At 47.1% G+C, this 68,869-nt stretch overlaps 1 protein-coding gene and 1 long non-coding RNA gene across 2 annotated transcripts; both read right to left on the reverse strand.

Moving 5' to 3' along the window:
- Nucleotides 1-20,075: 20,075 nt before the first annotated feature.
- LOC147115972 (uncharacterized) lies at nucleotides 20,076-58,442 on the reverse strand. The gene is made up of 2 exons (XR_015078595.1): nucleotides 57,881-58,442; nucleotides 20,076-20,811 (listed from the first exon to the last, which is right to left on the reverse strand). It is a non-coding gene; the product is annotated as an uncharacterized LOC147115972 (long non-coding RNA).
- Nucleotides 28,932-30,703, reverse strand: LOC147115973 (uncharacterized). The gene has a single exon (XM_085989485.1). The coding sequence runs from the start codon at nucleotides 30,499-30,501 to the stop codon at nucleotides 28,942-28,944; it is 1,560 nt and encodes a 519-aa protein (XP_085845611.1). The 5' UTR covers nucleotides 30,502-30,703; the 3' UTR covers nucleotides 28,932-28,941.
- Nucleotides 58,443-68,869: the final 10,427 nt, after the last annotated feature.

Below are 68,869 nucleotides of genomic sequence, written 5' to 3' on the forward strand. Positions count from 1 at the left end.
CTGGTCACCACACTTTAGGAAGGATGTGAAGGCACTTGAGAGGGTGCAGAGGAGATTTACCAGAATGGTTCTGGGAATGGGGGATCTTAGCTACAAGGACAGGTTGAAGAAGTTGGATTTGTTTTCATTAGAGCAAAGGAGGTTGCAGGATGATTTGATAGAGGTGTACAAGATTATGATGGGTCTGGATAGGCTAGACGGGGGAAAAGGCTGTTTCCACTAGTTGATGGTACAAGGACTAGGGGACACAGGTTTAAGGTTTTGGGCAAGAGATACAGGGGGGATGCGAGGAAAAACTTTTTTACGCAGTGACTGGTGAGGACCTGGAACTCGCTGCCGACGGAAATGGTGGAAGCGGAGACACTCAATGGTTTCAAGGGGAGACTGGATAGGCACTTGAGGGAAATAAACTTACAGGGTTATGGGGGTAGAGCGGGGGAATGGGACTGACTGGATTGCTCTACAGAGAGCCGGCATGGACTCGATGGACCGAATGGCCTCCTTCTGTGCCTCTATGACTCTATAACTGCAAGCTGGCCGGGTGGAGGGAACAGGAAATGCTCAACAGCCCAGAGTTCGAGAAATAGAGGGTGTGAGATTGGATTTAGGGCTGGAGAAGGTGGGAAAACTTGGATGGCCTACCCAAAATAAGTAATAAAATATGAAAAATGTTTGCAAATTTTTAAACAACATGCTGGACTTCACACTGAAAAAATATCAATGGCTGCAGTACACTTCTCTTGTAAGCTTATAAATCTGTCTAGAGGTTCTTGTCTTGCACAGTGTAATTGGAATGCATTGTACTGAGATTAATCAATTACTGATTTATCTCATGGGTTTTTGATTGTAAGTTGAAACCGATTTATTTTAACTCTCTAGCGTGAGGCCTCATTAGGAATGTTGCATGCAGTCCATTCAACAGAACTCAAACATAATGAAGCAGGTTTATAGAACTGTGACAAAAAGATTCAGGGATTTGAAGTTCTTAAGTTATGAGGCTGGGTTGACAGTATTGGACTTGTTTTCATTGGATCAAAGAATGCACGGATTGTATAGACAGTGACCAGGTGATTGAACTTGAGCAGTCATTGCAGCACTAAAGGGCATGATGAGCTTTAAGTGAGGATCGAAATGTTTGATTCTTTTGCAGGTTAAAAAGATAAGTAAAATGGCAATAATCGAACATTGTATGGAACATTGTAAGTCCTGAACAGCTTGGACTATGAGCTTAACTTTTATACAAAAGGAAGTGAATGGGCCTTTTTTGTTGTATGTATTTTTGATGCTCTTGTAGGTTGAATAGAATTACTTCAAATGCAATTAATGCTATACTGATTAAACACTTTCAAAATAAGTTTAATGAATATCTGGTTAAAGAATGGGATTGATGATTATTGAATGAAGTTAGTTATGGATGATCAAATACTCTATGAAGTACCATTGTTCCTGTGCTGTAGGAACCATGTCTACTGTGAAATGTCATTGGCCAAGTCTGAGTACTATATGATGTGACATGAGATTCGTGTTTGAGTTTTTCCTTCACTGTCTTTGGGGATAGGGTGAAACTTTATACAGTTTTATCTTTTTGGAAGTGGTCCGTTATTGGGACTGGAAAAGGCCAGTCCATTTCACTGTCCCCAGAGTTAAATTGATTTTCTCACCAAATGCCTGCCCAACTCCCTCTTAAAATTGCTGATCTTGCTAGGCTTGATTGCCTTCTGGGCAGGTCATTCTAAACATTTGCCACCCTCTGTGTGAAGTAGTTATACGTGATCTGTTCCTTCCCTCTTCTGAGATTCATCCCATTTCTCTCGTCATCGTTCTGAGGAGTGGGGGCATGGTCAACGCTCAGGATTGTACGTGTCGCTACCGTTAAGGATCTTGAATACCTCAGTATGACCCCTTCTCGGTCTTCTCTCCTCTAGTGTAAACACCGTCAGCTTCTGTCTTCTCTCCTTTTTAGCTCGTGTATCTGATGCCAGATATCAGATGGGTCGTCCTTTGCTCCACCTCTTCCAGTGCTATGTCCTTCCTGTAATATGGTGACCAGCACTGCACACAGTACCCTAGAAGGTGATGAATCAATGCCCCCTTATAGGCTCCGTATCGCATCCCATGATTTGTGCTCTGTTCCATGCACTTTATATCCCAAGACCCTATCTGCCTTATTTATGGCTTTCAAACCATGTGGATGGTTTCAATGATCTGTCTCCTAATGCCCCTAAATTCTTTTCTGTATTCCTCAGGCCTTTTAGTTTATAGTTACACTGTTTATTCTCTTCCCCCTACTTCCATCACTTTGCAGTTATAACATTGAATTTTATTTGCCATTTCTCAGCCCAGCTTCCCAATATTTCTTGATCCCTTTGCACCTGATCAGCCTGCTCTTGGTTGTTTGCAATTCCTCATCCCCCCACTTTGTGTCATTGGCAAAGTTTGACCCTTGTTGCCTCCATCCCCACTTCTGTATCATTGATATCCAACGTAAATACAAATGTTCAAGCATTAATAATCGCTCAGGAGAATGGGTACCTTGTAAAGAATCCATCAGAGTAAAAATTGTATGTGATCTGTTGGAAGCAGTAGATTGAATGACTGAGCAGCCCTTTCCCAGGTGATGTACAGTAGAGCCCAATCAAGATCAAAACTCATCTAAAATCCCCAACAGGGCCATTCCTATTCCCTATAGTGTAGCTGATTGTTTGTACACTGTGACCGCCTTGATCATGCATCTGAAGAATGCAATATTCTGATTGTCCTCAACTGACTGTAAGAGGCTTTCATGCAAGACGGTCTACTCTTGCATCTTGCTTTGCATTGGTCCCAGATGAATTAAAACCTGTATTCTTTGTAAACAGAAAAATATATCTTCATCAAAGGAGCTATTTTATTGATTTTGATTTGGATATCAATTATTGTACTTTTCACTTGTACTTTAGCAGGGAATTTAACATGGGTTAGTTAACTGAAGAACTTAACCTACAGCCCCATCATTCAGTGGAACAACTTATCCTCGGTGCCACTGGTATAACGCACATCATTTCTTAGTTCCACAAAGTTAATTATACAATGAAAGTAGATATGTGACCAGTGTTGCACAGTGGTTTGTGCAGTCACTAGGTGTGTAGCAGTGTGCCATAGCCATGACACTTAGACTGCATCGCTGAATGATTTGGATATGGTTTTATTGCTATCGGGGAAATAAAGCAAAGACCTTGCATTTATATAGCACCTTTCATGTCCTCGGGATGCCCACCGTAACATAGCAATCGCTGTTGATCCTGCTTCAAGGTGATCTAATTACTTCAATCCGACAGCTTCATGGTCACATCACATCACATCACATCCTCTGGATTACTAGTCCAGTAACCTAAGCACTACAGTACACTTGGAAATAAAGTTGTTTCTCCTCTCCAATGCAGGTAATTTAGTCTGGTAAACCCCTCAGTTAATCACCCATTAATGACTCACTCTCACGACAATAGCTTTTAAAATGTGCTATTTATAATCCCCCAGGAAGCTGGCAATGAGTCATCTTTAGCACAAGATGCTTGGTTGCTTTGAAATAAAAGTCATCTTCAAATTTTCAGACTTGCCATGCTCTGTTATTTCACTTAAAGGGGCACTGGCTTCAGGTAAACTTAGTTAGTTAAATTCCCTTTGTTTATAAGTAGGCAATGTGACAGTGCAAATTGCATTGATTTACATTGGCCCACTGTGAAACACGATCTTCTGACCTCTTGAACAAAAAAAATTCAAAGCTTCTTTAAAGTAATGCTGCTACCTGACCATATAAGCGGAGTTCGTGACTCAAGCAGTGACCAAATCGACATTTAAGATAGTTGATTGATGGAAAGGGGGATACAAGAATAGAGCAGGCATTTGGAGTTAAGAAAATGCTGGAGATACTCAGCAGGTTCTGACGAAAGGTCATCGACCTGAAACATTAACTCTGTTTCTCTTTTCACAGATGCTGCATAACCTGCTGAATATCTCCAGTATTTTCTGTTTTTATTTCAGATTTCCAGCAGCCGCAGTATTTTGCTTTTGTACTTGGAGTTAAGATGCAGCTCGTGTGGAGGATAAACACCGACACGGACTTGTTGGGCTGAACAGCCTGTTTCCCTGATGTAATTTCTATGTAATGCTCATTGTATAAATCTGCTGAGTATCAGGGTTTGGAAACTTGAGTGTGAGGGGCTATATTTTCCCTTTGCTAGTTTTAACGAGAAAATATACATTAATGAAGAGTGTGTGGGTAGGAAGTGCTAAGCAGCTGCTGTTCTGTGCTCAGACTATTGACCGGCAGGCTCAGGCCAGCCGGGAGGTTGTGATTAAAGTGTGACCTATGGCCCACCAAGACCCAGCCAGTCATGACCAGCTTGAAGGTCACTACTATTGCATCAACATGGAAATATAATTGGTCTCCTCAGTTGAAAATCATGCAACTTCTGGAGGAACATGAGGCGTTCTATGGCAGTCAAATGTGACGCAACTCCTTGAAAGCGAAGGAAGGAATGTGGGTGATGTGCCAATTTGGATCATTTGGTAGCACTCTTGGCTTGGTGTCAGAAAGTTGTAGGTTCAAGTCCCACTCCAGGATGTGAGCAAATAAATTAGTTTGACAATTCAGTGAGGTACCGATGGATTGTTGGAGGTGCTATCACTTGGGTGAGATGTTAAATCCGGGTCAGGTCTGGCTGTTCAATGGACCATTGAAGATCCCATGGTACTATTTTTTGAAGAAGACGAGCAGGGCAATCTCCAGGTGGCTTCCCAACATTCCTCCCCCAAAAACACAACCCAAAGCAAATCAACTGCTTAATCATTCAGTGGCCGTTGAATCCCGTTGTGTGCAAATTGAATCCCATGTTGCCTATGTAACAACAGCCACTCCACTTCATAGATAATTCACTGGGAAGCACTTCGGGACACTGCTGAGAGATTTGATAAGGTGCACATAAATGCAAGCCAGTCTTTTTGTCACCAATAACAGCTCTGCACAGCCCCTAGAGAACAGCGACAATGAGCGAACATGAACCTCATAGGGCATTCAGGATATCTGAAACAAAAAGTAGACAATGCTACAAGTGCACATCGAGGTGAGGTGAACTAATTAACATTTCGGATATAGACCCTTTGCCAGAACTGCTGATAGTTTCAACGTAACATTTATAGGTGGCTGTTTCTCCCTGTACTTTTCATTCCTCTTTGGTTTTCCTCAGTTTGTTCGCCTTTTTCATTTTTCACTCTTGTGTGCAGTTAATTTTTTTTTCTTATTTTTCTTCTCTCTGTCTACTTTTTTAAATCTCTTTTTGAAGGTGTTTCAGCCTAATTCATTTATATTTTTAAACCTCTAAGATTGCTTCTTCGAGTTGGCACTTGTGTGTAATTTCACCAATCCCGGGTTCCCAGTGGCCCAGCATGCTTTACGGGGAGGTGTGTCATCGAATTGGTGCGAGAGTATTTTGGCCCTAAATCTGGCCCATGCTCCCTTTGGTGAATTTACCCTTTGCTGAAATATTATAAATGTTTTTATAAACCTCATTGATATGGACTTGAGTCCAGGTGGAGTCCGCTGAGCCTTTTATTCTTCGGGTGGCACACTCGGGGTTACTGGCATGGGGGCTAATTCAGTGCTGAGGTATGTGCTCCCTCTGGGGCCCAGTCATTTAAAAAAAATATTATTTCACAAAATAATTTTTTTTTAATGATTTTTTTTGCAACTGAACTGGACAAATTTTAAAAAATTCCTTCACGGGATGTGAGCGTCACTGGCAAGGCCAGCATTAATTGCCCATCCCGAGTTGCCCTTGAGAAGGTGGTGGTGAGCTGCCGCCTTGAACCGCTGCAGTCTGTGTGGTGAAGGTACTCCCACAGTGCTGCTAGGGAGTGAGTTCCAGGATTTTCACCCAGCGACGTTGAAGGAATGGCGATATATTTCCACGTTAGGATGGTGTGTGACTTGGAGGGGTAATTGGAGGTGCTGGTGTTCCCATGCACCTGCTGTCCTTGTCCTTCTAGGTGGTAGAATTTGTGGGTTTGGGAGGTAGTATCGATGAAGCCTTGGTTACTGCAGTGCATCTTGTAGATGGTGCAGACTGCAGCTACACTGCACTGGTGGTGGAGAGGGTGAATGTTTAAGGTGGTGGATGGGGTGCCAATCAAACAATTTGTCCTGGATGTTGTCAAGCTTCTCGAGTGTTGTTGGAGCTGCAATCATGCAGGCAATGGAAAGTATTCCATCACACTCCTGACTTGTGCCATGTAGATGGTGTAAAGGCTTTGGGGAGTTGGGAGGTGAGACACTCGCTGCAGAATACCCAGCCTCTGACCTGCTCTTGTAGCCACGGTATTAAGTTTCTGGTCTATGGTGACCCCCAGGATGTTGATGGTGGGGGATTCGGTGATGGTAATGCCGTTGAATGTCAAGGGGAGGTGGTTAGACTCTCGCTTGTTGGAGATGGTCACTGTCTGGCACTTGCGTGGCGTGAATGTTACCTGCCACTTAACAGCCCAATCCTGAATGTTGTCCAGGTCTTGGTGCATGTGGGCACGGACTTCATTATCTGAGGATTAACTGTTTAAAAACAGGTTTTGAGTCATGTTCTATTTCCTGCTCCTTCATTTAACGGTGGAAATAGGCTTCTCTTTGCTTAATATAACCCTGTTTATAAATAGGTGACAATGGCTGTCTAGCAGTGAGATATAAGGCAGTAATTAAATCTTGGGGTGGGGGCGGTTCTGCTGACGCTTCGCCGGAGCTTAAAAATCCATTTACCACGTTGTCTGTGTTTTATCCTTAAGAACATAACACAAGAATTAGGAGCAGGAGTAGGCCATACGGCCCCTCGAGCCTGCTCCGCCATTCAATAAGATCATGGCTGATTTTTGACCTCATCTCCACTTTCCTGCTCAATCTCCATATCCCTTGATTCACCGAGAGTCCAAAAATCTATCTATCTCAGCCTTGAATATACTCAAAGACTCAGCATTCACAGCCCTCTAGGGCAGAGAATTCCAAAGATCCACAGCCCTCTGAGTAAAGAAATTCCTCCTCATCTCAGTCTTAAATGACCAGCCCCTTATCCTGAGACTATGCCCCCTAGTTCGAGACTCTCCAGCCAGGGGAAACAACCTCTCAGCATATACCTTGTCAATCCCCCTCAGTATCTTATATGTTTCAATGAGATCACCTCTCATTCTTCTAAACTCCAGAGAGTATAGGCCCATTCTACTCAATCTCTCCTCATAGGACAACCCTCTCTCATCCCAGGGATCAATCAAGTGAACCTTCGTTGCACCGCCTCTAAGGCAAGTATATCCTTCCTCAGATAAGGAGACCAAAACTGTGCACAGTACTCCAGGTGTGGTCTCACCAAGGCCTTGTACAATTGTAGCAAGACTTCCTTACTCTTGTACTCCAACCCCCTTGCAATAAAGGCCAACGTGCCATTTGCCTTCCTAATTGCTTGCTGTACTTGCATGCTAACATTCTGTGTTTCCTGTACGAGGACACCCAAATCTCTCTAAACACCAGCATTTAATAGTTTCTCACCATTTAAAAAATATTCTTTTTTTCTATTCTTCCTACCAAAGTGAATAACCTCACATTTCCTCACATTATATTCCATCTGCCACCTTATTGCCCACTCACTTAACCTGTCTATGTGGGCCAGGCTCCCTGCTCACAGTTTATTTTCCCGCCTAGCTTTGTATCGTCAGCAAATTTGGATACATTACACTTGGTCCCTTCATCTAAGTCATTAATATAAATTGTAAATAGCCAAGGCCCCAACACTGATCCTTGTGGTACCCCACCAGTTACAGCCTGCCAACCTGAAAATGACCTGTTTATCCCTACTCTCTGTGTTCTGTCCATTGATCAATCCTCTATCCATGCTAATATATTATCCCCAACCCCATGAGCCCTTATCTTGCGTAACAACCTTTTATGTGGCACTTTATCGAATGCCTTTTGGAAATCTAAATATACTACATCCACTGGTTCCCCTTTGTCTACCCTGCTAGTTGCATCCTCAAAAACTCTAATACATGTGTTAAACTTGATTTCCCTTTCATAAAACCATGTGGACTCTGCCTGATCATATTATGATTTTCTAAGAGCCCTGTTAACAATTCTTTTATAATGTGAATTATTTCCTGGAATTGTGTGTTGCATCTTCTATCAGGGCAACAAGAAGCAGGGGCATGGCCTGAATCCCCTTCAGGTGAGATGTGACTTGTCTGCACAGAGTGACTTCAGATTTACAGGTACAGGGAAAAGTGTTTGTTATGAAAGCTAGTACAGTATATCTTAGGCTAGAAATTCCTGCTGGCAATATGACTTTAAATAGTTTAGCATCTCTGTTAAAGGAAAGGAATTTGATATGAACATGTTAAAGTGTTAGGGGGTTAAATACATGGGTTACGGGGATAGGGTGGGATATGTGTTGGTGCAGGGGTTACGGGGATCGGGTGGGATATGTGTCGGTGCAGGCTCGATGGGCCGAAATGGCCTCTATCTGCACTGTGGGGTTTCTGTGATTCTGTGATTAATCATCTTATATGACAACATCACTTTTACCCTTATTCAGCGTATCAGTTGGTACTTTTATTGGTATACCCATTGCTGACACCAGGTGGCAGCAATACACTACCCAGATCAGTGGAGTTTTTCTTTAATGGAAGCAACAACCTGAGAAATGAACAGCAGCAGGACAATAAAAATCCATAAAACCAGAGTTCCACTAGATTATCGAGCAGCTGAGCCATTCACAAACGGGAATGTTCCAGGTTTGATCCTCAGTCTGCACTGCTTCAGCTGCTCTCGGATAAAAATCCCCTGGATTGGGGAAGTGTTAAAAAAAATCAGCCAGGCCACCATCTACTGAACAGAGTGACGCCCCCCGATGGGAATGACTGCCCGGTGGGAGTGGACCCCCCACCCCCCACCGCGGAGGGAGAGTGGGTTTGACCTCCCCCCCGGAGAGAGAGCGGGTTTGACCCCCCCACACATCCGGCCCCCGCGGAGGGAGAGCGGGTTTGACCCCCTCCCCCCCGCGGAGGGAGAGTGGGTTTGACCCCCCCCTCCCCCCACGGGGAGACAGCAGGTTTGACATTTGCAGTATTGTAATGTAGGTAACAGTATACACTTTGAAAATTACATGTTACAATCACATATATTTACTGATGAAAGTTGAAGTGGCCCCAAGGTCTGTCTGCAAGCTAGAAGACTAGCTCTAAACCTTATTTCCAATGTTTGCGTTTTCACTCCTCTACAAAGCCCATTGACCCTACTGCCCACTGAGCAGGGAAAGCCATGCCTGCCAGTAGGAGTTAGCCGGGGTAAGTCACAGGACTGTTCCCTCTGGCTGGTGGGAATAATTTATATATTTCAAATTACTAGTGGTAGTAATTGGGTATTTCGTGCTTAAAGTTGAGCTCCATGCCAATGGTGTCATTAAGTGTGGACGTTGGGAGCTGACCTTGAATTTCGATGGGCTTGGAATACTGTCAGTATTGGATCGGCCACCCGTTCTACACCTCGCCTGAAACCGGGCGGAGATCCGATACCACCAGTTTTCCAACCCCCTCCTCACTATTTAAGTCCAAAGTTACTACCCTTGGCCAATGAGATTTGTGAAAAATCTGATTGCAGGGAGAGCCAATCCTGCTGTTTTCTCGTCTGTTTCTGGGTGTGGAGGTGGGAGTTTAAATATCCAGTGTGTTAAGGGCTGATTCCAATTCTACCAACTCTCAGTTACAGTTCAGCTTTTTGCTCGCACTTTTTGTGTTGTGATAGGCAGCATTGTACAGCCCACAATTCCTAGAAACCAAAACCTGCACCTTTTATACGTCTGTGTACGGGATAGTATTCCTCGGCTTAGCAGTTAACCTCCAATCCAGATACATTGCTGACTGGAGAATACGTAGATGCCCACATTCCCCAGTCCCTTTCAAAGGCAGAAAATACCATGCCAACAGATCAATATCTACAGGCTAAAACTACTTGATGGGATTTATTTACAAGTGAAAAAATATGCAGAAGCCAAAAACCCAGCAAGGTCTTGAACATCACAATATTTTATACAAGAAAAAAAGAAACTCAGTTCTTGCACCATTTTAGAGTCTCTATTGGTATCTTTTGGAGCCTGATGAGCAGCAGGATCTTTGGATTAAACAGCCCCTTTTGCAGATCTTCACAATGAGACTTTGCAAGCGGATGACCCAAATTCTAGTTCGCCCATGGAGTTCCATTACCTTTGCCAAAACAAAAGCTTAATAGCCTGAGCTGTGACTCACTCCATGACAATGACTTTCTGCTCAGAGCCATTTCTTTTCAAGTAAACAAGCAGACTTGCACCTTGTGCGATGAGGTTTTATTGTCTGGATATTTCCAATATACATTTCCCCAGATTGAGTTTTACTCTCTAATCAATTCCCCTAATGGATTAGCGTTCAGAAAGAACGGAATCATCCATATCGCTGTCTGTCCATTTGCATATATTATTTCAAATAAGCTGTTCAAGCCACTAAAGCAATTAATTGTTTTTTTTTGAACGAAGGCATTTGATGCTTTTATCATTACACAGTGGGGTTCATTTTTGCCCACAGGTCAGCGCTGAGTGCTTAAGAACTGGTGCAAATTCCACCTGAAACGTCAAATGTAAATTCCCCAGTAGGTCATTTGCATGGTAATCACCGCACCAGGTAGAGACTCGGATGGGTCTAGGGAAGATATGAAGTGATGTGGGAGAAACATTGCATTGAAATTACATCTGAATGAACGGGGACAGTTAAAATCTAAACAATAGGGGACAAAACTTCTGAACCTCTAGTGAACCTCAAAAATGCATCTCCATGTATTGGGAGCCATGTCTGAGGGGACAGGAAATTATGAAGTTGTGGGGACAAATGAAAGGAAGGGGAACCCTAGGTGGAGGCAAGAGTCTGCAGACAAGTAACGATGGACCCGGTCAATATTCCACCCTCTGTTTGGTGGCTGCTGAAGTGGAGGTGGTGTTGCATGAAATGCCTGCAAGGAGGGTTGCCCTCTGTGCCACTCTACGATACCATCCCCACAGGACAGCATACCTACAAGGAGCGGCACCGAGTTTCATGCCAGCTGACTGTTACGTGCACAGTATTGACGAGCCCTAGGCTGCATGGTAGCTGCCGGTGAACATGCAGCAGGTAACACCGTTCTGCACCTGAGTCTCTCCTGATCCAGGCCTTGTGAAATTGTCCCCGAGGTCTTCAGCAGGTAGGTGTGGCATGCTGGCATCTTTGGTGCTGCGAATCAGACAATGCTGGCCTATGATGGTGCTGGCATGGCTTCTGCACATTACCACGTAAAGCAAGACTAATGGTTCATTGGGCCTTCACGTATTGCAGTGATGCCATGGGTGGCACAGGGTTGGGGGTGAATCTGCTGGCACAGCTTCCTTTTGAGAAGATGAACCTCCTTCAACACCACGTCTACAGATGAGGTTGTGCATGTTTCAGCGGGAGGGAATGAAAGCACCTCTCGGGTTAACCCCCCCCCCCCATCCAGCATTTGTCCATAACTCCTCCTCCTCTTCTGAACATTTCAGCTTGGAGCATCCCCCTTGGGGAAACCCTTTGATGTCTGTAATATTGCTGGGGCGTGAGATCCTGTGTGCCAGCAGAAAAAATAAATAAAACAGGCTAGAAGCAGTGTAAAAGCACTTGCCTTCAACATTTGAACCCTTTCAGTGACCTCGCCCCTGATGGGTTTGTCCCTAGTAACACAAGTGCCCGCCTGTCTTGGGCGGTAGGTCCCTTTAGTGTGTAAATCCGAAGACCCTGATTGCCATTTTATGTTGGAACTAGCAGAGCGTGCACCAGCAAAAGTAAGTTTAGAATTATTAATAACAACAGAAAATGCTGGAAAAACTCAGCAGGTCAGGCAACATCCGTGGAGAGAAATTTGAGTTGACGTTTCAGGTTGGACCCTTCTTCAAAACTGGAAAGAAAAGAAACTAGATCGAAGGCAGGGCTGCGATCGGACAAAAGAATAAAAGAAACAAAAGAAGTAAAAGAGATTAGAAGCTAGACGAGATGGTAATAGGCTGGGATTAGGTGTAAAGTGTACTGGCAGGGCAAAAGATAGCTGCCAGGTGTGAGAGAGAAACAAAAGGAAAGGGGGGGGGGAAAGGAGTGGAACAATTACAAGAGAAAATGAAATGGGGGCCGAGCTTATGATCTGAAATTGTTGAACTCTGCTGGTGTCCTCGGACCCCCACTCCACAATCACGGCCCACCTCCACAGTTACCTTGCTGTCGGCTGGGCCAGCCCAATATTGACAGGCCGAAATCCAGCAAGCGACATCGGGACCCCCCCTTGTTAACCAGTGGCTTTCCTCCTCAATGCAAATGAGGCCAGGGCTGCAATTGTGGCTGCCTCTTAGCCGTGGGCATGGGTAATCCCCAAAAAGGTGGCCGGGGGGGATGGGGTGTAAGGACATGTTTAATCATGATGCTCCAGCCATCATGAGTGTGAGGCAAGTTTGATGGACTAGATGGTCTTTTCCTGCCTGCCAATTTAGTATGTTCATATGTTGGTGCTCCTCCATTTTGAATCTTGATGAGGAGAGATGGCTTCAATCTTAACTCTAGTTTAAAAAAAAAAAAAATCTGTATGAGATAAAAATAAGAATCTGACCTTGCCTGATGTCCATGCAAGTGTACTTTCTAGCAAATGTCACTGAATAGTTATCAGCAATAGGACAAATTACTTTTTTCCCCCATACCTACCCTAACGCACTGCACTATCACCGTCATCCGAAGACATGTGAGGCTCCATGTGCACACTGACAACCTCCAGCTCTATCTCACCGACAACCTCCAGCTCTATCTCACCGACTACCTCTCTTGACCCCTCCACTGTCTGTGTGTTTTCGGACTGCTTGTCCGACATCCAGTCATGAATGAGTCGCAATATCCTCCAATTGAACTTAGGGAAGCAATTGCCTTTGGCTTCCTCCGATCTCCGTTCCCTCAACAGCGATTCCATCCCCCTTCCTGGCCACTGTCTGAGGCTGAACCAAACGGTTTGCAACCTCGGCATCCTATTTGACCATGAGCTAAGCTTCTGACCCTATATCTTCTCCATCACATAGACCGCCTACTTCCACTTCCATAATATCACCCTTCTCGCCCCTGCCTCAGCCCTTCTGCTGCTGAAACCCTCACCCATGCTTTTGTTACCTCCAGACACAGCTATTCCAATGTTCTCCTGGCCGGCCTCATCTTCCACCCTCCATAAACACCAGCTCATCCAAAACGCTACAGCATATATCTTAACACACACCAAGTCCCGCTCACCCATCACTCGCTGACCTACATTAGCTCCCAGTCCTCCATTGCCTGGATTTAAAAATTCTCATTGTTGTGTTCAAATTCCTCCATGGCCACGACCTGCAACATTCTCCAGCCCTACAACCCTCCAAGAACTCTGCGTTACTCCAACTCTGGCCTCCTGTGCATACACCACTCCCTTCGCCCCACCATTAGCGGGCGTGCCTTTAGGCCCTGCATTCTGGAATTCCCTCCCTATACCTCTCCACCTCTCTCTCCTTTAAGAAACTCTTTACAACCTACCTCATCAACCAAGCTTTTCGTCATTCATCCTAATATACCCTTCTTTGGTTCAATATCAATTTTTATCTGATAATTCTCTTGTGAAGCCCCTTGGCGCATTTTCCTATGTTAAAGATGCTACATAAATGCTAATTGTTGTTCTGTCTGCGATCAACTAACTTGCCACAATCTGGGTATGGAACCTTTCTGATCTATTTGGCTGACACACTGTACATAGCGTTGAAACAGTTTAAAATCAAAAAGCTATCATCCATTGTACCAAGCATCTCTCATTGAGTTGATTTGACATACATTCAGAACAGATGAGAAGTTATTTGGTGGGTACCATTGTCTCCAGGTTTCTTCATTAGGTAAGAATTCTGATTTTTCTTTTATTAAAGGAAGTGACAACCTTTTGAGGCTGTTTCACTGGAGCAGACAAAAGCGGTTCTAGTTAGAACAGGTTTAATACCTTTGAATACCAGTTTGCATTGCAGCATCTGAATTGCCTTTTATTCTAGTCTGAAAGGCATTAATAACATCTCCGAGATAACTACCGCCTCCTTCAAAAAAAGACCTGAAGAGTTTGCTTTTACAACCATTCCCAAGAGATACTTTTAACATCATGTTGAGGGAACAAATGGTTTAACTGTTAATCACCACCAGGGAATTGGAACTGCTCCAAAAAACCTTTTGCCTATCAGTAAATCTTGGAGGATGCAGGAGCGGTGTTAGGGCCGTTGAGCCTTTGCAATTGCAGAGGGCCTCACACCAGTTAGTAACCCCGAGCGGGTCTGACACCAGATTTTTAAAAAATTCGTTTATGGGAAGTGGGCGTCGCTGGCAAGGCCAGCATTTATTGCCCATCCCTAGTTGCCCTTGAGAAGGTGGTGGTGAGCCGCCGCCTTGAACTGCTGCAGTCCATGTGGTGAAGGTTCTCCCACAGTGCTGTTAGGTAGAGAATGCCAGGATTTTAACCCAGCGACGATGAAGGATCGGCGGTATACTTCTAAGTCAGGATGGTGTGTGGCTTAGAGGGGAACTTGGAGGTGATGGTGTTCCCATGCACCTGCTGCCCTTGTCCTTCTAAGTGGTAGAGGTCGCGGGTTTGGGAGGTGCTGCTGAAGAAGCCTTGGCAAGTTGATGCAGTGCATCTTGTAGATGGTACACACTACAGCCACGGCATGCTGGTGGTGGAGGGAGTAAATGTTTAAGGTGGTGGATGGGGTGCCAATCAAACGGGCTGCTTTGTCCTGGATGGTGTCGAGCTTCTTGAGTGTTGTTGGAGCTGCACTCATTATTGTCTAGGAAAATGTAGGGGCCACAAACCAAACCTTCGCTTGGGGCCTCCTCAAGGAAATGCCACCCTGAGAGAATGTGTACCCTTGTTGTGGTGCTACTACATATAGATGGTTGTCATTTTAATCCTACTGGCAATCGCATGCCATCTTGTCTCGCACTACATGTCAGCCATCTGGACAGTCTTTTGAGAATTCTTTGTTGCCCAACTGATGCTTTCACTCTCCTGATCCAGTTATCGGTCCAATGGTATACCTGATGCTGTAGCTGAAATTCAAGGTCTCCTAACTCACTCTTCCCCTTCTGCCATATGCACTTCTCCCCAAAAACAAAATACTGCGGATGCTGGAAATCTGAATGTTCGTCAGAACACACGAAAGTTCATCGACCTGAAACGTTAACTCTGTTTCTCTCTCCACGGATGCTGCCTGACCGGCTGAGTATTTCCAACATTTTCTGTGTTTATTTCTGCATCTACCCCTTGGTTCTCTCAGACCTGCAGTTCTCTGTACTTTTTAAAAATTCTGCCTATTGAACTTTGTGTATTGATCAGCCTGAAGCGTCTTGACACAACTTCACCTCCACTCACAATTTCTTTTTTATTAAAAAACATAGAAAAGAACAAAGGCCCTTCGTGCAGGACACCACCAAGGTTGAAAAGAGAGAAATTGGGAAATAGTGATTAGTTGGCAAACAGTATGGGCTCTAAAAACCTAAAGATTGTAGAAGAAAATAAAGATAAGGGAGGCAAGAAATTCTACAAGTTAAGGTCCTGGGAAAGAATGAACTTGGTTCGGATTCTGGACAATGAGACTTGATTTCAAATTATTTAGTGGGGGAGGAGGAGGAGCACATGGGATGGTGTATTGGATATTGAAAGCAACCGTACTGAAAAGAAGCATCAACAGCTGGTTCCCTGCTATGCCAGCAGCCACACTTCTGATTCTCTGAAAAAGTTATCTCTAGTAATGTCTTTGAATCCTCTTTTCCACCCTGATGACATTGCTGCTAGGCCTTTTACAGAGAAAGTTGGCCTTTTTCAACTTTCTTTTTCCCTCTAACTCTAATCTTGCAAAGAACCCCATTGGGTTCTATCATTATGACTGATATGAAGTTTTACCTTCACCAACTTGTGTTGCATTGCCTGCTCTTGGGACTCCAATAAGCCCTCTGACCCTGCCAATTGTCCTCAAGACGTGTACCTCCAACCTTACCCCTGTCCAATGCTATCCCCTTAACCTTTCTTACTCCCTGTCTACCTTTCCTTCTCGTGTTCACCTAAACCGAAGAAAGATGACCCATCTTACCCTTCCAATTACTGAAGTACTACCCTTACTTTGGTCATTTCTACAGTTGTGAAAGTGCCTGTGAATGGTGAAATTATCCATCACCTTGAAAGTTCTGGCCTAATCCATGATTACCTGTATGGTTTTTGGTATGGCCATTCTACTGGTGATCATGTTTTGTAAATTACACACCTTTGAAGTGCTACTGCCTTGGACATTGTCAAAGCCTTGAACTGTGTCTGGTATCCTGTGCTTTGAAACAAGTTACCTACATATGGTCTCTCACCAGAACAATCTTTATGGCTATTTAGGTTCCTTTCAAATCATTGTATCTGTACTGTTAATGGGCATCCACTGGCTCTTTTCCGATCAGCCCCAGAATACTGTCCTCTTTCCTATAGTTTTCCCTCTTTATATGAGTGACCTCTGCTCATTGTTCAATCCCATTCACCCTTATGCTGATCATTTCCTCTATGTTCACCAATTTCCTTCAGGCCACAAATCTCCATTCTTCTTGTAGTGCAATGGCTCAATCATTCTCTTCATCTCCTCCATGCACTTTGGGACAGTGAAAACTTTCTTCAAATAAATTTGTTTTTGCACATGTCTCCCCAGTCAACAGCTACTACCTTTCCTCCATCCTTAGTCCTTCACCTATTGACATTTGTCATCTCTGCAGACCTCAAAATGAAATCACAACATCCTCTACATTGCTAAATCTGCCTCCACAAGAAGCTCCATTCCTCTTTAATTCCAAACACCTCACTTACTCTCAATAACTCTTACTTCAAAGGAAAGAAATCCTTTTTGTGTTACATTTATCCCAAAGGATAAGTCATCCTGGTACACACAGGTACCTTGCCTGTGTGATAAATCTAATATACAGAAAAAAAATCCCCCCCCCCCTGCACTTATAAAGTGTAAAGTCTCCAAGGCTAGAATGTTGTTCACATTGCTGGGGAGGCTTTTCCTCTACCTCTTTGGAAGGTTTACAAAGGATACAAGAAAAAAGTTATAATAAGTGATAGTGGTGCCAGAGGACTGAAGGACTGCAAATGTTACACCCCTGTTTGAAAAAGGGGAGAGGGGTAAACTCGGCAACTACAGGCTAGTCAGCCTAACGTCGGTGGTGGGGAAACTTTTAGAGACAATAATCTAAGACAAAATTAATTGGCATTTAGAAAAGTATGGGCTAATAAATGAAAGTTAGCATGGATTTGTTAAAGGCAAATCGTTTTTGGCTAACTTGATCAAATTCTTGAAGCAATGGAGAGGGTGGATGAGGGTAGTGAGGTTGATGATGTGTGTATGGATTTTCAGAAAGTATTTGACAAAGTACCGCAAAATAGACTTGTTAGCAAAATTGTCGTGGTGCATATCGGTGCCAACGATATAGGTAAAAACGGGATGAGGTCCAAAAAGCTGAATATAGGGAGTTAGGAGGTAAATTAAAAAATAGGACCTCAAAGGTAGTAATCTCAGGATTGCTACCAGTGCCACGTGCTAGTCAGAGTAGAAATAGAAGGATATTTCAGATGAATATGTGGCTAGAGGAATGGTGCAAGGGGGAGGGATTCAACTTCCTGGGACATTGGAACCGGTTCAGGGAGAGGTGGGACCAGTACAAACCGGACAGTTTGCACCTGGGCAGGGCCGGGACCGATGTCCTAGGGGGAGTGTTTGCTATTGCTCTGGGGGTTAAAATGGCAGGGGGTTGGGAACCTGAGCAGGGAGACAGAGGAAAGGGAAACAAGGATAAAAGTAAAAGATAGGAAGGAGAAAAACAAAAGTGGCAGTCAGAGAAATCAGTGGTTTAAATCAAACATGGCCACAGTAAATAATAATTCTAATAGGTCTAAGAGCATTAAAAAAACAAGCCTGAAAGCTTTGTGTCTTAATGTGAGGAGCATTCGTAATAATGTGGATGAATTAGCTGCGCAAATAGAGGTAAACGAATATGATTTGATTGGGATTACGGAAACATGGCTCCAGGGTGGCCAAGGCTGGGAACTCAACATCCAGGGGTATTCAATATTCAGGAAAGATAGGCAAAAAGTAAAGGGAGGTGGGGTAGCATTGATGGTTAAAGAAGGGATTAACACAATTGTAAGGAAGGATATTAGCTCTGATGATGTGGAATCTGTATGGGTAGAACTGAGAAATACCAAGGGGCAGAAAACGTTAGTGGGAGTGGCATATAGACCTCCAAACAGTAATGCAGAGGTTGGGGATGGCATTAAAAGGGAAATTAGAAAAGCATGCAATAAGGGCACAGCAGTCATCATGGGTGACTTTAATCTACATATAGATTGGGCTAACCAAATTACTAACAATACTGTGGAGGAGGAATTCCTGGAGTGTTTACAGGATGGTTCCCTGGACCAATATGTCGAGGAACTAACCAGAGATCAGGCCATCTTAGACTGGGTATTATGTAACGAGAAAGGATTAATTAGGAATCTTGTAGTACGAGGCCCCTTGGGTCAGAGCAATCATAATATGATAGAATTCTTCATTAAGATGAAGAATGAAATAGTTGACTCAGAGACTAGGGTCCTGAATTTAAATAAAGGAAACTATGATGGTCTGAGGCGCGAGTTGGGTAGGATTGATTGGGGAATGTCACTCAAAGGGTTGACGGTGGATAGGCAATGGCAAACATTCAAAGACCGCATGGATGAACTACAGAATTTGTTCATCCCAGTTTGGCATAAACATAAAACAAAAAAGGTGACTCAACCGTGGCTAACAAGGGAAATTAGAGATAGCATAAGATCCAAGGAGAGGACATATAAATTGGCCAGAAAAAGCAGTAAACCTGAGGATTGGGAGCAGTTTAGGATTCAACAAAGGAGGACAAAGGGATTAATTAAGAAAGGGAAAATAGAATATGAGAGTAAGCTTGCAGGCAACATAAAAACTGACTGTAAAAGCTTTTATAGGTATGTGAAGAGAAAAAGATTGGTGAAGTCAAGCGTAGGTCCCTTGCAGTCAGAATCAGGGGAATTTATAATGGGGAACAAAGAAATAGCAGACCAATTAAATACATATTTTGGTTCTGTCTTCACAAAGGAGGACACAAATAACCTCCCAGAGATGTCGGGGAACATAGGGTCTGATGAAAGGGAGGAACTGAAAGAAATCAGTATTTGTAAGGAAATGGTGTTAGGGAAATTGATGGGATTGAAGGCCGATAAATCCCCAGGGCCTGATAATCTACATCCTAGGGTACTTAAGGAAGTGGCCCTAGAAATAGTAGATGCATTGCTGATCATCTTCCAACATTCGATTGAATCTGGAACAGTACCCATGGATTGGAGGGTAGCTAATGTTACCCCACTATTCAAAAAAGGTGGTAGAGAGAAAACGGGGAATTACAGACCGGTAAGCCTGACATCGGTAGTGGGTAAAATGCTAGAATCCATTATAAAAGATGTAATAGCAGAGCACTTGGAAAACAATGACAAGATCGGACAAAGTCAACATGGATTTACAGAAGGTAAATCGTGCTTGACTAATCTACTGGAATTTTTTGAGGATGTAACTTGTAAAATAGATAAGGGAGAACCAGTGGATGTGGTGGGACTTTCAGAAGGCTTTCAATAAGGGCCCGCATAAGAGATTAGCGTGTAAAATTAAGGCACATGGGATTGGGGGCAAGGTATTGACTTGGATAGAGAACTGGTTGGCAGACAGAAAGCAAAGAGTTGGAATAAACGGGTCTTTTTCCGTGTGGCAGGCAGTGACTAGTGGGGTACCGCCGGGATCGGTCCTTGGACCCCAGCTATTCACAATATATTAATGATCTAGACAAGGGAACTAGATGTAAAATCTCCAAATTTGCAGACTGTTGCGTCCGTGTATAATAAGACACAGACTGCGGAGAACGGTACAAAAGGGGTTTACTCAACGTGGCTCACACTGCAACTGATCTGTACAGATTACTACTCAGTGCTATATACAGGTGTGGTCACTGCCGGTACTGCAGTATACATGAGCTGTAAAACATAGTTCCCCCTTAAAGGTATATACATTACAATTCCTCCCCTTTTAGATTAACAGTACCATAACACTCATTTAACAGTTAAATATCAACTAATTACAATTAACACTTTTAACATGCAACATTAGCTGAATATGGTCTATTTATATATTCAGTCTTTGGGGAGGCTTCCTGATCCTTTCTGGATAGCGCCTTTCCCGAGTGTCTTGCTCTTGGTGCGGAGGCGATTCTGGCCCCCTGTCATCAGTTGGTTCATCAGCTTCCGATGCTACTGTTTCTGGGGTAGATGCGACCTGTACGTCGGGTTCATCACCAGGTACGTATGGGCGAGGCATGGGTTGACTTGTTCCTGTGACTCTAGGATCTGGTCAGCATTGCGTCTCGCGATGCTCTCCCCAATGTCCACTGTGTACATTAGTGGGCCCTGCCATGTGCATATCGTTCCTGGCTGCCATTTTTCTGTTCGGTAGTCGCGTCTGGTTGCCCTACATTGAAGCTCCTTGTTGGCTTCTCATGGATGTGCTGGAATTGCTTACTCTCAACATCTCTTCGTACGTTTGGTCTGAGCAAATCCAGGCGAGATCTTAACCTTCGGTTAAAGAACATCATGGCTGGGGCCTGGTTAAGAACATAAGAACATAAGAACATAAGAAATAGGAGCAGGAGTAGGCCAATCGGCCCCTCGAGCCTGCTCCGCCATTCAATAAGATCATGGCTGATCTGATCCTAACCGACAAACCACTATCACAGAACCATCTCCTGAATCTAACAGAATTAGACACACGAAATAAGAGCAGGATCAGGCTACACGACCCCTGGGCCCGCTCCGCTACCCACAGGGCCATGACCGATCCGAACCTAGACTCATGTCCAAATTCCTGCCCGCTCCCCGTAACCCTTAATTCCCTTTACTTCTAGGAAACTGTCTATTTCTGTTTTAAATTTATGTAATGATGTAGCTTCTACAGCTTTTTGGGGCAGCATATTCCATGGACCTACCACCCTCTGAGTGAAGTAGTTCCTCCTCATCTCAGTTTTGAAAGAGCAGCCCCTTATTCTAAGACTATGCCCCCTAGTTCTAGTTTCACCCATCATCGGGAACATCTTCCCCGCATCCACCCGATCCAACCCCTTCACAATCTTATATGTTTCAATAAGATCGCCTCTCATTCTTCTGAACTCCAATGAGTAGAGTCCCAATCTACTCAACCTCTCCTCATATGTCCATCCCCTCATCCCCGGGATTAACCGAGTGAACCTTCTTTGTACTGACTCGAGAGCAAGTATGTCCTTTCTTAAGTATGGACACCAAAACTGTATGCAGTATTCCAGGTGCGGTCTCACCAATGCCTTGTACAACTGAAGCAATACCTCCCTATTTTTATATTCTATCCCCCTAGCAATGAAAGCCAACATTCCATTGGCCTTCTTAATCAATTGCTGCACCTGCATACTAACCTTTTGAGTTTCGTGCACCAGGACCCCCAGATCCCTTTGTACTTCAATACTTTCCAGTTTCTTGCCATTAAGATAATAACTTGCTCTACGATTTTTCCTGCCAAAGTGCATAACCTCACACTTTCCAGTATTGTATTCCATCTGCCAAATCTCTGCCCACTTACTTAGCCTGTCGATGTCCCCTTGCAGGTTTTTTATGTCCTCCTCATTCACTACTTTCCCTCCCATCTTAGTATCATCTGCAAACTTTGATATGTTACACTCGGTCCCCTCCTCCAAATCGTTAATATAGGTTGTAAAGAGTTGGGGACCCAGCACTGACCCCTGCGGAACACCACTAGTTACTGATTGCCAGTCTGAGAATGAACCATTTATCCCAACTCTCTGCCTTCTGTTAGATAGCCAATCCTCTATCCATGCCAGAATATTACCCCCAATCCCGTGATTTTTTTATCTTAAGCAATAATCTTTTGTGTGGCACCTTGTCAAATGCCTTTTGGAAGTCTAAATACACTATGTCCACTGGTTCCCCTTTATCCACCCTATACGTTACTTCCTCAAAGAACTCCAGCAAATTTGTCAAACATGACTTCCCCTTCATAAAACCATACTGACTTTGTCCTATTAAATTATGATTATCCAAATGTCCTGTTACTGTCTCCTTAATAATGGACTCCAAAATTTTACCTACCGCAGATGTTAGGCTAACCGGTCTATAGTTTCCAGCCTTCTGTCTACTGCCCTTTTTAAATAAGGGTGTTACATTAGCAGTTTTCCAGTCTGCCGGGACCTTTGCCGAGTCCAGGGAGTTTTGGAAAATTATTACCAATGCATCCACAATCCCTACCGCCACTTCCCTCAAGACCCTAGGATGTAAGCCATCAGGTCCAGGTGATTTATCTGCCTTGAGTCTCATTATTTTACCGAGTACCACTTCCTTAGTGATTTTGATCGTGTTTAGCTCCTCCCCCCCTTTAGCCCCTGTTTGTCCAGTGTTGGGATATTCTTAGTGTCTTCTACTGTAAAGACTGATGTAAAATATTCATTCAGTGTTTTTGCCATCTCCATATTTCCCACCATTAATTTCCCGGTCTCATCCTCTAAGGGACCAACATTTACTTTAGCCACCCTTTTTCTTTTTATATAACTATAAAAACTCTTACGATCTGTTTTTATATTTTTTGCTAATTTACTTTCATAATCTATCTTCCCTTTCTTAATCAATCTTTTTGTTATTTTTTGCTGTCTTTTAAAGTTTTCCCAATCCTCTATCCTCCCACTAGATTTGGTTACCTTATATGCCCTTGTTTTCAGTCGAATACTACCTTTAATTTCTTTACTTAGCCACGGATGGCTGTCTTTTCTTTTACACCCTTTTCTTCTCAGTGGAATATATTTTTTTTAGAAGTTGTAAAATAACTCCTTAAATGTACACCACTGATCATGTATCGTCTTACCCTTTAATCTATTTTCCCAATCCACTCTACTCAATTCCGCTCTCATACCTTCATAGTCTCCTTTATTCAAGCTTAGCATGCTTGTTTGAGATCCAACCTTCTCACCCTCTAATTGAATATGGAATTCAACCATGTTATGGTCACTCATTCCAAGGGGATCCTTTACTAGGACATTTTTAATTAATCCCGTCTCGTTATACAGGACCAGATCTAAGGTTGCTTGCCCCCTGGTCGGTTCAGTTACATACTGCTCAAGAAACCCATCCCTAATACACTCAATGAACTCATCCTCAAGGCTGCCCTGCCCAATTTGATTTGTCCAATTAATATGATAGTTAAAATCCCCCATAATTATAGATGTTCCCTTATTACAAGCCTCAACTATTTCCTGATTGATACTCCGTCCAACAGAGTTGCCACTGTTCGGAGGCCTATAGACTACGCCCAATAGTGTTTTTTTCCCCTTATTATTCCTTACCTCCACCCAAACTGTTTCATTATCCTGATCTTTTGCCCCAATATTATTTCTCTGTATTACAGTGATTCCTTCCTTTATTAACATAGCCACCCCACCTCCCCTTCCTTCCTGCCTGTCCTTCCTGATGGTTGGTGACTGCATGTGTCGCATTCCAGTAGGCGAACAGGAAATTGTCCACCTTGTGCTGCAGTGGAATGTTGTCATTGTACATAGCCTTTATTGCCTTCTTAAAGGTTTGTACGAACATCTCAGCCAATCCATTTGTGGCTGGATGATACGGGGTGGATGTGTAATGCCTTACCCCATTCTTTTTCAAGAACCTCCAGAACTCTTCGGACACAAACTGTGGTCCGTTGTCGGAGCAAATGTGTTCTGGCAAGCCATTCCTGGCAAAAATGGTCCGTAGGACTGCAATAGTTTCTCCGTGGTGGTGGAGGACATTTTGATGACCTCAGGCCATTTCGAGTGCGCATCCACGGCTATTAAAAACATTGAGTCCATGAATGGACCAGCAAAATCAATATGCACCCGTTTCCATGGAGTTGAGGGCCACTCCCATGGGTGCAGAGGGGCCTGTGGTGGTGCATTTTGGACTTTCTGGCATCCTGAGCAGCTCTTGGTCAGGTCCTCGATTTGTTTATCGATTCCCGGCCACCGCACATAAGCCCTGGCTAGGCTTTCCATTTTTACCCCTCCCAGATGACCCTCATGAAGCTCATTGAGCACTCTATCCCTTAACTTGGGTGGAATTACCACTCGGGATCCACACATCAAGGTCCCCCTGCACACTGACAGCTGTTCTCTCCTTGTCGAGACTGCTGGCAACAGTGAGTCGCCATGTGCTGGCCATCCCTTCAGTGTCAAATCATATACCCGAGACAGTGTCGGGTCATTTCGGGTTTCCTTTTTGATACAAGCGTTAGTTACCGGTAGGTAGTCAACTATAGTCCAATGGAATATTTCGACAGGATCCACTGCTGGTGCTTCCTCCGTAGTAGGCAGTGGCAGGCGTGATAGCCCATCAGCATTTCCATGCTGCTTCGTGCCCTTATATTCAATCTCATAGTGGTGCGCCCCTAGAAAAAGTGACTATCTTTGTAGTCGTTGCGCAGTCATCACCGGAACGCCCTTCTTCGGATTAAAAATGGAGACAAGAGGCTGGTGCTCCGTCAGCAAGGTGAATTTCTGCCCGTGCAGTTAGTGATTGAATTTTTTCACTTCCCACACTAGGCTGAGGGCCTCCCTGTCAATCTGGGCATAGTTACGCTCGGCTGAGGTTAGTGATTGTGACGCAAAGGCTATTGGCCTCTCTGAGCCGTCCGAGAATTTGTGCGACAGCACCGCTCCAATGCCGTCGGGTGACGCATCACATGCCAACCGAATTGGTAATGCTGGGTTGTAATGGGCCAATACCTCTTTCGATGTGATTAGTGTTTTGCTCTTCTGGAAAGCTCATCTACATTCGTCACTCCTCTTCCATGGCACCCCAGTTTGCAGTAGGGTGTTCAGTGGGTGTAGTATTGTAGACAAATTTGGCAAGAACTTATGGTAGTAGTTTACCAGCCCGAGGAACGACCTCAGTTGTGACACATTTTCCGGTGCTGGAGCCTTGACTACTGCCTCAATATTCTCTGGGGACTTATGTAACCCCTCTTTATCGATAACGTGGCCACAATACGAGATCTTTTTCTGGAAAAACTCGCATTTGGGGCGGTTAGCTCGGAGCCCATATTCCTGCAATCTAATGAGCACCTGCTCCAGGTTGGCAAGGTGATCACTGTCATTTTCGCCCGTGACCAGGATGTCGTCCAAATAACACTGGGTCCCTGGGATCCCTTGCAGGACTTGTTCCATTGCCCTCTGCCAAATAGCCGGAGCTGATGCTACCCTGAATACCAGCCGGTTGTATTGGTAGAGACCTTTATGGGTGTTGATTGTGAGGTATTTTTTTGATGCTTCGTCTACCTCCATTTGCAGATACGCCTGGGCCAGATCAATCTTAGTGAAGCGTTTCCCTCCAGATAGCGAGGCGAAAATATCTTCAATCCGCGGAAGTGGATATTGTACGGTGTGTAGGACCGGGTTCACTGTTACCTTAAAGTCCCCACGGATGCGAACCTTCCTTGATTCCCCAGGCGTGCTGCTCAATGACTTTTTCATCACAGGGACGATGGGCATAGCCCACTCGCTCCAGTCTACCTTGGACAGTACACCTGATCGTTCCAGACTCTCCAGCTCTGCTTCGACGTCTTGGCAGATCGCATAAGGTACCGGTCTGGCCGTAAAAAATGCTGGCCTTGCGTTTTCTTCAATTTTAATCATTGCTGTCATGCCTTTTAGTGTTCCGAGTCCTTGCTGGAACACTTCTTTCGCGTCAGTTAGGATCTTTGACAGTCGCCCAGGTGTGACGTCATCATCCTTTTTGTCAGCCACAGTCAGTGCCTGTATGGAATGCCAATCCAGTTGTATTTTCCGGATCCATTCATGTCCCAGTAATGGTGGTCCTCCATCTTGCAATACATTCAGGTCTAGTTTTGGTGTTTCCTTACCGTTATATATAACGGTCACCCTTATTTTTCCTTTGGGGTAGACTTTTTGCCCCGTGTACGTCTTCAAAATAATTTTTGTGTCTCTCAAGGGTATGTGTGAGAATATCCGCTCGTAGTCCCGTCGGTTTATGACTGTTAGGGCTGATCCTGTGTCCAATTCCATCTTTACCTGGACTCCTGCTAACTTGAGAGTGATTGATGCGCCATCAATAACTCCAGAAGACTAAGAGTTAAACTTATAACAAGTAGGCTTTTATTAACATAAGAATACGAGCATGCCTCTGCTGGTAGACCGATCCTTAAAGCCAGGGGGACTGGAGGTCAATCGCCTTTATACCTGGGCTTAGGGGTGGAGCCAGGGGTGGAGCCAGCTGAGGCATGCCCAGACATGTTCTGTACAGGCAGATTAGTGGTTTACCACATTCACCCCTTGTTTAAAATGAGTCCGGCGGGGTGAAGTGTCTCAGAAGTTTGTATAGGCAAGTCTCTCCGGGGGTCTTGTCTGCTGTAGTGATCGTCATGGTGCCGGCTGTGGCGGTTCTTTTCCCGTGGCCGTTTCCCGCGTGGGCCGGAGCACCGGCGTGTCGTCTTCGTGGGTGCGGGGTCGGTGGGTGTATAAGGGTGGGTCACAGGGCCCTGGCGTGCCGTCTACTTGGTTAGATGTGGATTCCCTTCTAGGGGTGTGTCGTGAGTAATGGTAGTGGGTAATGGTAATGGGTAGTGGGTAATGGTGTTTTCGGTGGCACCTGAGGGTGCGAGGTCTCGTATGGAGACCATGTCCTCCCGCCCGTCAGGATATGCCACGTATGCATATTGTGGGTTGGCGTGGAGGAGGTGGACCCTTTCGACCAGGGGGTCTGTTTTATGGCTCCTCACGTGCTTCCTGAGCAAGACGGGCCCTGGAGACGTCAGCCATGGCAGTAGCGATGTCCCCGAGGTGGATTTCCTAGGGAAGACGAACATTTTCTTGTGAGGGGTGGCGTTCGTGGCGGTACAGAGTAGTGACCGTATGGAGTGAAGCGCATCGGGGAGGACTTCTTGCCAGCGGGAGGTTGGGAGGCCTCTGGACTTTAAGGCTAGCATGGCGGTTTTCCACACTGTCGCGTTCTCCCTTTATGCTTGTCCGTTACCCCGGGGGTTGTAGCTGGTGGTCCTGCTCGTGGCTATCCCTTTTCCGAGCAGGTACTGGCGCAGCTCGTCGCTCGTGAACGACGAGCCCCTGTCACTATGGATGTAGCTGGGAAAACCGAATATGGCGAAGAGGTCATTGAGACATTTGATGACTGTGGCGCTGGTCATGTCCGGGCAGGGGATAGCGAACGGGAAATGGGAGTACTCGTCAATGATGTTGAGGAAGTACGTGTTGCGGTCAGAGGAGGGGAGGGGCCCTTTAAAATCTATGCTTAGGCGCTCGAAGGGGCGGGTGGCTTTTATCAGGTGCGTCCTGTCTGGCCTATAAAAGTGCGGTTTGCATTCGGCACAGACTTGGCAGTTCCTGGTCATGGTCCTGACCTCCTCGATGGAGTAAGGCAGGTTGCGGGCCTTAATGAAGTGGAAAAACCTGGTGACCCCCGGGTGGCAGAGATCGTTGTGGAGGGCCCGTAGCCTATCGACCTGTGCGTTGGCACATGTTCCATGGGATAGGGCGTCCGGGGGCTCATTAAGTTTCCCGGGCCGGTATAAGATATCATAATTGTAGGTGGATAATTCGATCCTCCACCGCAATATCTTGTCGTTTTTGATTTTGCCCCTCTGCTTGTTATTGAACATAAATGCTACTGATCGTTGGTCAGTGAGCAGGGTGAAGCGTTTACCGGCCAGGTAATGCCTCCAATGCCGTACAGCCTCCACTATAGCCTGGGCCTCCTTTTTGACTGAGGAGTGTCTAATTTTGGGGCCCTGGAGGGTTCGTGAAAAGAAGGGCACGGGTCTCCCCGCCTGGTTAAGGGTTGCGGCCAGGATGAAGTCAGACGCATCGCTCTCCACTTGGAAAGGGATGGACTCGTCCACAGCGTGCATTGTAGCCTTTGCAATGTCCTCTTTTATGCAGGTGAAGGCTGCACGGGCCTCTGCCGCCAGGGGGAAGGAGGTTGACTTGATAAGGGGCCGGGCTTTGTCCGCGTAATTGGGCACCCATTGGGCGTAATAAGAGAAAACCCCCAGACATCTCTTCAGGGCTTTGAGGCAGTGAGGCAGGGGTAGTTCCAGAAGGGGGCGCATTCGGTTGGGGTCGGGGCCGATGATCCGTTTTCCACTACACAGCCAAGGATAGCGAGGCGGGTGGTGCGAAACATACACTTTTCTTTGTTGTATGTCAAATTTAAGCGCTGGGCTGTTCGGAGGAATTTTTCTAGATTGGTGTCATGGCCCTGCTGGTCATGGCCGCAGATGGTGACATTGTCCAGGTAGGGAAAAGTGGCCTGCAGCGCGTTCTGGTCAACCATCCGGTCCATCTCCCTTTGGAAGACTGAGACCCCGTTGGTGACGCCGAAGGGAACTCTGAGGAAGTGGTAGAGGCGGCCGTTTGCCTCGAAGGCAGTATACTGGCGGTCTTCAGGTCTGATAGGGAGTTGGTGGTATGCCGACTTCAGGTCAATGGTAGAGAATACCCGGTACTGTGCAATCTGATTGACCATATCAGATATGCGGGGAAGTGGGTATGCGTCTAATTGGGTATACCTATTGATTGTTTGACTGTAGTCAATGACCAGGCGCTGTTTCTCGCCGGTCTTCACGACCACTACTTGGGCTCGCCATGGGCTGGTGCTGCCCTCGATAATCCCCTCCCGCAGGAGTCTCTCTACTTCTATTTTAATGAAGCTTCTATCCCCGGCACTGTACCGCCTGCTTTTTGTTGCGATGGGCTTGCAGTCGTGGGCGAGATTAGCAAACAACCGGGGGGGGGGGGGGGGTGGGGGCTGACTTTCAGGGTGGATAGGCTGCATATAGTGCGCGGCGGTTGTTTCAAATTTTGCCGGCTGCAGACTGTAAGTGGGGGCAGGGGCCCGCCATACACCATCGTGACACTCTCTAGGTGGCACTGGAAATCCAGTCCCAGTAGCACAGCAGCGCAGAGCTGTGGCAGGACAAGGAGTTTAAAGTCTTTGTACTCTGTGCCCATTACTGTCAGGGTCGCTACACAGTAGCCGCCGCCGTCCGCCGTATGGGACTTGGAGGCCATAGAGACCCGGTGGCGCGTGGGCATGACTGATAGGGAGTAGCGTCGCACCGTGTCGGGGTGGATAAAGCTCTCCGTGCTCCCGCAGTCAAATAGACAGTTTGTTGCGTGACCGTTTACCTTGATGTCCATCGTGGACCTGGCCAGTTGGTGAGGCCTGGATTGGTCCAGGATGATGGAGGCCATCGTTGAGGTCGGTGGGTCGCTGTTGTACTCGCGCGAGGCAGTGGGGGAGTCAGGGGCCTGGTCCCAAAGTGACATCCAAGATGGCAGCCCGCACCGCTCACACGCGGCTGGTGATGTCCAAGATGGCGGCCCGCACGGCTCACACGCGGCTGGTGGTGTCCAAGATGGCGACCTGCACGGCTCACACGCGGCGCCGCTGGAGTTGGTCAGTTTCGCCCTGCACACTTTGGCATAGTGCCCCTTCTTTCCGCATTTGGAGCAGATCGCGTCCTTCGCCGGGCAGTGTTGTCTGGGGTGCTTGGCCTGGCCACAGAAATAGCACTTTGAGCCTCTGGACATCACAGCTGTAGTTGGGCTGCAGGTGGGCCGTGGCGGTGGTGGCGTGGCGCAGGCCTGTGGCCTTACCGTGTCCCAAGATGGCGGCCCCCGCGACATCCACGGGGCGAGGAGGGCCGTATGGTCGGGGGGGTAGGCATCCATGTTTTGGAGGGCCACGTCCAGCGAGTTAGCAAGGGTCACAGCCTTCTGCAGGTTGAGCCCACTTTGCTCTAGCAGTCTCTGTCGAGTGTAGCAGGACCTGATGCCAGCGACGTAGGTGTCTCTGATTAGGTCATCAGTATTTTCCGCGGCCGTCACCGATTTGCACTTGCAGTCCCGGCCGAGGACTCTCAGTGCCCGTAGGTATTCATCACCCGATTCCCCGGGTCGCTGTTTGCAGGTAGCCAGGAGGTGTCTAGCGTAGACCTCGTTGACTGGCTTAGTATATTGTTCTTTTAGTATCGTGATAGCGGCCGTGTAGGATACAGCGTCTCGGATAATCAAATATACTTGGTGGCTCACCCGTGAGTTCAGTACTAGCAGTTTGTCAGCTTCGGTCCTGACGGTAGTGCTGGAGGCCTGCAGGAATGCTTCGAAGCAGCTCAGCCAGTGCTCGAAGTTATTTGATGCATCCGCCGTTTGAGGGTCCAGTTCCAGGCGTTCCGGTTTCAGGATTTGCTCCATTTTAAAACCTTTTGTTAATAAAATTGATGCGCCATCAATAACTCCAGAAGACTAAGAGTTAAACTTATAACAAGTAGGCTTTTATTAACAAAAGAATACGAGCATGCCTCTGCTGGTAGACCGATCCTTAAAGCCAGGGGGACTGGAGGTCAATCACCTTTATACTTGGGCTTAGGGGTGGAGCCAGGGGCGGAGCCAGCTGAGGCATGCCCAGACATGTTCTGTACAGGCAGATTAGTGGTTTACCACAGTGACCCAAATGGTTCAGTGATCCTCCGTTGTGATCACATTATGTAGTTTCAGACAACTCAGTTCCCTGCTTTCGGAGTCGTTATCACTCTTTTGTTCGTCTGAACTATTCTCCGTCATCTTATGTACCTTCTTGTACTTTCCTTTGGTAGGTTTCTTATTGCTGGTTTTCTTTCCCGACTTGCAGACTCGTGCTATGTGTCCTACTTTTCCACACTGTCTGCACACTTTGTCTTTGAACCAGCAATCATTCTGGTTGTGTGTTGTTCTGTCGCAGCGATAGCACTTCTCTGTTCCATATGACATTTCGTTTGTGCCATATTCTTGCGGTCTCTGTTGTATCTCTGCAGCGCCCCGTGCTGCTGCTTCATATGATACCGCAATGCTGAAAGCCTTTTCCAGCGTAAGGTCCTTTTCAGATAAAAGCCGTTTCTGGGTTCCTTCACTTTGAAGCCCACACACAAACTTGTCCCTTAAGGTATCTGCCAGTCCCGCTCCAAACTGGCAGTGTTTCGATAGTTTGCGCAGTTCTGTTAAATAATCAGCATTGCTTTCATCCTTATGCTGGTTCCGTTTGTGAAACTTGAATCTTTCTGCTATCAGCAGTGGTGTGGGGTTTAAATGTTCCTTTAGTATCGTTACTATGTCTTCAAAACTCTTTTCCATTGGCTTCGTTGGGGTTGCTAGATTTCGTAATAAACCATACGTCTTTGCACCCATTAAATTTAACAATACCGACGCTTTCTTGTCATCTGACACCTCATTTGCCTTGCAGTACACCTCTATTCGTTCGACATATGTAGTCCAATCTTCGACTTCATTGTCAAATGCGGTGATACTGCCACTCTTCGGCATTTTGGGTGTGGTTTAAAATGGTGTCTCCCAATGGCTTAAAATGGCATCTCCCGTGCTTTCCTTCCTCCCCCGCTGCTGCCAACGCCGCTCCCGGCGGTTCTCATGGCAATGGCGGCGCCCTGTCGGTTTCGCACGCTTCTCCTGCACTGCTGGCAATGCTGCTCTCGGCTGTCCTCGTGGCAATGGCGGCGCCTCGCGGGTTTCTGCGCGTCTCTCTCTCCCTCTCTCCGACGCTGCTCGGCCCCTGAACACCGGCTGCGCCCTGTGCGCTCTGCCCTCTCTCTCTCTCCCCCGTCGATGCTGCTCGGCCCTTTGCTGTGCTGCTCGGTCGGGCTCTAGCCCGCCGCTGTCCGGGAAGGGCCTGCGCACTACCTGTTGTCAGCTTGTTTCGCTGGACCACCTCGACTGGAAAGCCAAGCCTGGCTCTCGACAGCCTCCCCCGCAATTCTCGAGTCTCTGCTGGATGACTGGGTGGTTGCCCGTGGTCGACGCCCGAGTCTCTGGCCTTGACCTCCAATCCACTGATCTCCAGGAACGAATCCCCGGGAGGTGATGCAGAGTTGCAAGTAGGTTCGAACCTGCCTCGTTGCCAATGTTGCATCCGTGTATAATAAGACACAACTGCGGAGAACGGTACAACAGATGTTTACTCAACGTGGCTCACGCTGCAACTGATCTGTACAGATTACTACTCAGTGCTATATACAGGTGTGGTCACTGCCGGTACTGCAGTATACATGAGCTGTAAAACATAGCTCCCCCTTAAAGGTATATACATTACACAGACGACACAAAGCTGGGTGGGCTTGTGTACTGTGAGGAGGATGCCAAGAAACTCCAGGATGATTTGGACAGGTTGGGTGATTGGGCAGAAGCATGGCAGATGCAATATAACGTGGATAAATGCGAGGTTATCCACTTTGGTGGCAAAAAGAGGAAGGCAGATTATTATCTGAATGGCAAAAGATTGGGAGAAGGGGAAGTGCAACGAGACCTGGGTGTCCTTGTGCACCAGTCGCTGAAGGTAAGCATGCAGGTGCAGCAGGCGGTTAAGAAGGCAAATGGTATGTTGGCCTTCGTAGCGAGAGGGTTTGAGTACAGGAACAAGGATGTCTTACTGCAGTTGTACAGGGCCTTGGTGAGACCACATCTTGAGTATTGTGTGCAGTTTTGGTCGCCTTATCTGAGGAAGGATGTTCTTGCCATGGAAGGAGTTCAGCGAAGATTCACCAGGCTGATACCTGGGATGGCAGGAATGACGTATGAGGAGAGATTGGGTCGATTGGGCTTATACTCGCTGGAGTTTAGAAGAATGAGAGGGGATCTCATTGAAACTTATAAAATTCTGACAGGACTGGACAGACTAGATGCAGGAAGGATGTTCCCGATGGTTGGGGAGTCCAGAACCAGGGGTCACAGTCTAAGGATAAGGGGTAAGCCATTTAGGACAGAAATGAGGAGGAATTTCTTCACCCAGAGAGTGGTGAACCTGTGGAATTCTCTAAGGGATCAAGGGGTATGGGGAGAAAGCAGGGACAGGGTACTGAATTTGGATGATCAGCCATGATCGCATTGAATGGCGGAGTAGGCTCGAGGGGCCGAATGGCCGACTCCTGCTCCTATCTTCTATGTTTCTATGTAAAACCCACAGGATTAAAGGCAGTGGCAGCATGGATACAAAATTGGCTAACAGTCGTTTTTCAGACTGGAGGGAGGTATTGGAACCACTGTTCTTTTTGATATATAGTAATGATCTGGACTTGGGTATCTAGGCAGAATTTCAAAGTTTGCGGATGACACGAAACTTGGAAATGTAGTAAACGATGAGGAGGATAGTAACAGACTTCAGGAGGACATAGACAGACTGATAAAATGGGCAGACACATGGCAGATGAAATTTAATGCAGAGAAATGTGAAGGTTGAGGCTGTATGAACTAAATGGTACAATTTTAAAGGAGGTGCAGGAACAGAGAGACCTGGGGGGGTATGTTCACAAACCTTTGAAGGTGGCAGGACAAGTTGAGAAGGCTGTTTTAAAAAAACAAAAACATATGTGATCCTGGGCTTCATAAACAGAGGAATAGAGTACAAAGGAAGTTATGATGAACCTTTATAAAACACTGGTTAGGCCTCAGCTGGAGTATTGTGTCCAATTCTGGGCACCACTCTTTAGGAAGGATGTCATGGCTTTAGAGAGGGTGCAGAAGAGACTTACATTTTGTCATTGCTGGTAATGGTTCTGGTTTTGTCATTTTCAGCTTTTTTTATTTGTCCCATTATCACTCCCTTTTGCCTTGTACCATCATCCTTTTTGTCATTTAATCACTCCTGCCTTCCACTCTACCAAGAATTGCCAGTTAACTCTTATTTAATTAGGAGACATCAATGTTTGCCTGGATGCTAACATTTTTCCAGTTTTGGTGAAAGGTCATCGACCTGAAACGTTAACTGTGTTTCTCTCTCCACACATGCTGCCTGACCTGCTGAGCATTTCTAACATTTTCTGTTTTTCTTTACTAGAATTGTACCAGGGATGAGGGACTTCAGTTATGTGGAGAGATCAGGGAAGCGGGGGTTGTTCTCAGCTTGTTAGAGCAAAGAAGGTTCGGATGAGATTTATGGAGGTGTTCAAAATCACCAACAGTTTTGATAGAGTAAATAAGGAGAAACTGTTTCCAGTGGCAGAAGGGTCGGTAACCAGAGGACACAGATTTAAGATGATTGGCAAAAGAACCAGAGGTGACCTGAGGAAACCTCTCTTGACATGTGTTGTTGTGATCTGGAATGCACTGCCTGAGGGGGTGGTAGAAGCAGATTCAAGAGTAACATTCAAAAGAGAATTGGATAGCTACTTGAAAGGAAAAAAAAAATGTAGGGCTACGGGGAAAGAGCAGGTGAGTGGGACTAATTGGATAACTCTTTCAAAGAGCCAGCACAGATACAATGGGCTGAATGGCCTCCTTCTGTGCTGTATCATTCTATGATTCTAAGTTACCCTCTCTCAATTCTAGCCTCCAAATCTCTTTTTAATCTTTTTTTCCCCAAATTCTTTAATGGGCAGTTCTGCTCTCCTCTTTCCTCTCCTGATCCTTCCAATATGCATCCTGCATAAGAACATAAGAACGTAAGACGTAGGAGCAGAAGTAGGTCATTTGGCCCCTCGAGCCTGCTCCGCCATTCAATAAAATCATGGCTGATCTGATCTTGGCCTCAACTCCACTTCCCTGCCTGTTCCCCATAACACTTGACTCCCTTACCATTCAAAAATCTGTCTATCTCCACCGTAAATATATTCAATGACTCCGCCTCCACAGCTCTCTGGGGAAGAGAATTCCAAAGATTCATGACCTTTAAAAGTGGATAAATCCCCAGGCCTGGATGGAATGTATCCCAGGCTGTTCAGCGAAGCAAAAGAGGAAATAGCAGAGGCCCTGACCATCATTTTTCAATGCTCTCTGGCTTCAGGTGTGGTGCCAGAGGACTGGAGGACTGCTAATGTGGTACCCTTGTTTAAAAAGGGAGAAAATGATAGACCGAGTAATTGCAGGCCAGTCAGCCTAACCTCGGTGGTGGGAAAATTATTGGAAAGAATTCTGAAGGACTGGATAAATCTTCATTTAGACAGACATGGATTAATCAAGGATAATCAGCACGGATTTGTTAAGGGAAGGTTGTGTCTGACAAACTTGATTGAATTTTTTGAGGAGGTAACAAGGAGGGTAGATGAGGGTAATGCATTTGATGTAGTGTATATGGACTTTAGCAAGGCTTTTGACATGGCAGACTGGTCACGAAGTTAAAAGCCCATGGGATCCAGGGCAAAGTGTCAAGTTGGATTCAAAACTGGCTCGGAGACAGGAAACAGAGGGTAATGGTCAATGGGTGTTTTTGTGACTGGAAGGCTGTTTCCACTGGGGTTCCGCAGGGCTCAGTACTAGGTTCCTTGCTTTTTGTGTTATATATCAATGATCTAGACTTGAATATAGGGGGTATGATTAAGAAGTTTGCAGATGATACTAAAATCAGCTGTGTGGTTGATACTGAAGAAGGAAGCTGTAGACTGCAGGAAGATGGGCAGAACAGTGGCAAATGGAATTCAATCCAGAGAAGTGCGAGGTAATGCATTTGGGGAGGGCTAACAAGGAAAGGGAATACACATTAAATGGTAGGACACTGAGTAGCATAGAAGAACAAAGGGACCTTGGAGTGCATGTCCACAGATCCGTGAAGGTAGCAGGCCAAGTAGATAAGGTGGTTAAGAAGGCATATGGAATGCTTGTCTGTCTTAGCTGCGGCATAGAATACAAGAGCAGGGGGGTTCTGCTTCAACTAAATAAAACACTAGTTGGGCCTCAGCTAGAGTACTGTGTGCAGTTCTGGTCACCACATTACAGGAAAGATGTGATTGCACTAGAGAGGGTACAGAGGAGATTTACAAGGATGTAGCCGAGAGTAGAGAATCTTAGCTATGAGGAAAGACTTGATAGGCTCAGCCTGTTTTCCTTGGAACAGAGGAGGCTGAGGGGAGACCTTATTGAGGTGTATAAAATTATGAGGGATCTAGATAAAGTGGATAGAAAGGACCTATTTCCCTTAGCAGAGGGGTCAAAAACCAGGGGGCACAGATTTAAAGTAACTGGGGGAAGGTTTAGAGGGGATTTGAGGGGAAATTTCTTCACCCAGAGGGTTGTGGAGGTCTGGAACTCACTGCCTGAAAGGGTGGTAGAGGCAGGAACTATAACCACATTTAAAAAGTACTTGGATGTGCACTTGGGATGCTCTAACCTGCAGGGCTACGGACCAAGAGCTGGGAAGTGGGATTAGGCTGGATAGCTCTTTATTGATTGGCGCGGACACGATGGGCCTAAATGGCCTCCTTCCGTGCTGTAATTTTCTATGATTCTTTTTATGATTCTATGAGAAGAAATTCCTCCTCATTTCCATTTTAAATGGGCAACCCCTTATTCTGAAACTACGCCCCCTAGTTCTAGATACTCCCACTAGGGGAAACATCCTCTCTGCATCCACCCTGTCAAGCGCCCCTCAGAATCTTATGTTTCAATAAAATCCCCTCTCATTCTTCTAAACTCCAATGAGTTTAGGCTCAATCTTTCTTCATAAGGCATATTCTTTTTCTTCCTGTGTTGAAAACAAGATGCTTTCCACAGTCTCCAAATTTTTCTCCAAGTCCTCAAAACTCTGGATTTCCATACCTCCCGCAGTCTTTCTTTCTCCTATAATTCAGGCCTTCAAAACCTAAGCTTGGCAACACCTAATTACTGTTACAAAAACAGAAAATGCTGGCAATACTCAGCAGGTCAGGCAGCATCTGTGGAGAGAGAAACAGAGTTAACGTTTCAGGTCGATGACCCTTTGCCAGAACTGGAAAAAGCTGGAGATGGAACAGGTTTTTAAGCAAGTGCAGGGGCAGGGAAAGGGAGGAGGGGAGGAAGGAACAAAGGGGAAGGTCGGTGATAGGATGGAAGGCAGGAGAGATTAAGAGACATTGGGCCAGAAATTCGCGGCCAAAGGCGAGAGTGCGCTCGGGGTACTCACGCATCTGGCCGTTGGAAATGCCGGCGTTCAGCATGAACAGCGCATGCGGGGAACGCCGGCATTTCCAGACCTCGAGCGCGTGCGACTGCACAGGCAGCGCTTGCGCAGTGAACGTCGTAGATTTCATTCATGAAATCCGTGAGGGTAAGTCCTCAGAAGTTACACTTGAAAAAAGCAAGTGTAAAGTGGTTCATTGGCTGAGGAGGAAGAAACATTTTATCGTGGAGCTTCTGAAATGCAATATTTGTGTTTGGGAAAGGGAGGGAAGTTATTTTAAGAAATTTTAAGTAAGTTTTAAAGTTAAAATTTTTTTTTTTTTTAAAAGGGTTTTCAGAACGGTAGGTAGAAGGAGCAATTGTGGCTGTGTGAATGGAATGTGAGAATGAGTTATGTATGTATGTCCACATATATTCCTTTACGTATATGTATGTATGTTTTATATTCCTTTACTAATGTGTATGAATGTATGTTTTTAATTATGATTTTCAAATAAGTTACTTTCTCTGAAAGTCATAATTAAATAATACATTCATACACATAAGTAAAGGAATATATACATAACACACAAAGGAATATATACAGACATACATACTTTCAGAAGCTCCACGATAAGAAATATCTTCCTCTGGAGCAACTGTACCCATGCTTTTTTCATGTGTAAGTTGTAAGGACTTGACCTCACTGAAAGCAGTAATGAAAGCGGCGAATTATACTGCGCACGCGCTGCCTGTGCAGTCGCACGCGTTCTGCCTCTGAACCCCTTCGTTCAGAGGACAGGAAATGCCGGTTTTCCCCAAAAGCACTGTGCATGCTGAAAACCGGCATTTCATCCGGCCAGATGCGTAAGTACCCCGACCGTACTCGCGCAGTTGGAAGGGAATTACTGGGCCAACATTTTACATGTCAATAAAATGAAAAATGTAACAATTGCACGACTTGCCCCCTCGCATCTGCGACTGAGGGTCCAAGGAGGTGCATTGCGCAAGAGGTCATCATCGTACGTATCCTCACACTGTTCCCTTTGGGGAACTGTATGAAGTGGTGGAAGGATTTATGGCCGTGATTAACGCTCATTCCGTGACCGTAACCATCTTTGAACCAGTCATTAGGGTGGTTAGTCCTATGGCGGGAGGGTTTTACGGGCTCCCACAACCCATCTGAGGGGGGGGGCCACCAACACCCACGGACGCAAGTATCCCGCTGGATGTCCACCCAGAATTTAAAGTTGGAACTCCGACTCCACTTGCCGGGACTGTCTGGAGTGGGGTTCAAAACCCTACTCCTTCTGGCCCAGCGGCGGGGATGCTTACTGCTACGCAAAAGGCCCACTCCGCACAAAAGGTGACACCCATACGTTTCCTGCGCCTTTTCCCTCCCTGTGACTGGAGCCCTATGCTGCCATTTCACGTTGCTAATCGGATTGGGCCTTTGTCATAGCGGTAGGATCCCCGCCGCTGGGCCAGATCAGGGTAGGGTTTCGAACCCCGCTCCAGACAGTCCCGGCAAGTGGAGTCAGAGCTCCGGCTCTAAATTCTGGGTTGACATCCAGTGGGATATTTGCGTCCGTGGGTGTGGGTGGCCCCCCCCTCCTTGTATAGCTTGTGGGAGCCCGTAAAACCCTCCCGCCATAGGACTAACCACCCTAATGGCTGGTTCAAAGATGGTTACGGTCACGGAATGAGCGTTAATCACGGCCATAAATCCTTCCACCACTTCATACAGTTCCCCAAAGGGAACAGTGTGAAGACACGTATGACGACGACATTGCTAAATAAATAAATGGAATTAAAAAAATTCTTTTAGGGCTTTTAAAAGTCTTTAAATTGCTTTAATTCTCTTTAAAACTACTTCAGATTACTCAAAATAATGTAAACATTTTAAAAAGTTTATAAAAGTTACCAAAATCTTCAAAAAACTTCCAAAAACCTATTTAAACTGCTGCTTTGCATGTAAAAATCCTTAGCAGCTTGACAGAAACATTGGGGGCGTGTCCAGTGAAACTGAGACCTCAAGGGGCGTGTCTCACTTACACTGCACGCTCCTGGCTTCGCGCTGGCTGCACTCCTGGGCGGCGTGACGTCATACGCTGCCCGGGATTCTTCTTTTTCATTCACCAAGTCCAGGCGTCCCTGGAGCTGATCGTCAGTAGCGCGGGGTAAGTGTAAATACGGGGCTTGCACGCGCTGCAAGCCCCGTTCTGGAATTTCTGGGCCATTAAGAGAGATTAAGAGATGGTGCAAGGCAAAAGGAGATGGTAATGGAACAAGTTAAGAAACAAAAGATGGCTCTAGATGAAGTGTAAATGGCACTGGCTGAACGAAAGACAGTTGCCATATGGGAGAGAGAGAAAAAAAAAATTGGATAAAAAGATAGGGGCCGAGGTTATGGCCTAAAATTGCTGAACTCGATGTTGAGTCCAAAAGGCTGTAAAGTGCCTAATCAAAAGATGAGGTGCTGTTCCTCGAGCTTACGTTGAGCTTCATTGGAACAGTGTAAGAGGCCGAGGACGGTGAGGTCTGAGTGGGAGTGGAACGGAGAATTAAAGTGACAGGTGACCGGAAGCTCGGGGTCCCCCTTACGGACTGAACGGAGGTGTTCCGCAAAGCGGTCACCCAATCTGCGTTTGGTCTCCCCAATGTAGAGGAGACTGCATCGTGAGCAGCGAATATAATATACTAAATTGCAAGAAGTACAAGTAAATCGCTGTTTCACCTGGAAGGAGTGTTTGGGGCCCTGGACAGTGGGAAGGGTGGAGGTAAAAGGGCAGGTGTTGCATCTCCTGCGCTTGCACGGGAAGGTGCCGGGCCTAATCTGCATCAACAATCAGTACCTAATTGCTGTTTGTTGATGCAGCTTGCCTTCTTTTCTGCTCATTTCAACTTTACTGCTAGCCCCTATTATGGGCCTTGGCCCTTCATTTAGACTTGCCAATATAAAGAAGTCACATTTATTGCCTCGCCTTTCTCGTGCGATCACATATATAAAAATGGCAATTAAGTTCATTGTGGTTTAATAGCATATGAAGCGTCCAGACAAAGCATTGATGTCTCCGAATTGAAATAAGAGTTAACTGGCAATTCTTGTCAGTGCTACATTATAATCATATTATTGGTTAGCTGTTATCTTTTCTCTTGTTTGAGTCATTTTTATGTGGGGGTGATTCAGAGTCAAAAATATATTTGTCACCACAATATAATTAACTCAACATAAATACTTAACAACATTTTCTACATGAACTACTTAGATGTTGCAGAATTACACATCCGAACTGATTGATGTCCCTTACCATCTGTAGTTTAAATAAATTAATGTCTGCTGATACATAACATAGTAATGAGTAATTTAATGCACAGTCTTATGGTGAGAAATATAAATAGCCATAGAAAAGATGCGCACAGTTTGAATTTATTGCCCATCTTTCATATCTACATATATGAATCACGCACGTCTGAGAGCTTTTTGGATGATGCTAACTAGATCGTCATTATGGGGAGCAAAATGCTGATGATGAGGATGAGGATGTCACCTAAACCTTCGTTTGTCATGCAATATTCAGGCATCACAGAGAGGCCACGTACCTAACCAGTTCAGTAGTTTTGTGTTGAAACCCTGCAAGCAGCTGCCCTTGTGCTTTGGAGAGTTTATCAAGTGAGTACCTCAGCAATACAAACCCATGAAGATACCAGGTTTGAGCCCTGGTTTGTGCTGAATTCGCTGACCTAGGCCAAGGTGGCACCGGTGGAAAGGGTGCTGCAATTGGCCTTGGCCCCCTTGAGTTGAGGAAGGAACATCAACCAGGTTCCCTGCTCTCAATCACTGTCCACTGGTTCTTGCTGGAAATGTGTGCGGATGGACATAGGATGAGAACCATTCTGAGCTTTGGTGTCCCCACTCGAATGAATAGCCCACTAACCATCACTACTACAGCTCGCAAATGAATAGTGGCTACTTGGTTGAAATACTGAAGGGTAACTGGTGTGTGCAGAAAATCAGTAAGGAGTCGATCCCTTTGGGAGCAGGGGAAAACAGGCAGAGAAAATTAGAGAGAGAAGATCCTTCAAACCCTTCAATCACCTTGAGAATTCCTTGTGGCCTTGAGCAGAGATGACATACTAGTTGAAATTCTGTCTGGTATAATGGCCTGTAGTAAGACTGGAATGCCTGTCAGTCTGTTAACCCTCTCATTTGCTACTGTCCTCCCTGCAGTACAGCAATAGCATCACCCAGGCCTCCCTTAGCCCTTTGGAGAGTAAAGCTGCTGGGATTGTTGAAGCACCCTTAAGGACCATTAACATAAGAACATAAGAAGTAGGAGCAGGAGTAGGCCATACGGCCCCTCGGGCCTGCTCTGCCATTCAATAGGATCATGGCTGATCCGAACTTAGACTCATGTCCATTTCCCTGCCCTCTCCCCGTAGCCCCTTATTCCCTTATCAGCTAGGAAACTGTCTATCTCCGTTTTAAATTTATTTAATGTCGCAGCTTCCACAGCTCTCTGAGGTAGCAAATTCCATAGATTTACTACCCTCTGAGTGAAGAAGTTTCTTCTCATCTCAGTTTTGAAAGGGCAGCCCCTTATTCTAAGATTATGCCCCCTAGTTCTAGTCTCACCCATCAGTGGAAACATCCTCACCGCATCCACCCGCTCAAGCCCCCTCACAATCTTATATGTTTTGATAAGATCGCCTCTCATTCTTCTGAATTCCAATGAGTAGAGGCCCAACCTACTCAACCTTTCCTCATACGTCAACCCCCTCATCTCCAGAATCAACCAAGTGAACCTTCTCTGAACTGCCTCGAGAGCAAGTATATCTTTTCTTAAATATGGAAACCAAAACTGTACGCAGTATTCCAGGTGTGGCCTCACCAGTACCCTGTAAAACTGCAGCAAGACTTCCCTGCTTTTATACTCCATCCCCCTTGCAATAAAAGCCAAGATTCCATTGGCCTTCCTGATCACCTGCTGTACCTGCATACTAACCTTCTGTGTTTCATGCACCAGGACCCCCAGATCCCTTTGTACTGTAGCACTTTGCAGTTTCTCTCCATTTAGATAATAACTTACTCTTTGATTTTTTCTGCCAAAGTGCATAACCTCACACTTTCCAACATTATATTCCATCTGCCAATTTTTTGCCCACTCACTTAGCCTGTCTATGTCCTTTTGCAGGTTTTTTATGTCCTCATCACTCACTGCTTTCCCTCCCATCTTTGTATCGTCGGCAAACTTGGATACGTTGCACTCGGTCCCTTCCTCCAAATCATTAATATAGATTGTAAAGAGTTGGGGTCCCAGCACTGACCCCTGCGGAACACCACTAGTTACTGATTGCCAACCCGAGAATGAACCATTTATCCCAACTCTCTGTTTTCTGTTAGATAGCCAATCTTCCACCCATGCCAGTACATTGCTCCCAATCCCGTGATTTTTTATCTTGTGCAGTAATCTTTTGTGTGGCACCTTGTCAAATGTCTTTTGGAAGTCCAAATACACCACATCCACTGGTTCCCCTTTATCCACCCTGTTTGTTACGTCCTCAAAGAATTCGAGCAAATTTGTCAAACATGACTTCCCCTTCGTAAAACCATGCTGACTCTGTCCGATTAAATTATGCTTATCCAAATGTCCTGTTACTGCTTCCTTAATAACGGACTCCAACATTTTACCAACCACAGATGTTAGGCTAACTGGTCTATAGTTTCCAGCCTTTTGTCTGCCTCCCTTTTTAAATAAGTTGATGTACCCAAAAGTTACCCTTATGGCCAAGAAGTGATGCCTCTACTGTGTGCAGCTGTTAACACCATTCAGTCATGAATGAGGAGTACTGCTACTCTGTTATATTTTATTTTTAATCACCATGTTTCTTGAACTGTGCAGTTTCACAATGCATTTGATTAAGATGTCCATTTTCATCACATCTGCATTGAACTTTATGCTACGAGGTGCAGCTTGGTGAGAACGTTCTTCACTTTCCGATGTATTGGCTTGTAGACCAAGTTGATGAGGCTGTTATTAAAAAAAACCATGACATCCTGGGCTTTATAAATAAGAATCATAGCGTACAAAAGCAAGGAAGTTATGCTAAACCCTTATGAATCACTGGTTAGGCCTCAGCTGGAGTATTGAGTCCAATTCTGGGCGCCACACTTTAGGAAGGATGTCAAGGCCTTAGAGAGGGTGCAGAGGAGATTTACTAGAATGGTACCAGGGATGAAAGACTTCAGTTACATGGAAAGACTAGAGAAACTGGGGTTGTTCTCCTTGGAGTAGAGGAGATTAAGCGGAGATTTGATAGAGCTGTTCAACATTATGAAGGCATTTTGATAGGGTAAATAGGAAGAAACAGTTTCCACTGGCAGGAGGATCGGTAACCAGAGGACACCGATTTAAGATAATTGGCAAAATAATCAGATGGGAGATGAGTCGAGTTTTTTTAACCCAGCAAGTTATGATCTGGAATGCAGTACCTGAAAAGGGTGGTGGAAGTCGATTTGATGGTAAGTTTCAAAAGGGAATTGGATATATACTTGAAAAGGAATAATTTGCAGAGCTATGGGGAAAGGGCAGGGGGAGTGGGACTAATTGGACAGCTCTTTCAAAGAGCCAGCACAGGCACAATGGGCTGAATGGCCTCCTTCTATGATTTTATGAATGGCCTCTCTTGTGCCGAATAATTCATTTATGAGTCTGCTATTTCAGAAAAAGTGTACTTTTAAGAATCATTTTGTACCTGCATCTTTAAAGACAAAAATCTATATGTATCCCATTAGGTCTTGTACTATAGCTAATTTAATTAAATTGTAGGTTGAGGATAAATCACATAGTGCCTCAGGTATTGCTAATCATTTGGAATGGTTTTGTGTGCCAACAAAACCCACTGTTGTTATGAGTATCTACAGTAACATAAAATATGTTTCTGTCAGCATTTTTCTAATGAAGTGGAGGTATTAAATCCAAGTTCAAAAGGTCTTGATTCCCTTTTTATGTTTGGAGCTTGATCAAGTGATGCAGTTTTTTTTTTGAAGAATCTTGTCATTTAATAAATGGGTTTAATTGACCCTTAACTCCGTGGTGGTAATGGTGACTGTTGTGTATGTACCTTTAAGAGAAGAACTGAATCTATACTGCAGTACCGGCAGTGACCACCCCTGTATATAAAGCCATAGCAGGCTTCTGTATTTCAGTCTTGAGTTCCCCTCTGTTCAGTAAATACCTGTTTTATTGTTCTCCTGCAGTCCGAGTATTATTGATCCTCGGACACTACATTGGCGACGGGCAGGTTTGAACTCACCTGCAGTACTGCATCACCTCATGGGGATCTTTTCCCTGAAGAGAAGCTTCTTGGAGGTCGAAGTCAGAATGGCGGGCGTCGACCGCGGGCTACCGCCCAGGGATCCATCGGAGAGTTGCAGGGGAGGCTGTGGAGAGCTGGGCCTGGCTCCCCAGTCGAGGTGTTCCAGCAAGTCATGCTGGTAGCAGGTAGTGCGCTGACCCTTCCGGACTGCGGCGGGCTCGGGCTCGATCGAGCGGCTCTGCAAAGGGGCCGTGCAGCGACGTCAGGAGGAAGAGAGAGAGAGAGGGTGGAGCGCACAGGGCGCGGTCGGTGCTCAAGAACTGGGCAGCGTGGAGAGGATAGAACGAGGGGAAGGAAAAGTGATACGCGCCGAAGCCGCGGGTCGCCGCCATTACCCTGTAGAACGCTAGGAGCAGTGTGGCAGCAAGGGGAAGAAAGAAAAGCGCGGGAGGCGCCATTTTATTCCATTGGGGAAGAAGGAAAAGCGCGGGAGGCGCCATTTTATTCCATTGGGGAAGAAGAAAAAGCGCGGGAGGCGCCATTTTAAATCACTCAAGATGCCGAAGAGTGGCAGTATCACTGCTTTCGACAACGAGGTAGAAGACTGGACCACGTATGTGGAAAGAATTGAAGTGTACTGCGAGGCAAATGAGGTGGCCGATGGAAAGAAGGCATCGGTATTATTAAATTTGATGGGCGCGAGAACGTACGGCCTATTGCAGAATTTAATTACCCCAGCTAAACCAATGGAGAAAAGTTTTGAAGAGATTGTTAATATCTTACAGGAACACCTAAACCCTACACCACTGCTGATAGCAGAAAGATTCAAGTTCCATAAAAGAAACCAGCACAAAGATGAGAGCAATGCTGACTATCTTACGGAACTACGCAAGTTATCGAAGCACTGCCAGTTCAGAGCAGGACTGGCAGACACCTTACGGGATAAGTTTGTCTGCGGGCTCCAGAGTGAAGGAACCCAGAAACGACTACTTTCGGAAAAGGACCTGACGCTTGTGATGAAATATGCCATTCATCAGACTCTGTAGTTAACTGTATATATTGTATTGCCTGCTCCGGTGTTTGTACCTTGTATTGTGTATAGGGCACCGCCCCCTTTGTGTGTCGGCGCCATCCATACCTGGCCCTACTTAAGACAAGTCCAGGCTTGTCTTGCAGTAGAACAGCAGCACGCTAGGTGAAGCTAGGTGCAGACACCGGAATCTTTTCTTTGCTAATAAAAGCCTTGTTTTATTCTGCTAACTTCGAGTCTTGAAGTTATTGAGGCGCATCAATTTTATTAGCAAACTTTTAACGATGGATCAACTTTTGAAACCGGAACGCTTGGATTTGGACCCGCATGCTTCGGATGCATCGGCACGGTTTGGACACTGGTTCCAGTGCTTGGAATTCTTTATGGCCAACTCCGAAGCCGTCACAGCTTCTAAAGCCACCGGAGATGTGAAACTCGGGATCCTGCAGAATCGGGTAAGCCACCGGGTTTTTCCACTCATACAAGACGACGCCACCTACCTGGATGCCTGCAACATTCTAAAGGCCCACTATCAGCGGCCTACCAACGAGGTGTATGCCAGGCACCTGCTTGCTACCTGCACACAGCGACCCGGAGAGTCGCTAGAGGACTTTCTAGTCACCCTAAAAGTGCTTGGCAAAGACTGCAAATGCAAAGACGTGAAAGCCACGGTATACACAGACGAGCTGATTCGGGATGCCTTTATCGCAGGCCTTAGCTCTAATTACATCCGGCAGAGACTGCTAGAGAAAACGGGCCTAGATCTGACACAGGCTGTGGACACAGCGCGATCGTTGGATGTGGCTCAGAAGAACTCTGACTCCTCCTCGGCAGGCCGCGCGGCCCACGCCGCCTCTGCTTCCCCGCCCGGTAGCCCAACACCGTCGGGGCCCTGCTCTCCCCCCAGAAGCCCTACGACCGCCGCGACGCATCGGGGCCCCAAATGCTACTTCTGCGGGCAGCCGAAGCACACCAGGAACCTGTGCCCGGCGAAAGGCACCACCTGCTTTAAGTGCGGTAAGAAGGGGCACTTTGGGAAGGTGTGCAGAGGGAACCCCGCAGGCAAAACCGCCACCGCCGCGTGCGCGCCGTGGGAGCGGCCATCTTGGACGCCATCTTGTCCGACCTCGTGGGGTCCGCCATCTCGCGAGCAGACAGCGTGGACGCCATCTTACCCGGCCTCGTGTGGCCCACCATCTTGTCCCAATCAGGGCCCTACAGTGGCGTCGATCACAGTGGACCGGTCCAGACCGCACCCACTATCCAAATCGATGGTGGACATTGAGGTAAACGGGTGCAAGGTTAAATGTTTAATTGACAGCGGGAGCACAGAGAGCTTCATTCACCCTGATCTGGTACAACGACTCTCTCTAACTATAGTCCCTACTCAGGGCAGGATCTCTATGGCCGACAAAACCCAGATATCGACTATTGCGGGTTACTGCGCGGTACGATTGTCCGTTAAAGACACTGTATATAATAATTTTAAACTGTTAATTATGAAGGATTTATGTGTGAGCGTGATCTTGGGCCTGGATTTTCAGTGCCACCACCAAAGCATCACGCTCAATTTCGGTGGGACCCAGCCGCCCCTCACAGTGTGCGGTCTGGCTACCCTGAAGGTAAAGCCGCCTTCGCTATTCGCGAACCTTACCCCTAACTGCCGGCCAATAGCGACCAAAAGCAGGAGGTACAGCTGGGAGGACAGGCGGTTTATCGCGACCGAGGTAGACAGGCTCCTGAAGGAGCGCATTATTGAATGCAGCAGTAGCCCGTGGCGCGCCCAAGTGGTGGTGGTGAGGGGTAGCGAGAAGAAGCGGATGGTGATTGACTATAGTCAAACAGTCAACATCTATACCCAACTAGATGCCTACCCGCTACCCCGCATATCCGAGATGGTGAACCAAATCGCCCAATACCGGGTGTTCTCCACCATCGACCTCAAGTCAGCGTACCACCAGCTCCCTATCAGACCAGAGGACCGTTCGTACACCGCCTTCGAGGCAAACGGACGCCTCTACCAGTTCCTCAGATTCCCCTTTGGGGTGACGAATGGGGTCTCGGTCTTTCAGAGGGAGATGGACCGCATGGTCGATGACCACCACTTGCAGGCAACCTTCCCCTATCTCGACAACGTCACCATCTGCGGCCACAACCAACAGGACCAAGACTCAAACCTCGCGAGGTTTCTGAAAACCGCACAAAAACTCAACCTCACCTACAACGAGGACAAGTGCGTTTTCAACACCACGCGCCTCTGCATACTAGGCAGCGTGGTGGAGAATGGGGAAATCGGACCAGACCCCGACCGATTGCGCCCCCTACGGGAGCTGCCCCTGCCCAACACTCCCAAAGCCCTGAAAAGGTGCCTGGGGTTATTCTCGTATTATGCCCAATGGGTCACTAACTGCTCCGATAAAGCCCGTCCCCTCTTGAAAGCATCCTCTTTCCCGCTCTCTGCTGAGGCCCATGCTGCCTTCAAAAGCATTAAGCAGGATATTGAGCGGGCCACGCTACAGGCAGTGGACGAGAACACTCCCTTTCAAGTGGAAAGTGATGCGTCTGACTTTGCCTTGGCGGCCACCCTCAACCAGGCAGGGCGGCCCATAGCTTTCTTCTCGAGGACCCTCCAGGGGCCCGAGATCAGACACTCCTCCGTGGAAAAGGAGGCCCAAGCCATCGTGGAGGCAGTGCGCCACTGGCGGCACTACCTAGCCAGCAAACGCTTCACCCTACTTACCGACCAGCGGTCGGTAGCGTTTATGTTCAATAATAAAGAGGGGGAAGATTAAAAATGATAAGATTCTTAGGTGGCGGATCGAGCTCTCCACCTTCGAGTACGACATCATATACCGGCCGGGGGCCCTTAACGAATCCCCCGATGCCCTCTCACGAGGGATGTGTGCCAACGCCACCGGGGATCGGCTACAGACCCTCCACAACGACCTCTGCCACCCAGGGGTCACACGGCTGTTCCACTTCATAAAGTCCCGCAACTTACCCTACTCGATTGAGGAAGTTCGGTCCCTGACCAGGAACTGCCGCACTTGCGCTGAGTGCAAGCCTCGGTTCTACCGCCCTGATAGAGCCCACCTAATCAAAGCTACACGGCCCTTTGAGCGGCTTAGCTTAGATTTCAAGGGCCCCCTCCCGTCCGTCGACCGCAATGTTTACTTCCTGAACATTGTGGACGAATACTCCCGTTTCCCATTCGCCTTCCCCTGCCCAGACATGACCAGCGCCACGGTCATTAAATGCCGCAACAGCCTGTTCTGCCTGTTCGGTATGCCAAGCTATATCCACACGGATAGGGGGGCGGCCTTCATGAGTGAAGAGCTATGCCAGTACATGCTGTCCAAGGGGATTGCCACGAGCCGTACCACCAGCTACAACCCCCGGGGTAACGGTCAGGTGGAGCGAGAGAACGGGACAGTATGGAGGGCAGTCACCCTAACTCTAAGGACCAAGGGCCTCCCTATCTCCCGCTGGCAGGAAGTCCTCCCAGATGTGCTCCACTCAATACGGTCACTATTGTGTACCGCCACTAATGCCACGCCTCATGAGCTAATGTTTGTGTTTCCCCGGAAATCCACCTCAGGCATATCCATACCGTCATGGCTCTCCACCCCAGGTCTGGTACTCCTGCGGAAGCATGTGAGGGGTCACAAGACGGACCCTCTCGTGGAGCCAGTGCACCTGCTCCACGCCAACCCACAATATGCGTATGTCCGGCATGCCGATGGACGGGAGGACACTGTGTCCATAAAAGACCTCGCCCCAGCCGGTAACAACAGCAACAACGACAACGACTACAACAACAACAACCACAACAACTATTACCCACCCACTCCACCCACTATTCTTTCATCACCCCCGGAAGAACACCAGCCAACGGTACCCACACCACCTACCCCCCCACCACCTACTCCTTCAACAACCCCGGTGGTGCCCCCGGCAGAGACCCAGGAGACCACCCGGGACACCCAGCCGGCACCTGTGGCACCGCAACCGTTACGTCGGTCACAGAGGACTATCACACCCCTGGACAGACTAAATCTGTAGAAGGGGTGAATGTGATGAAATATGCCATTCATCAGACTCTGTAGTTAACTGTATATATTGTATTGCCTGCTCTGGTGTTTGTACCTTGTATTGTGTATAGGGCACCGCCCCCTTTGTGTGTCGGCTCCACCCATACCTGGCCCTACTTAAGACAAGTCCAGGCTTGTCTTGCAGTAGAACAGCAGCACGCTAGGTGAAGCTAGGTGCAGACACCGGCATATTTTCTTTGCTAATAAAAGCCTTGTTTTATTCTGCTAACTTCGAGTCTTGAAGTTATTGAGGCGCATCAACGCTAGAACAGGCTTTCAGCGTGGCAGTATCCTACGAAGCAGCAGCACGGGGAGCTGCGGAAATACAACAGAAACCACAAGAATACAGCGCTAACGAAATGGCGTATGGAGCAGAAAAGTGCTATCGCTGCGGCAGAACAACCCATGATCAGAAGGACTGCTGGGTTAAGGACAAAGTATGCAGGCAATGTGGGAAAATGGGACACATAGCAAGAGTCTGCAGGTCGGGAAAGAAAACCAACACTACAAGAACTACTAAGGAAAAGTACAAGAAAGTAAAGAAATTGACAGACAGTAGCTCGGAAGATCAGGAGAGTGATAAGGACTCTGGGAGAAGGAGACTAAGTTGTCTAAAGTTACATAACGTGATCGCAAAGGAGGATCACCGAACCATTTGGGTCACCCTCATGATAGCAGGGTCCCCAGTAAAGATGGAGTTGGACACAGGATCAGCCCTAACTCTCATGAATCGACGAAACTATGAGCGGCTATTCTCACACATACCCTTGAAGGACACGTCCATTGTATTGAAGACATACACGGGGCAAAAAGTCTACCCCAGAGGAAAAATAAGGGTGCCAGTTGAATACAACGGCAAGGAAACACAGAAACTGTATCTATATATACTACCAGATGGAGGACCACCATTATTGGGACGTGAATGGATCCGAAAAATACAATTGGATTGGCATTCCATTCAGGCGCTAACTGTGACTGATAAAAAGGATGATGACGTCACACCTGGACGACTGTCAAAAATTCTAACTGAAGCGAAAGAGGTGTTCCAACAAGGACTTGGGACTCTAAAAGGAGTAACGGCAATGATAAAAATCGAAGATAACGCAAACCCAAAATTTTTTAAGGCCAGACCTTACGCGATCCGCCCAGCCATTGAAGCAGAGCTGGAGAGTCTGGAGCATTCGGGTGTGCTGTCCAAGGTGGACTGGAGCGAGTGGGCCACACCCATCGTTCCTGTAATGAAGAAATCATTGAGCAGCACGCCTGGGGAACCGAAGAAGGTTCGCATCTGTGGGGACTTCAAGGTAACTGTGAACCCAGTCCTGCACACAGTACAATATCCACTTCCACGGATAGAAGATATTTTTGCCTCACTATCTGGAGGGAAATGCTTTACAAAGATTGATCTGGCCCAAGCGTATCTACAAATGGAGGTGGAAGAAGCGTCTAGGAAATACCTCACGATAAACACTCACAAGGGCCTTTACCAGTACAATCGACTGGTATTCGGGGTAGCATCAGCCCCGGCTATTTGGCAGAGGGCGATGGAACAAGTCCTGCAAGGGATCCCGGGGACCCAGTGTTATTTGGACGACATCCTGGTTACGGGCGAAAATGACAGTGAACACCTTGCCAACCTGGAGCAGGTGCTCACGAGATTACAGGAATATGGGCTACGAGCCAACCGCCCCAAATGCGAGTTCTTCAGGAGACAAATCTCGTATTGTGGCCACATGATTGATGAGGAAGGGTTGCATACGTCGCCGGACAAGATTGAGGCTGTAGTCAAGGCTCCAGCACCGGAAAATGTGTTGCAACTGAGGTCGTTCCTCGGGTTGGTGAACTACTACCATAAGTTCTTGCCGAATTTATCTACAATTCTGCACTCACTGAACGCCCTACTGCAAACTGGAGTAACATGGAAATGGAGTGATGAGTGTAAGCGTGCCTTTCAGAAATGTAAATGCCTAATCACTTCAAAAGAAGTATTGGCCCACTACAATCCAACACTACCGATTCGGTTAGCATGTGATGCGTCTCCCTACGGCATCGGAGCGGTGCTGTCACACAAATTCCCTGACGGTTCAGAGAGGCCAATAGCCTTTGCGTCGCGCTCGTTAACCTCAGCCAAGCGTAACTACGCCCAGATTGACAGGGAGGCCCTCAGCCTGGTGTGGGGGGTGAAGAAGTTCAATCACTATCTGCACGGGCAGAAATTCACCCTACTGACTGATCATCAGCCCCTGGTCTCCATTTTTAACCCAAAGAAGGGCGTTCCGGTGATGACGGTGCAATGGCTGCAAAGATGGTCACTTTTTCTAGGGGCACATCAGTATGACATAGAGTACAAGGGTACGAAACAGCATGGAAACGCTGATGGGCTGTCACGCCTACCGTTGCCTATGGTAGAGGAAGCACCTGCAGTGGACCCTGTTGAGATATTCCATGCGACCATAGTCGAATGTCTACCTGTTACAAACTCAAGTATAGAGAAGGAAACCCGAAATGACCCGACACTCTCTCGGGTCTATGATTTGACGGTGAAGGGATGGCCAGCACATGGCGACTCACTGTTGCCAGCATTCTCGCCAAGGAGAGAACAGCTGCCAGTGTGCTGGGGGACCTTGATGTGTGGATCCCGAGTGGTAATTCCACCCAAGTTGAGAGATAGAGTGCTCAATGAGCTTCATGAGGGTCATCTGGGAGGGGTAAAAATGAAGAGCCTAGCCAGGGCGTTTGTGTGGTGGCCGGGAATCGATAAAGAAATCGAGGATATGACCAAGAGATGCACAGGATGCCAGAAGGTCCAAATCGCTCCACCACAGGCCCCGCTACATCCATGGGAGTGGCCCTCATCTCCATGGCAACGGGTACACATTGATTTTGCTGGTCCATTTATAGACTCAATGTTCCTAATCGCTGTGGACGCCCATTCGAAATGGCCAGAGGTCATCAAAATGTCCTCCACCACCACGGAGAAAACTATTGCAGTCCTACAGACCATCTTCGCCAGGAATGGCTTGCCAGAACAGATTTGCTCCGACAATGGGCCACAGTTTGTGTCCGAGGATTTCCGGAGGTTTCTGAGGAATAATGGGGTGAAGCATTACACATCTGCCCCATATCATCCAGCCACAAATGGATTGGCTGAGAGGTTTGGTCAGACCTTTAAAAAGGCCATAAAGGCAATGCATAATGACGACATACCACTACAACACAAGGTGGATAATTTCTTGTTGGAATACGACCCATGCAGTCACCAACCAAGCTCCAGCCATAATGTTCTTCAACCGAAGGCTAAGATGTCGCCTGGATTTGCTCAAACCAAACATAAGACGAGATGTTGAGGATAAGCAATTCCAGCACATAAATGAGAAGCCAACCAGGAGCTTCAAGATAGGGTAACCAGTCTTGGCCCGCGACTACCGAACAGAAAAATGGCAGCCAGGAACGATATGCACACAGCAGGGACCACTAATGTACACAGTGGACGTTGGAGAGAGCATCGTGAGACACCATGCTGACCAGATTCTAGAGTCACAGGAACAAGCCAAACCCATACCATGAGCAGGTGCACCTGGTAATCAACCCGAAGTACAGATTGCGTCTACCTCAGAAGCAGTGGTATTGGAAGCTGACGAACCAACCAATGACAATGAGCCAGAATAAACTCCGCCGCAAGAACAGGATACTCGAGAAAGGCGCTCTCCAGTCAGGATCAGGAAGCCTCCTCAAAGACTGAACTTATAAATGATTATTTCAGTTGATGTATATAGTACAAAGAAAATTGTAATTGTAATTAGTTATTATTTAGTTGTTAAATGAATGTTATGTACTGTTTATCTAAAAGGGGAGGAATTGTTGTGTATGTACCTTTAAGAGAAGAACTGATTCTATACTGCAGTACTGGTAGTGACCACCCCTGTATATAAAGCCATAGCAGGCTTCTGTATTTCAGTCTTGAGTTCCCCTCTGTTCAGTAAATACCTGTTTTATTGTTCTCCTGCACTCCGAGTATTATTGATACCCGGACACTACAGTGACCAACAATGGAGCCCTAGCAAAACTGAAGTCATTGAGGATCAGGGGGAAAACGTTCCAGTGGCTGGAGTCATACCTGGCACAAAGGAAGATAGTTGTAGTTGTTGGAGGCCAATCATCTCAGCCCCAGGACATCGCTGCAGAAATTCCTCAGGGCAGTGTCCTAGGCCAAACCATCTTCAGCTGCTTCATCAATGACCTTCCTTCCATCATAATGTCAGAAGTGAGGATGTTTGCTGATGACTGTACAGTGTTCAGTGCCATTTGTAATTCCTTAGATAATGAAGCAGTCCATGTTCACATGCAGCAAGACCTGGACAACATTGAGGCTTGGGCTGATAAGTGGCAAGTAACATTTCATCCACACAAATGCCAGACAATGACTATCTCCAATAAGAGAGAGTCTAACCACCTCACCTTGAAATTCAACGGCATTACAATCATCAAATCCCCCACCATCAATATCTTGGGAGTCACCATTGACCAGAGACTTAACTGGAACAGCCACATAACTACTGTGGCTGCAAGAGCAGATCAAAGGCTAGGTATTCTGTGGCAAGTGACACACTTTCTGACTCTCCAAAGCCTTTCCACCATCTACAAGGCACAAGTGTGGAGTGTGATGGAATACTCTCCACTTGCCTGGATGAGTTCAGCTCCAACAACACTCAAGAAGCTCGAGACAATCCAAGACAAAGTAGCCCGCTTGATCAGCAACCTATCCACCATCTTAAACATTAACTCACTCCACCAGCGGCGCAGTGTGTACCATCTACAAGATGCACTGCAGCAACTCCTCTAGGCTTCTTTGACAGCACCTCCCAAACCTCTACCACCTAGAAGGACAAAGGTAGCAGAGACGCATCGGAACACCAACACCTCCAAGTTCCCCTCCAAGTCACACACCATCCTGACTTGGAAATATATTGCCGTTCCTTCATCGTCGCTGGGTCAAAATCCTGGAACTCCCTCCCTAACAGCACTGTGGGAGTACCTTCACATCACGGACTACAGCAGTTCAAGAAGGAGGCTCACCACCACCTTCTCGAGGGCAATTAGGGATGGGCAATAAATGCTGGCCTTGCTGGTGATTGCCACATCCCGTGAATGAATAAATAAAAATAAACCTTTAACATAGTAAAGTTTCACAGGAGCATTCTCAGACATAAGGAGATATTAGGACAGCTGCCCAAAAGCTTGGTCAAAGGAAGTAGATCTTAAGGAGCATCTTAAAAGGAGGAGAGAGAGGAGGAGAGGGAATTCTGAAGCTTAGGGTCCAGTCAGCTGAAGGCAGGGTCCTGTAGTATCAATAGAATAGCAATGATTAAAACATTTGTGGTATGGCCGATATAGCTGCCATCCTTGTGGTGCCTGTGACTTCTGTGGGCCATGGCATCCGATAGTTTATTTTCCATAACCTACAGGACATCCAATCCTATTTATAATGTATCCATAGTAGTTTTAGAACTATAGATTCAATATCAATAAAAACGATCTTGCTGGAACATTTAATGAAAAGGGGAAATTTTTTACATTTACCACATCTGTAAGTTAGTTTTCCATAGTTTATCATGCATTTTATTCCAGCTTTCGTTCTCGCCATCAACATTTATTTCACATGAGAGCTGTGAACCAAATCCCTCTCTCAAGCCAGTCTGTAACCAGCCACCTGGAGACAGATGAGAGCAAGGCCTCAGTTGACAGGTATTCCCTTTTCCTAACCTCTTCCAGGCAAGAATCTTGAGCACAAAACTCACAATCTACCACTCTAAGTCTTGCTTACAGTGAATTTTCCCTTGTGGGAGATGTTAATATAGTTTCTTCCTATTCCTATCCAGACTTATGCTACACAGTCACTTTGTAGATTTACAGCCAAGTCACTCCTTCCCCCAAGGGAACTATAAGTGGAACCGAGTATAACCCATGCTCCTCTATGTTTTTACTGGGAACCAATAGCAAGAGCAGTTCATCGGACTGAAACGAATGCTGCAGTGGAGATTAAAATTGGTCAGCTCATATGTCAGTCTGATAATTTAACTGAATGCTTCCCAGAGTCAACTGCCCTTACAACAAACCCCAGGCAAGGCCCAAGAAGAATAAATACCATCTCAAAGTTTTGAACAGTGCAAACAAGGCTAATGGGATTGCAACATTCGAGCCTTTTCATCTTAAAAGACAGTTTCATTATTAAATCGTTTTGCTGTAGAGAATAAACATGGTAAGCTCCCCCAGTGAATCAGTGCACTATCCAGTGCGGTGCTGAATCACACAGTGCAGGAAGGTCACACACTCGAGCCCAGACTGTGCCAAGTCTGCTGATCTCAGCAGAGGAGGCATTACAATCGGTCTTCGTGACTCTGGGTTAGAATGTGAGTAAGTGAGTGAGTGTGTGAGAGATAGACAGACAGAGTAAGAGAGACAGAGAGAAAGAGAGACAGAGAGTGAGAGAGAGAGACAGACAGAGTGAGAGTGCGTGAGAGAGATGAGAGAGTGAAAAAGGGAGAGAGCGGTGAGAAGAGAGTGGAGAGAGAGAGAGTGAGGAGCGTGAGTGTGTGATCTTTGTCCTTGTATGGTTTGATTTTAAATAGTTAAAAGGACCTTCACCAGTTAATAGAGAGGAACAGCCAAGAGGTCCAAAGGGGGTGTGTGCGTTTTTGAAAGTCGGGTGAGGACAATGAGGTTTGGCTGCATTGCCTTCTGACGCTTGCTCGCTGGCCTCCCACATGAAGACTGATGACTTGGGTTTGGTATTGAGGGCTGCTGATGCCAATATAACTACACCCCCAAAGTGTCTGGAGGAGGAGAGGAAGAGAGATAACTGGAGGGGGAATAATATATTTTATAAAAAGTAAGAGAGAATAAGCATGCTCAGTGATTAATTCAAAATCTAACAGCATTATGTTGTCAAAAATAAAATGCCACTTGATCAAATTGCAGTGAAAAGCTCCACTCAGCGATATATGGATCACTGTATTCCTTAGCAGATGGCTGGTTTTAATACATATTTATTGCCAGAGCCTGACATGCATACAGCTGCCAGTAGGGAATAATTTGACACCTGCAAGGAATGAGTGAGTCATAATAAAATAAAAATCAGTTAGCCGGACTGAGGGCGTTGCTGCAGGCTGGTCTGGCAACAACTGGGTGATGAGCCATCTCAAGCTCTTTGTATTTTTTAATCTATCCTTAATGCCTCAGATGTATAAAAGTGGTTATTGTGTGACAAAATGAAAAACCTTGCAAAAGAAGTATTTATAAAAGAGAATAACCACATAACAAATAATCTTTGGTCCTTCTCAAAACATCAAAGGCCAGGAAGAGCTCAGTAATGATACATGGAGTCAGAATTAAATTTCTATAGAAAACTGCATGGCCAAGAAAGATCAATGCAAAAATTACATTCTGTGAAATATAAATAATGTTAAAATTAAAGCAGGAATCTTCTGTCAGTGGGACTGGATGATGCGGTAGGTTAGCATGCTGCACTTTTTCTTCTGGGACTCTGGGTTCAAATCCAGCCAAGACCGATGGGATAAAGGTTAAACAATTCTCTGCTGGCTGTAAAAGTGCGATGTGAAATGGGTTTAGAAGTGGGTCAGTTCTGCAGGGAGACAGTCCACTGGCAGAAGGAAGAGAAATGCCAGTGAAGAATGCTGGCATCAGAATCTGGGTTGGTTCTGGATGCCAAGTGGGATATGTACCAGATCAGGCAAGTGAACAACAGTCCCTAACTGGCACTGAAATTTGCAGACAGTGCCGCTCGTCCAGGGAGAGCAAACCAAAAAAAATAAAACATTCCCCATCGAAAGGGAAAATAGAAGTGTAGGAATACATCCTTTGACGTCAGAAATATTTGAACTATACTTCCATTCTTAGATGGGAGGAACATATTGAAATCAAAGTGCTACCTCCATCACACACACACTCCACGTACACACACTCCTGCTCCTCTAAGAACATTATTTTTTATCTCATTCAGCTGTTATTTATGGCTGACTTTAAGGGCACAGAACTCTGCTTGCCTGGAATATGGGGCTGGGTCAATGAAGTGACATGACAGAGTGAGGAGTGTGAACTTAGTAACAGACCATACTTGACTTGTTCTACCACTTCAAGAGGCTTTGCAGGGAAATGAAAAAGTCACAGCAATCTTTATTTCTGAGGCAACAGACAAAACTGGAATCTGCATTTCAATAACAAGTGATGGAGCCACTTAAAAGTTTTATCTTCCTTTTTAAAGTTAAGGCTGTCTGGAACTTACTGCACAGATGGGCACGATGCACATGAAATGAGTTTGTGCCGTCTGGATGCAGATCCCCGTGGCTTGGACTCCACGGCACACAACTGTCAGCAAGTCTCCATCACCACGGCCACAGGACAGCCCGTGTGAAAAATAATCAGCTTATATCCAAGGCTGAGGCTGAAAATAAATGCAAAGAGGAACAGAGGGAAAAATAACTAATGATATTTTGTGTTTATTTAAAGGATGGATGTCATCAAACACTCCCAGGTTACGTTACCATGGACAGATGAAAAGCAAAGCTCTACTCCCAACTCCAACTCATACACGGCAACTGTTAACATGCGGACAGCATTTCCTGAATGTATCAACTTATCAGCATCTTGTGACAAAAAAATGCGCAGGATATAAACTTGGTGCCTGATGTCATCCTGGAATGCTGCACAAAATCTGTTTTGGGAGCATATGCGACCACGTGATCAGGCACAACGGACTTGTTCCCCCTGGCTCGACAGCACTACTGCAGGTGACTGCCGGGCCACCCTCACTCCCTCCTCCGTAACTACCCAAGGGCCACTGCTGGCAATACAGCCGGTCCAAATTGGTCCAGAGGAAACCAGCAAGCAGCCTAAGGAGGCCCGAAGGGTGCCCAGAGTATGCCGGAATGATTCAGATGAGGCCCAAGACCCAGTTCTGGACCTCTAGTCACTGGCTGTGCATGTGCCTTTGCTGTATCCAGTGCACTCAACTGTTTCTTTATCACATAGAGTGAATCGAATTGGCAGAGAACTGGTATCTGTGATGGTGGTGACTTCAGGAGGAGGGCGAGATGAATCATCCACTCAGCCCTTCTGGCTGAAAATAGTTGCAAATGCTTCAGCCTGGTCTTCTTCACTCGCTTGCTGGGCTCCGCCATCATTGAGGATGGGGATGTTCATGGAGCCTCCTCCTTCCGCTAGTTGTTTAATGGTCCACCACCATTGACGACTGGATGTGGCAGGACTGCAGAGCTTTGAACTGATCCGTTGGTTGTGGGATCGCTTAGCTCTGTCTAGAGCGTTAAAGGTGCTATATAAATGCAAGTTGTTGTTGTTGAGAGAGAGCCATTTAGAGAGAAATAAGCCAGGAGGAAGACAATAATCTAGTGCTTGATGGCAGATGGAAAAGAAGAATGGAAACATAGATTACAAAACTAAACAGAGAAAATTGAAAGCCAGAAGGACTAGGCACAAAGACACTGACGAGGTAGACTGAAACCAGAAGGATACATATCGCAAACATTGCCATGTATTCCGAGAAATGTCATGGACTAACTAAAACCACTGCTTTAAACTCCAGAAGTGCAGTACAAAAAGAAAATGTAGCAAAGCTATTCCAATTACATTTGTCCTCACATTAGAGTAGCACTGCTAGAGATGAGGGATTAGTCAGATGTAATGAAGACACATCAGGTTCCTTACTAAGTCTGATTGACAGACAACCATTAGGGTGCCAAGCAGTGTTGATGTCTGCTGCGATACAGATATCAACTTCACACTGCAGTTTCTTCGATGTAATACTGACATGAAACAAAGTCCTGGAGGGGGAAGAGCTTACACCTCACTGCCAAATTGCTTTTCGAGTCTGCAACTTGCTGTGTTTTCACTGTGAGTTAATTCTGAGGTACTTGTATGATTCATTCCAGCATCAAGTGCACTGTGAAAGTGAGATAAATAAATGCAGAACCATATTAAAATCTGTAACAAAAGCAGAATACATCGGGGATCTGTTTAGATTATGATTTGCTATGTGAAGACACCTTAAGGGACTAGGGCCTAGAAATTCAGTTGGGCGCGGCAGCCGTTAGCGCCTTAGAAGGAGTAGATTTCGAGCGCTAGGCACTTAGCGGCCGGGCGCAGTGCGATCTGCGCCTCGCCCCAACTTCAGTACACATTTAGCGCCGGCGCAAAGTCTTAGCGCGCGCCCTGCTGCGCACGCACATCATGACGTCATTTGCTAGTGCAACGCCTTTTGTGCGCCCCGAACCGGAACTTCACTCGCGCCGGCCCATTGTGCGCCGGGCGGCCCGAGCGACTGTGAAGTGGAACGGTACACAGCCCAGCCGGGCCGCGGGGAGCGCAAATTAAAGGGCACTTACCCAGCAGTATAAAGGCCAGCCATTTTGCAGCATTCACTCTTGTGCAACGATTTTTTGGACAGAGACCAAGGAGGAGAGTTTACTGGTTTGGACCAACACTTGGACAGGTATTTTTGGCTCAGGCCAGAGCTTACCAATTATCTTTGCCTTCATTCAGAGCTCAGTGTTTGCCAGCATATAATGGGGGCTGCATTGGGTGGCAACGCTGAATTTCAGCCTTATGCCAGAAGGGCTTACAGACGCCGTGAGAGAGTGGCAGCCCTGGCTAGACGCAGAGGGGGCAACAGGCGTCGCCAACTGAGGCCTTACCCACGCAGGGTATACCGCCAGCAGACCTCCTATCTGACCATGTCTGCCGCGATGTGTGTTAGGAGGCTGCGATTCCGAAGGGAGGTGGTTGCAGACATCTGCTGGCTGCTTCAGAGAGATCTGCAGCCACAGCTGATGCGCAGGACGTCTGTCGGTGGCAGTGAAGGTGATGGTGGCTCTCAACTTCTATGCCTCCGGCTCCTTCCAATCCGCTACTGGGGACATCGCTAACATCTCCCAGTTCGCCGTGCATTGCTGCATCCGCCAGGTGACCGAAGCCCTTTTCAGAAGGAGACATCAATTCATCTCCTTCCCCATGACGCTGGACAAGCAGCAGCAGCGTGCAGTGGGGTTTGCAAGAATAGCGGGCTTCCCCATGGTGCAGGGCGCCATTGACTGCACGCATGTGGCTTTGCGGGCACCTCTTGAGCATGCCGAGGATTACCGCAACCGGAAGGGCTACCATTCCCTCAATGTACAGCTGGTGTGTGACCACAGGCAGCGCATCCTAGCTGTCAATGCACGCTTTCGAGGCAGCAGCCACGATGCCTTTATCCTGCGACAGACAACTGTGGCTGACATGTTCCAGGCACAGCCTCCCCCAAGAGGATGGCTTATCGGGGACAAAGGCTATCCTTTGTGTACCTGGCTCATGACCCCGCTCCGCGCACCCACGACCCCTGCTGAAGAGGCATACAACGAGAGCCATCAAGCGACGAGGAACCTCATAGAACAAACAATCGGCGTGCTCAAGCAACGGTTCCGCTGTCTCGATCGCTCCGGGGGAGCCCCCCAGTATTCGCAGGATCGAGTCTCCCAATTCGTCGGCGTTTGCTGCATGCTGCACAACCTGGCTATCCACAGGACTCAGGCACTGCCACCTCATGTTGGACCACCACCTCAGGAGGAGGAGCAGGAGGAGCATGAGGATGACGAGGACGAGGAGTACCAGCCCAGGAGGGAGGCACAAGGTCCAAGGGCCGCCCGTCGGCGGCTTATTGAACGTCACTTCTAGGCCCCCTGTCAGGGAATGGCTTGTGCCAATGATAGAACATGATTGCAGCCGCTCTGCAAGCCCTCAGCCGGTTAAGGCAACAAACACTTCAAAGATCAAACATGGACAATGTGAATAAATAAAATGGTTTATTGTACAAACTCTGGGCCCTTCCCACATGAAAACCAAAAACAGACGAAACCCCCAAAAAACACTCAAACACATTACTCGCTCCCACAACCTGGAGAGGATTAACAAAATAGGGCAACTAAAATGGCCGTCATTCTCGGCCTTCGTCAAAAACAAACATCACATCATCGGCCTTCAAAAAACAAACATCCAATTCTCGGCCTCAAGAAACAAACACAAATGGCCACACATTCGACTACTTGGCCCGCTAGGGCGATGCCTTGGCCATCTTTGGGTGGCCCCTGCCCGCCCTGCTGCTCCGCCTCAAAGTAAGGCCATTGGCTGCTGCAAGGCTGGGGGCAGGCTCCTGAGGGGCACATGTCGTGACGGCAGATGCCCTTGGGGGTCGGCCTAGTCGAGGTCTGGCCGTCGAGCGGGCGGCTGTTGATTGCTGCAGCTGTGGCTGGCCAGCATCAGTCGCTGCAGCAGCTCCTGGCAGCTCCACTGGGGGAGTGGCAGTGGCGGCTGGAGGAATGGCGGCAAGCTGGCGGATGGCAGGCGCTCGCTGGTCGCCTGAGACACTGGCACTCGCCCGGGCCAGCACTGCAGCATGCGCACCAATCTGCCGAGGGACAGACCGATGTGCTGCTGCAGCGCGTCGGGTGCCCTGGCGATGCCTGGCTGACACAGCGAGTGTGGCAGCAGTGAGTGCCCGTGTTGACCTGTTCACTGACCTCATCAGAGCAGCCAGTGACTGGACGGCACCACTGATCACCTGGCCAGTCGCTGACAGAGCTGCCCCGAATTCCGCCCGACTCGCTGCCTGATCTGCCCGGTATTCCGCCCGACTGGTGGCCTCTGAGGGCCCGAACTCGGCCACACTCCGAGAGAGGGAATCGATGGACTCAGGCAACCGTGCCACTGCCGCCATGAGCTCCGTGTGCCGGCGCTCCGAGTCCGCGGACAAGTCTTCGAGGTGTTCCATCTCCTCGGCGAAGAGCATCTCCTGACTGGAGGCCGGACTCTCCCTCTGGGGAGAAGGCCGCCGAGCTGGCTGACCCTTCCTGCGTTGCTGGAGGCCGCTGGGCCCAGCAATTGGACTCCCCTCCGACGCTTCCCCCCTCTGGGGAGAAGGCCGCCGAGCTTCCACCCCCCTCCCGCCTTTCTGCAGCCCGCAGGTCCCAGGAGCTCCCCTCCCCTTCGACACTTCCGCCACGCTGCCCTCCAGGGAAGACGTGTCCCCTACATTGGCCTGGGTGGCCGCGGCTGAGGGTTCCCCTGATGGGCCGCCTTCCTCTTGCTCCTCCTCCTGCTCCTCTTCGGAGGGTCTGTCACTGGCAAGTTCAGGGGCCTCCTCTTCACCATCTGAAAGCAGGAAGGCACAAGAGTAGCTTTAGAGTGAGGAGAGGGCGTCAGTGCGGGATGCATGAGTGGTGGCATTCAGCGCATTGGTCGGACAGTGGCAAAGGATGTAGATCTGATGCGCAAGTGGGACGAGAGAGGTGCAAAAGGTGATGTCCTTACCATTGCTGCCCAGAACAGGGTCGGCATCTCCACATGCAACGGGCCCAATCACCCGGCCACCCATGAGGCGCTCCACGCGATGTTGCAGGTCGGTGAGTGGCTGGATATGGGGTCGGCCTCCCCCGGTCGCAGTCCGGCTCTTGCGATTATTCACCAGCTTGGCCTGCAAGAGAAAGGACGGCCTCTAAGTACAGTGTGTCGCCGTGATCTTGTGTGCACTGCCTCCCATGGTGGAATAGCTTGGCCAGTGTGTCGCCATGATCTGGTGTGCACTGCCTCCCATGGTGGAATAGCCTGGCCAGTGTGTCGCCATGATCTGGTGTGCACTGCCTCCCATGGTGGAATAGTCAGTCCAGTGTGTTGCCATGATCTGGTGTGCACTGCCTCCCATGGTGGAATAGCCTGGCCAGTGTGTCGCCATGATCTGGTGTGCAATGCCTCCCATGGTGGAATAGCTTGGCCAGTGTGTTAAGTGCAGAATGTGCAATTGATGCTCATGCCTGTCCCATAGCTGCTGGATGAAGGCTGGCCATTAGAGCTTTCAGGTCCCTTTGCCCATAATGTGAGGTGCACATACAAGGATGAGGAGGTCACTGGAAAGGGTACTCACCCTGACAATGCGTGTGAGGTCATTTAACTTTTTGCGGCATTGGGCACCGCTCCTGGGGACGTCGCTGTTGGCTGACAGCTTGGTGGCGACATGCCTCCAGGCTCTCCTGTAGACGCGGACCGTTGCCTTCTTGCCATTGTCCGGGTACAAAACATGGCGCCTCTTCTCCACAGCGGCAATCAGCACACTCAGATCACGCTCTGAGAAGTGCTGTGCACGTTCACGGGCCTTCTCCATGTCTTCAGGTGCTATTTGGGTCCAGCAGCAGTGTTCAGGCCTAGCTGGAGGGCTCCACTATCCAGGGCGTGAGCAGACACAGTCGACCCTTCCCCCTTAAGAGCTGGCCGGCGCCAGGGTGTCTGCTGTCAATCACGAGATGGCCGCACCTGCGCTGCGCCCGGCCTCGGCGCTATCGATCACCACCTCCGGCTTAGCGCCCAAAGAGAGGCGTCCAGCAGCAGTTTTAGCGCTCGCCCGAACTCCTAGGGTGAAGCTAATGAATATCGGAGAAGTGGCATCGATTTGGCGGCGGCCGCAAACTTTAGCGGACGCCCCACTTTAGTGCCCCAAAAGTGGCGTCAATGAATTTCTAGTCCTAGTTTTCTTAATATTAGTCCTGAGCCCACCTCACCTTGCATTGGAGGCAGTTCAGAGACGATTCACTTGGTTGATTCCTGAGGTGAGGGGGTTGACTTATGAGGAAAGGTTGAGCAGGCTGGGCCTATACTCATTGGAATTTAGAAGAATGAGAGGTGATCTTATTGAAACATATGATACTGAGGGGCTCGACAAGGTAGATCCAGAGAGGATGTTTCCCCTCGTGGGGAAATCTAGAACTAGGGGGCATAGTTTCAGAATAAAGGGTCGCCCTTTTAGAACTGAGATGAGGAGGAATTTCTTCTCTGAGGGTTGTAAATCTGTGGAATTCTCTGCCCCAGAGAGCCGTGGAGGCTGGGTCATTAAATACATTTAAGGTGGAGATAAACAGATTTTTGCAAGATAAGGGAATGAAGGGTTATGGGGAGCGGGCAGGGAAGTGGCTTTGAGCCCAAGATCAACCATGATCTTATTGAATGGGGGTGCAGGCTCGAGGGGCCAAGTGGCCTATTCCTGCTCCTATTTCTTATGTTCTTATTTCTCCCCCTCACCTGTGGCTCTTGGTGCAGAATTGTCAAGACAAAATGGCTGCTTGTGTTGAAATGTTGAGACAAGACATGGAACCAAGTCAATAAACTAATTGTCCTATTTTGTTTACACATTAGTTTTTAGTTATTGTGCCTTTGGTGTGGTGACACGCTTGCTGACCCATTCGTGGTAAGCAGCCCCTGCTCACATGTCTGTTCTTGTAGACCCACAAGGCTTAATGTCCATTTCATGTCAGTGAGGTGGTTAGCAGCAACCATCATCCACTTCTGATTCCCTGGTCACGTCAAAACAATCTAAATAAATCAGAGCATTTAATTTTTATTTTAAGCCCGGTTTTGGAGTTCCTGGAGTCTTGCCTTCAGTGGAAAAGCACATGGAGTACAAAAGCAAAGAGGTTATGCTAAACCTTTATAAATCACTGGTTGGGCCTCAGCTTGGAGTATTGTGTCCAGTTCTGGGCCCCACACTTTAGGAAGGATGTCAAGGACTTGGAGAGGGTGTAGAGGAGATTTACTAGAATGGTACCAGGGATGAGGGTCTTCAATTATGTGGAGAGACTGGAGATGCTGGGGTTGTTCTCATTAGAGCAGAGAAGGTTAAGGGGAGATTTATTAAAGAGGTGTTCAAAATCATGAAGGGTTTTGATAGAGTAGATAGGGAGAAACTGTTTCCACTGGCAGGAGGGTTGGTAACCAGAGGACACAGATTTAAGATGATTGGCAAAAGAACCCAGGGGCGATGAGAATTTTTTTTATGCAGCGAGTTGTTGTGGTCTGGGATGCACTGCCTGAAAGGATGGTGGAAAGAGATTCAGTAGTAACATTTGAAAGGGAAATGGATAAATACATGAAAATGAGAAATTTGCAGGGCTATGGGGAAACAGCAGGGGAGCGGGATTAATGGGACAGCTCGTTCGTGGCGAACGCCAGAGTAATCCACATTCTAGAAACTTCCCGATATTTAATTTCCAGTGATTTCCATGGAAATGAAAAGTATAACGGGCGGACGATGCACCGCAGCAGCTTTACTCCTGGGCAGCAAGTTGAAAATCTTCCCACGTAGGTTTGAAGGACGTACAAGTGGTGTAGTGAATGAGGAGAAATGTGTTCCAGTTACACTTTATAATATCCAAGCTTAAATCTGCACAGAATGTCCTTTTTCTAAGTACTTTTATGTAATGGGAAAGTGAGACTGTTTTACAAGCTGCAAAGGATGTTCAGTTTGTAAAGTGGTAATCCTAAACCCATTGTAAATAAACAGACAACAGCATTCTGCTGACGTAAATTCAAATAAAATCAGATTACAAATAAATGGAATTTTAAATTCTAGTAGGATGAGAATTGGGCTGAGGCATACAATAGATTGAAAGGGTGTTCATCTATTACAGTGGAAAGGTGCCAGATTTCACCTTGTTAATACCTCCAAACTGATGTTGAAGAAAAGGAGTTCAAGTGTAGCTACTGTTTCAATCCACCAAAAATAACTGTGATAAGATGATGTATTAGGATAGCACGTGTACCACAGTTAACCTTGATTTGACCATCTTGAATGTACTAGGGGTGTCATTTGAGGTTAATTGAGCAGTTCCTGTGTGTCTGCTGCATGATCAGCCCAGTGTTAAGTAAAATTTCTGTTGTTCTTCATGCTGATTGGTATGTGTTTATAGGATACATCCACTCTGGAGCTCCAAACACAGGACTGATCCCAGCTGTGAGATTTTCAGTGTGAGTTGGGTGCCTGAAGTGTTGGCTCATGCGTAAATCATAAACATAAGCAGGAAGCACAAGAGTAGCCTGGGGAAAAAAGATAATATATATTCCTTCACCCCACCCCCCTCTCTCTTATCCTCTTTTCCCTCTATTTCTCTTCTTTCTCTCGCTCAAAACGCTGCCTGATCATTCAACTCATTTGTGAGAGCTTGCTGTGTCCATATTGGCTGTTGCATTTGCCTGCATCGCACTGACAGCAATTCCAAAAATAATTCATTGGCTGCGCAGCATTTTGGGATCTAAAAGGCGCTATCTAAATGCAAGTTTGTTTGTTCTACTTTCTCCATCTCCTTTACACTGCCTTAGGGTGAACACAATGTCAGGTTCTACATGCATGCTGCAGACGCCCAGCTCTAACTTACCACCACCTGTTTCGACCCCTCCACTGCACCTCGTGGCTGGCTGCTTGTCCGACATCCAGTACTGGATGAGCAGAAATTTCCTCCCATTAAACACTGGGATGACTCAAGCCTTTGCCTTTGGCCCCCACCACAAACTCTGTTCCCTAGCCATTGATTCCCTTCCCCTCCCTGGCCTCGATCTCAGGCTGAACCAGACTGTTCACAACCTCGGCATCCTATTTAAATAAAGTAAGACTTGCATTTATATGGTGCCTTTCACCACCACCGGACGTCTCAAAGTGCTTTACAGAAGTACTTTTTTCTTGAAGTGGAGTCACTGTTGTAATGTGGGAAACGTGGCAGCCAATTTGCGCACAGCAAGCTCCCACAAACAGCAATGTGATAATGACCAGACAATCTGTTTTTGTTATGTTGGTTGAGGGATAAATATTGGCCAGGACACCGGGGATAACTCCCCTGCTCTTCTTCGAAATAGTGCCATGGGATCTTTTACGTCCACTTAAGAGAGCAGACAGGGCCTCGGTTTAATGTCTCATCTGAAAGACGGCACCTCCGACAGTGCCGCACTCCCTCAGCACTCCACTGGAGTGTCAGCCTAGATTTATGTGCTCCAGTCCCTGGAGTGCGACTTGAACCCACAACCTTCTGGCTCAGAGGTGAGTGTGCTACCAACTGACCCTGATTTGAGCTTCCGATCCGATATCCTCTCCACCATCAAGACCACCTACTTCCACTTCCATGACATCACCTGTCCCGTCCCCTGCCTCAGCCCATCTACTGCTGAAACACTCACTCATGCCTTTGTTACCTCCAGGCTCGACTGTTTCAATGCTCCCCTGGCTGGCCTCCCATCTTCCACCCTCCATAAACTTGAGCTCATCTGACAGTATGCTGCCCGTATCCTGATTTGCACCAAGTCCTGATCACCCATCATCACTGTGTTTGCTGACCTACATTGGCTCCACCAACCCATTGATTTTAAAATTCACATTCTTGTGTTCAAATCTCTGGAATAATTGAGCCTGGAGGTAACAAAAGCATTCATAAGATGGGCTGACTTGCATTACATTTTAATTGAAATGAGATCTCGCACAATTTGTGTGACAGTACAGTGCTGGCAGCCAACCAGATCAGGAAAGCACTTTCCCTAGCAGGGATGTCTAAGCTTTTAAATGGGGCTGTAACTTCATACATCACAAAACCTAACTCTATCAACCCATAGCTGCAGCTTTCCCCACTGCAGCTTGCTCCTCTCTGCAATCGGCAGGAATTCATGGTGTGTGTGGCTCCGTAGATGCTGGAAAGCCTTCAATAAGTGACCATTCTGCACATGTAGGCTTAGACATTGTGTGCTGTTCGGCAGTTTCATTGTGGAGACAAGTCTCTTCCTGTCTTCATCTGACATCCTCACAACTGCACTTTCCAGCAGGGCCCACTCCTAGCAATCAGGAGGGGAAATCCTGGCTGATAGTCCGAGGGCACTGATGACACTTGTCTCACCCCAGTACCGGCCAGCTAGCGATAGCTAACCTGGCACAGACATGGGCTTGAATCTGGTCTTTAGTATTGTTGAGGCTGCCGCGGAACACGAATGGAGGCCGAACCGATCTGAGGAACACATGGCTTTTTATTACATTCTCTTGAGAGATGGCTGCCCCAGCTCTTCTCTCTGCTAAACCCGAAAACAGAATGAGGGCGACGCCCGCGCTTTTGTGTACACACTGAGGGCGACGCCCGCTCCTTTGTCATGCCTTAAAGGCAGCATGCTTCTTAAAGGCAAGGTGCCCGATTTATTGTCCACGGACGGAAAAGTGGATTGCGCCCGTTTAGGTGGCGATCCGCCACAGTATTACATTAAGCAATACACATACTCTTGAGACAGTGGAGGACTCTTTCAACTGCAGTTACCACTGATAAAGTGATAACTGCCTCATCACAGATACCCCACAGTCATGGATTGCCAGTAGACCCAGGCAGAATTTGAACCAACCATTATACTCAAAGGTGAAGGTTCCGGCTTTCCCCTTCCT

Source organism: Somniosus microcephalus, chromosome 6 (assembly GCF_052327205.1).
Source record: "Somniosus microcephalus isolate GS21.2 chromosome 6, FLI_Smic_1.0, whole genome shotgun sequence".
NCBI lineage: Eukaryota > Metazoa > Chordata > Chondrichthyes > Squaliformes > Somniosidae > Somniosus > Somniosus microcephalus.

Excerpts from the sequence above, each read along its gene's own strand:
- LOC147115973 (XM_085989485.1), bottom strand. The coding sequence starts at position 30,501 with ATGGAGCAAATCCTGAAACCGGAACGCCTGGAACTGGACCCTCAAACG.